We start from the raw sequence: 70,059 nt of genomic DNA, 5'->3' as shown, positions 1-70,059 counted from the left end.
TATCTTTTTTCTTTTTCCCTAACTTGGCCCAGTTCTTTGTCCTTTTGCAACTTTATTTCACGAAACTCAGTAGCAGAAAATACAGTGCTACGGCTATATGTCCTTTCCATGGTACTTCTTCATGGCCAACGTTATAATGTGGTGTTAATCTCTTGCCACAGTTCAGCATTCAAGATGGAGAGACCGTAATTTTAGGCCAGGTTAGAGTGAACAGGGTAGGAATTCTCGTGTCTTGAGGAGAACACCACCGACACTGTTGTAAGATGAACCCTAGCACACAAGCTGGGCCCCTTTCAAAATGCCAGCTTCATATCGATGTCACTCAAAACTGAAACACTGCTATCTCTCCTGCACTGGGAATATTCTGCTCTTATCCGCAGAGTATAGAGTCACAGACATCAGGCTAAAGAAGCGCTACAGAACTTAGTGCCTATGAGGGGAAAACAAGAAAGGAGGCTGCCGGAGTTGGAGAGGGCAGAACAGTGTATGAATCCTGATTAATCTTTTCCTGTGATGGTTACCTTAGGTATTTACTACTTACTAACGTCAGGCGAATTTATTCCTCTGCGAGTTCCTACGCAGGAATGATTTTATAGCAGTGGCGGTGTTATGGAGCTTAGGCTCCTGAAAACTCTCTCAGCTCCCCTTCCCCCCTCCCCTAAAAAAAAAAAAAAAAAAATCCTCCGATATCAACACTGACTTCAGTTAAGCTATTTTTCAACGTAACTTACAGGCTTTAAGACCTATCATGAAAAGATCACATCACTTCCCTTGAATACTCCACTTTTTCAGAAGCTGGGAGTAATAAACAGACTTCGTGCTTTCTTTACCCCTGCGCAGCTGCTGACTCAGCACAAGGGTCTTATCAGTCTCTGTATATATATATATATATATATATATATATATATATATATATATATATGGGAAAGAATTCACCAAAAATGTTTGGAAAATTATTTTCCGCTAATGTTCGTTATAAAAACAGTTGGTGTACACAGAGGGGGCATCTGTTCTGGAGCAAAATTCAGTCCATGTTTTTGTAAGACCTGGTGTGAAGGATAGGCAGATCAGCTATACATCTGCGGGCGTCTCGCGTGTCGCCCGCCACGTTGGCTTGTTTTCTCTGAATCGGGTTTGTAAATTTGCTTAGAACACGGAAAGTCGGAGTCGGATAGGTTGGGGGTAATTACCGTAGTGTCCCCGCCAGTCACTGCCAGGGTGGGTGATATAATAAATACCAAACACTGCCTTATAATGCTGCTAAATAAGGTGGACAATTTCCCATCAGTCAGGGCTGCCAACCATCGGTGTGAAGGTGGAGGTGAGAGTGGGCATACAGTGGTGGCGAGGCGGCCCGTCAAGCACATCTGCCCTGCCGCCCACCATACCCACACACCTCGCCCTCACCCACACCCACATCCTGCCCTCTCCCCAGCCCGCACTCTGCCCACACCCCCATCCAAGTACTGCCCTCACCCCCAACCACATTTTGTCCTCCTGGTTACCCACACGAGTGGGTAATAGTAGTAGTAGTAGTAATAATAATAATAATAATAATAATAATAATAATAATAATAACTTTATTACAGTTGAAGTATACAACATTGTTGCTACAGTAGTGTTGATTTTATGTGATAGTAATCAAAACAAAATTATTTGACTGCCAACATTGAATAATAATCCAAGGATAACGCAGTAAGTCCTGTATAGTGTATTTCCACTAAGGTCCTCTTCATGGGATCAGGTGCTGGAGATAAGGAAGGGGGTGTAATTCGTAATGATACTTAAGATTAGCATGACTTAGATTTAATGTGTAGTGTATTGACAGGTACTTTTAAAATCATCATAGTTTACATTTAGCTTTGTAGTAAATTATTGTGTATACATAAACTTAGCATATTTACATTTTCAATTAGTAGTATACATGCGTGTCTGCAGCCTGTCAATAGCAGTTTGGTGAAAGTGTCTTTTCATGTCTTTCTTGATAGTGTTCAGGTCCATGAAAGCTTTTGTATTTCTCGGTACGTTGTTCCACTCTCCGATATCATACAAACAAGAAGGAACACTCAGGGAATTCAACACCATGTCCCATTCTAAATTCCGCAAAAGGCTTCGTAACACCTCATCTTAAGGGATTTATTTTATTACACTTCAACTTTCTCCTCTGTCGTGTTTACATCTTTTTTATATCGACATATTTCTCATCAGTGGCATACAAGAGGCTACTGAGATGTAAAGTGCAGAACAAATCGCTGAGTAAAAAATGCTACGAAGCCTAGAATGTCACTTAGAAAACATGGCTAAACATCTGAACCTGGGACCTTGATTTGCAACAGATACTTCAGAAGCAGGAACAACACTGAAAGATAAAGGAGACGGCCTCTCCAGTGGTATGCACAGTTTCGTATCCTGTCTTCTCCGTGAACTGCACTTAGCTTATGAATGATGCACTGTTTGTTCTGTATCTCCCTCACATTCGTTTGCCCTCGTGTTTGCCATATATTGTACAGTACAGTCACTACAGTATGTTCCCCTTCCTGTGCTTGTTATGTCCCCCACTTCATTAAGAGAGTTTCTCGCTGTTGTCATCAACACAGATAAGTACCTTTGAACATTACACCACTGGACCAGGAAGAATAATACGATAATGCTCCTCCATCACAGACACAAGTGCTGAGGTATTTTTGGACCTTTCCTCGGATTTTGCTTTAAACGTGGCAGTAAACTGAAACGAAACTAATCAAAACAGGATAGCCTTAACTGTAATACATTAACTGGCAGTGGTTGCAATAACCCATTTTTACGTGACATGGTATTAATGTTGATACCTAACCTGTAGAAACATTTATCAAACGTTTTAAAGTATTCATTTTCTCCATAAGAAGATTTGCGGGAAAAATGCAGTTTTTGATCTCTGCCCAATTTAAAATGATTTTCCCGGTCTATGATTACTAGGAGATAAATCGCCATTGCAGCCACTAAGGTTGACATGATTATTTTAGTCCCTACCAGACCATCACTGCAGCAAGGTCTTAGGCCATCACGAGACTTGTACGGCAATCACACCAGCTGACTCCTCTTCCTTCCATCCTTGATCTCCCTCACAGGTGGAGGTCGGAGTGTTGCTGGTATGGTGACTACTGGAGGACATATCACACCCAGCCTTCCTCACCATGTTAAGTGATCTCATTTTCTTCGACCTGGGTCTCTAGCATCGGGTTAAGCTATTGTTTTCCTGCTGGAATATATATACACATACATAGGATTAAATGGTTACTCTCTTCAGTGCACACACACACACACACACACACACACACACACACACACACATACATGATCATTCGGCCACTCACTTTCTGTTGCACACATACACACACACACACACACACACACACACACACACACACACACACACACACACACACGCACACACACAGGACACAACGTACAATACCCAGAACTGTGATACATTTTATTACTCATATTGGAGTGCAGAAATAAAGCCTCAGTAATGAAGAAAAAATAAAACTAAGATTACACTACTCTTAAGGTGTTGTTCATTAGAGGATGGAAATGCAACAAAAAATCTTTACCATTTTTCGCTCTAAGCAGCCGTATCTGAGGGAGGTGCGGCTGTCATTTGTCCTTTGTCGGCTTCTGGAGGCGATGGCATCAGGTTCAGCGGTGATGGAGAAAACATCTTGGTTTGATCACAAGTGTTGCCCCACACCTCACGTACCTGTACAATATATATCTGAATAACAAATAAAATACTGTACATACTTAAGTCTTTTTCCATCAAGTACAAAAAAAAAGCAAGCAACAATACAATCATCCCATGAATATCTCCGTTGTACAACCACATTTCTTAATTCCTTGTACCACTGTCTTTGTATTCAGGAATGAGAGTGATGGGAAAGAATGGATATGGAATTGAAGGAAAGGCAAAGGAAATGGAACTGAAGGGAAAAGAAGGTAAAGGAGAGGAAATGGAATTGAAGGGAGGGGAAGGAATGACGTAAATGTCTTCTCTCCATTGCAACCATTGTCGAATGCTTGCACGCACCTGGTGTTGGTCAAATAAAATATGCATGGAAAATGTTGATCTGGATCTCCAGATCCCTGGAAGCCGAGATACAAAGCAAATTATGATTAATGAAAGCAAAGCATTGGATGCTGGGACATTTTCATTAATGGTCTTTTCAAAGCGAGGCGACAACTACATCGATCTGAACAGAAGAGCGTTTGAAAGCAGCTACAAACAGCTGCTTTTCGGCTTGCTGTCATAGTTCACTTCTGGCAGTTTTCATTTTTTTTTTTTTTTTAATAGATCAACAACACATATTTCGAGTCAAAGCAGCAGTGATATTAAGACCAGCAGAAGCAGTAACAAGTTGAGGTCACTCCTCTGCTTAAGTAACTGCCAACTGCAACAAAACCGTCACCATACTGCACTCACAGTAGGTCCAGGGTCCTCTTCAACATATGATCTCATGGTATTGTTCTTTTCAGTCTCACCAACACCCAGAGTGCGCATTTCCGTATCCTTTTGTCTCATCTGAGGTCTTGTTCTCATGTCTGACTGGTTATTCATCCAGGTCCTGCGAGTTCCAAATCCCCTTCTGACCGTTGTGCGAAGCGTTAGTCCCTCTTCCCTGATCTGTAAGGAGGACCCAAGGCAGATATAGAAACTAACTATCTTGGAGAGAGATAGAAAGCAGCCCGCTAGGATTTCTCACAGGCAAACGATATCGTCTGGTGTAATCCTGTCCATAGGTATCACAGGGTAAATCAAGATAGAGTCTAGATCTCATATTGCTGGAATTTCTCCATAGTAAATAAATTCGTCTGCTGGTAGCCTAAATTAAACCCCAAATCGAAATTCAAAGTGAAAATTAAAAAAAAAGAAAAAGAAAAAAACTCCGCACGGTCGTGTAATGGGAAGCACAATCAACCTGCAGCCGACAAGTTCTGGGTTCTGTTCCCAGTTCGGCCTCAGTATCTTTGGGCAACGTCCTCTTTACTCAAGCCTGTTCGTACCAACAACTAAAACTAAGACATGGAGCACCTCTCTCTCTCTCTCTCTCTCTCTCTCTCTCACACACACACACACACACACACACACACACACACACACACACACACATTTCAGACAATCACTACCATTTAAAACCACACGATATAACCCCCCTCCCCTCGTTAGTTATACTGACGGGATGTGTAGCTCTCAGATGTGCTTGATGGTTTGCATCTTTTTTTTATTATTATTTTTTAACCTACCCGGATTTAAAAAGCAATACAATTTTGGCTTCATAAGTTGTATATTCTTGTTAGTCTTAATGCCCAAGGATGGCTCTACGAAGGCGAAACGTGGCACTAAATCGATACTGTTGCATATCTAGATTTTGAGCACCAAGTAAAAGGTGGAATTCTGCGAAAGAAGTAGAATGCATCAATATTAACAGCAAATACGGGGGCCTTGTCAATGTGTGTGTGTGTGTGTGTGTGTGTGTGTGTGTGTGTGTGTGTGTGTGTGTGTGTGTGTGTGTGTGTGTGTCTGTGTGTGTGTGTGTTTGTGTGTGTGTGTGTGTGTGTGTGTGTGTGTGTGTGTGTGTGTGTGTGTGTGTGTGTGTGTGTGTGTGTGTGTGTGTGTGTGTGTGTGTGTGTGTGTGTGTGTGTGTGTGTGTGTGTGTGTGTGTGTGTGTGTGTGTGTGTGTGTGTGTGCTTGTGTGTATAAACATTACTTTCCTCATAAAACGTTAAGCTACACCACCCACAGCCACTATAATTGTGAACTGACCTGCTTTAAGGTGGACTTTTTGCAGACGAAGACGATGAACAAACTGAAGCCCTGTAGACTGTTGACCATGCTTAGGAATATCCTGGGGAAGCCAAGGTACATTTACGTGAGTTCTTGAAAGAGAAATGGGAGGGTTTGGTAGAGAGAAAAGGCTGGTACTTCTACTGGAAGGGTATGAAAATTTCCGTAAGAAAACCTCGGTTATTGGTTACATGCCTGGTTGTCTTACTATATATGGTCTCAACTGTAAAAACTATATAACATTTCTATCATGTCTGTCTTCTTTTGATATTACACTCCATCTACTGTAACTTGGGATGATAACCATATAGATAACTTATGTTTTTTTTTTTCTTCTTCAATACCTGCCGCTCGTGCAATCAGCGGCTTATTCTTTCATATTTACGAGACTTGGTAGTATCTCTTCCATTTAATTAACATACTGACAGCATCTTACATGTTAATATCCTGTCATTATCAACACAGCTCGTATCGTCAACAGACAAGAGGACACTAAAGTATAATATGCTCAATAAATCGCTGACGACGAAGTGTGAAAAAATCCCCTAATTCACTGACAGCACGCCCCTCCATACATAGCATTCTGTTACTCATCTTTTTACCAGTACTGTACATTGCTTTGGGGTAACTGGCCTGCAAACTCCTGACAGGGGTGGACAACTCTACCATGTAGTCTGAAGTTGTGTTTTTTCTTTTCTGAAGGACAAGCGAACCGTTGGATTGGTGAACATCATTTTCTGTCGCTAAAGAAGTGACCTAACCCTACCCAGCCCTTCACGCCTGAGCCAAGTAAGGAATGGCCTTGAGTGTGGAGTGAGAGGGTCTTGTTGTTCTGTGTTAAAGTGACTGTGTGTGTGTGTGTGTGTGTGTGTGTGTGTGTGTGTGTGTGTGTGTGTGTGTGTGTGTGTGTGTGTGTGTGTGTGTGTGTGTGTGAGACACACACACACACACACACACACACACACACACAGAGACAGAGACAGACAGACAGACAGACAGACAGAGAGTCTGTGAATATACAGAAAAATGAAAGGAGATACTACTGCATCCTCTTGTGTGTGTGTGTGTGTGTGTGTGTGTGTGTGTGTGTGTGTGTGTGTGTGTGTGTGTGTGTGTGTGTATGTATAAATATAGATAGATAGATACAGATACAAGCGGATTTATAAATTACCTTCAGAGAAACTCAACCGTATCACAAATATAACAAAGTTTACAGATGTTGCAAAAATTACTTTCACTTTCCATTCATCTCAAAGCACGATACACCTAAGAATAGGAAAGAGCTCACTGAGTGCAAAGAAAGAAAAAACGATGAAAAGAAAGAAAGATTGAGAGATAGATGCAGAGAAAGAATGAAAAGAAAATAGAAAAGGGGTACAAGAAACTGACGAAGGAGTGTCTGGGAAAGAGCAGGAGATACGGAAGCGGGAGTGATACTGACCACATAAAATGGCAGGGGTTTGTCTGCCACGAGAGTACCTCAGCCACCCAGCAGATCCCCATCACAAAGAACAGCTTCATACACACAAACATTCTGACCAAACAGGAAATGAGATTCTGTTAGATAAAATGTTTACAAGGGCATGTTAAGCATTTCATTTTTGAAAGGGCAAATACTGACAATGTACAGGCAAATACACAGTCAATGTTCCAGCCATGATTTACACAATATTGTTTGTTCACGTCTATAATTGGCGAGCTAAGTAAGTTTGCCAGACGTATTGAAATTGATCTGAGTTAAAGGCTGACAATGACGGTACCTAACTTGGCTTCGATCTTTTAGAAGGTCACGGTTAATGAGCATGCAAAGCTTCAGCAGGTACAGCTTATTATCGGTTTCAGTTTTATGTTTGCTAATGCAAGGAAGAAGGAGCCAGTGGCTAAAAGCCAGCAGGATTGTTTCCTCCAAGAAAAAAATAACAATGTGCCTATTTCAAGATCCATTCATTTCGAGATGCCTAAACACATTGTGTTTAAAAGACTGGAGGTCATAGACAGAAGGAAGTACGGACACGAAGACGGATCCAGAGCTGACTTGTTGGACACATACCAATTATCAGTCTACACTGTACCACGAAAGTGTAATTACCTACCTATAACACAGAGACGGTAATGATTAAATGTTGAATTTTATCTCGAAAAGCCATTGCTTTTTTAGTTAACTGTTCGTTATTAACTCGATTATGTGTAATACTGTATATTCAAAATCAGCTTCGTCCGATCTGACATTTGAAAGCAGAACTGTAACTGCATACAACATATATGTTTGATCATCCAAAAACTGAATTAGGCTTTATTCAGTACTGGATAAAAGCTTCAAATACTTGAGTTTTTATTGGTAACCTACATTAGTCTATCGTATCCTCGTTCGTATTAGAGCTTTCGTTGTTACCTATTCCTTATCTATTCATTTTGCTAGTTACACCTTCATATTCTCGTGTAAGTTACTGATGAGAACGATGTAGACATCAAAAAGATATAAGCAGTATACAAATGGACGTTAAGGTGTAAAATTCTAAATTAATCGCTCAGGGAGAAATGATATGAAGCCTCTAATGTCCATGAGGAAATGGAGCGATGTGCATAATTTTTAACCTGCAATATCCATGTAATGCCATGAACTTTGTTTGAGGGGCATCTTGATATCCAGGACGCTGTAATGTGTTTACTCTGGCAGGGCCTAAATTTGCCATCTCCCCATCCTGACTGCTGAGTTGTAACAATAGATCAACACCCGAATGTGATGAGAGTCACGAAGAAGTGCTATGGAAAGACAGTAGGACAGTTGCATAATCTTTTTCTACCGCTGGGGGTATGAAGTAAGCAGGACGAAAATCTTGGTCAAGTGAATGAAGCAGAACGGTAGCATAGTCTCTCGTTGCCGCTAGGGGTACATGAAGTGAGCAAGAAATGGACGAAAATCAAGGCCAAGTTAATGAAGTAAGATAATATTGTACAACACTTGTGAACACCCGCTGCCTCCCTTGATAAGATTGCTGACCCACCTGTCTCTCTTGACCAGTTGGCTTCGCGTCAACGGTACACTGTTTTCTTTGCAGCACAGGTTGTAGATCACCAGCAGGAATAGGAGCGAGTTCACCACAAGTATCAACGTAATAATCCCGTAGAAATACGCCCATTTCGCTTGATCTGCTTTGGGAGAGAATATGATATTGAATAGTGTATTACTTTACACAGAAATGATAGTCAATGATGTTATTAATTTAAACAAAAATGGTACTGAATGGTGTTCCACAAACATTATATTGAATTTTTCATTAATTTACACAAAAATGTTAGGGTTAGGTTAGTATCAGGTCGAGTTAACTTGTTAGACAGTAAGGTAAATCTGTTAGGTCAGGATAGGATAAGTTAGGTCAGACTAAAAATAAGTGAAAAATAAGGTTAATCTGTTAGGTTAGGATAGGATAAGTTGGCTCAGAATAATAAGTAAAAAGTGGACAAACGATCATCGTGAAAAACTCAGAGGTATTGCAAAACTGGAACGCAGAAAGGAAATCTACAACAGGGTACGTGGCAACTTACTTCTGAACCAGCAATAATCATCGCGTAAGTCAGGTCGGATGACTTCGTATGTGTCAGGCAAAGCTTCCACGATGCGAGTGACGATGGTGATGACGAGAGGGGAACCCCAGGAGTAGAGAGAATATTTCAGGAAGCGACGGTTGATCCACAATAGGTCGTTAGGTACCCTGTGAAGCTGCCTGTCGACACAAGCAATATTAGGCTCTAATGTGTCTTCCTGTAGAGTGTCTGGTATTTCTTATATTCACAGACTGTGAACTGCTGTTATATCAGGCTTTGATATGTTTTTCTGTTAAATTTCAGGTTCTTCTGACATTCAGTAGAGTATGAATGGTAGTAACTGAAAACCCAAGATCATCTGAAAAGTGAACCCAGTGGACTGCAGGCAGAAGCTGCCATCCTCCTGCAGTCCATCAACTTCCTTCTGAGGAGAGAGTGGGAAGTTGATAGACATTTGTATAAACGGATAGATCCTCCTTCTGGTCAAACCAGTGCCACCACGTGAAGGCGTCCCTCTCCATCACCACAGAAATGCTGGTTAAATAGGACTGGATCATGGTAGGCTATTAACTCGTGTTATGAAATGAGTGCAACGTGACATTGGAAAAAGGGGGATGTGAGCTGGGAGGAGGGCAGTGGAATGGCAGGGGACAGGGCGAAGTGGAGACGTGTTTGTGGTCACCCCTTACAGGACTGAGGCGTCTGGCAATAGATAGATAGAACATGCCACTTGCCATTATGAATAACTGTGTATTCTTCAGTAGCAACTGAGTACAATATCACCTTTGTAATTATGGATATCAGTATATTCATTAGCACAGATCATTTAGTTCTTGATGTGTAGGTGGAAGAAAAGAACCTAGTCTTCATATTCCCACTGTGCTATGCGGAATTATTCTCTAATGGACAATTCTGTTATTCAACGTGACCTTCAGATATCTTCAGTTTTCCCTTGTACACTTAGACCTATCTTTCATTCCCATCACAACTGCAGATTTCCTTTCTAACTAACAGACTAACCCAACTTGATACAAAGAAAATAAACCTAACCTAACCTAGACTTTCCTGGGTAAGAAAAAGTGCAAGTAAACTGTACATACTGCAGAACTGAAACCAGCACTACCACCTCCATCTCTACTTCATGATACCATCTGTCACTTCCCAAATATAACTCCATCTTCATCTTCCCTTATCGCCCTCACATCCACTTCTCCTGTCAGTCTACTCCCTCAACCTTGTAGAATACAGAATTGCAATGTTACCTGAGCGTCACCATGGAAACGTCGATCCATACGATGTTCTGCCAGAAGAAAGCACCCAGGAGTGAAAACTGCTTGATCGATACTGTAAAAATATATATAGATACATAGGTTTTTTTTATATTATGTTAACGGTGAGATTTTGTGGTAATGTAGTCAAAGAAATAATTACCTTTCCAGTTCCAACTAAAGAAAATACGCAACTGGCTACAATGTCAACCCTATCTCTAATTTTGTGCATTTATTCTCACGCCAAGGATCCGTAACCCTTGTTTAGCTTAGTTACTGGCCAAATGTGGTTAGAATGGAAGGTAAATTTGACTAGTAACAAAGGAGATCCGTTCCTACCTATGGCTCATCGAATTTCATACAACCACTAGGCCTACTTAGTATCTGTGTTATGAGAGTGCCATAGTTTCCTCGATAATCTGACTATAATGTGCGTTTCAGATGGCTTGATTCTTCCGCTATGTTTTCGTCAGAATTTGGAAAGATACTTGTGTCTAGATCAGGGGTTCCCAACCTTTATTTACCCATTACCCCATTTTCCACACCTCCCTTCACTCATTACCCCTCATTGCTTATGTTTCCACAATTGCATTTTAGCTGCTTAACATTTTGATGCCTAGATTTTAGTTTGAATGTAGGACTTAATTAAAGGTTAGGCTAAAACCAAGAGAGTTATTGCAAGGAGTAATTTATTTTTATTATTAACACTGATACCAAATAAACATGACTTTAAACATTCATCTCTGAATTTTAGTATAGGTCTGAAAGTCTATCTTAACTGGTATGATTTTTAGATTTTTTTTTTTTTGTTACCTCCCCCATCACCCTTCACAAAAGACCAAATTACCCCACGTGGGGTAATTTACCCCAGGTTGGGAACCCCTGGTCTAGATGATCCCTTACGTCGACTGGAAATGCTGGGTGAAAGACTCAGGTCACAGCTTGAATTCTTTATTTTCTATAATGTTTCGGGCTACGCACAACCCGAAACGTTAAAGAAAATAAAGAATTCAAGCTCTAACTTCTCTCTCTTTCTCTCTCCCACCCAACATTGTACTGTACTTGTCTTTGTCTGTACTCGTTACAATCTGGGGTGGGACTGGAAGGTAAATTTTAGAGAGGAATGAAGAGATTTTCTCAGATTAGTAGACCATGCGTGTAAGTGGGAAGGGAGGAGAGTGAATAGTTTGAAGGACTGGGTGGAGAGGTATAGAAGGAGGTGGGATTTGAGTTGGAGAGAGGACATCTTGATGGTGGAGGACAGGGAGACATGGAGGCGATTCATTTGTGGCCACTCATTCCAGGAATAAGAGAGACTGTAAGGCTGAGAGAAAGAAAGAAAGACTGAAGGAAAGAAAAAAGAATGGAAAAAGATAGGCAGATAGATAGAAAAACTGACTGACTGACTGATTGACTGACCTTGAGAAAATCATTACCAACTGTGAGAATAATTTTATGTAGAACCTTTCACCGCAAATTCCCACAGCAGAGCTCTCAGATGGTAGGATATTATAATGATATTGAAAGTTAGACTGGTTACAAATCAGTCATTATAAAGGTGAAAATGGTGGTGCTGGAGTTATGGTGAACGAGGATGTGTATAGTGAGGGTATAAGTGGTTGAGACTCGGCTTGGGGCTGGCTTGTGGTATTGTATCTTCGAATTAAGTAGCTAGTTGTGGCATCCACGGTCTCTTAAAGGCTCCTGTTCATGAAGTTACTCAGTATTTCAGCTTTTTTCATAATTCCGAAGCCTGTTAGTAGATTTCACAACAGCGCACAGATAAATTAATGACGAGTCTGCCCGAGGAGGTACAAGAATTGTGTGTAATGTGATACCTACAGTTTGAGCCGTCCAGAAGAAACTGGAACTTTACAAGAATAATCTCCAAGATGATTCTCATTTTCCAAGATCTCATGATCAAAAACGAAAAAAAATGAGGCAAAAGGTCATAACTTAACTCAATTAATCTATCAGCTAATTGATAATCTTAAAGCTCATTTTAACGATTTCTCTCGTAGATGACACCTGCTTTCATGGTCAAAAATATCACTGTCTTTTCAAGAGAACAGAAACAGACATTCAAGCTACGTCCTGCAACATCCCAAATTGACGTCACTGAACCCCAGAAAATATGAAAAAAAAAAAAAAAGGATTTATACATTTCTATATCTATATCTATCTATCTATCTATCTATCTATATATATATATGTCGATCTATCTATCTATCTATCTATATATATATATATGTATAGATAGATAGATAGATACACTGTAACTACGAGTAGATGGGCAGAAAGGTAGATAGCTAGATAGAAAAATATAGCTATAGATAATTATAAAGATAGAGATATACGAGCAGATATTTTATCGATGTTTATAGATATTAATATAGATTATTACAGATATAGTTACCCTTTTAATCATAACATGCATAACGAAAACTGTATACCAACCCAATATCTTGCAAGACACATTCGTCATCTTGCCCTTGGCCAGAGAGGCCATTGCCAGCGACATGTAGCCCACCAGGAGCGCCGACACCAGGGAGATCATACATTTGCCGATTAATGTGTTGCGCAGTTTAGGCACGCTGACGAAGATGATCAAAGTGACAGCCAGGAAAACACAAGACACTAGCAGCAGTGCCGGGTATACGCGATTGGAGATTGTGTCACACGCTGGCTTTGTAGGTGGTTCTGAGAAGCAAATGAGCGCCTGTGTTCTCATTGCCCCATCCGTCCCTCGGACATTGTCAATGCAGTATTCGGTGGGTGGGTAGCGGTCTTGATGAACGGGAACATATAGATATCCGTCATTCAGTAATAAAAAACTTTCTGCTTCATTTATATGGGAATCAGACAAGCCAAATTTTCTGCATATAGGGCATCCGAAAATCAATTTCAAATCATCAGGATATGAAGCGTTAGCAGAGAAGTCTGCAAAATTATAAAAGGAAGGAATCCATAGTTCATTTTCATTGGCTGCAGATGCACAGCCTTCCTCATCAAGAATCTCCTGTTCTTCACAACACTTTCGCACACAGGTACTCTGATCACAACGCACTTGACTTGCCATCTTATCTTCATTACAGCCTAGGACAAAAAAACCTTCTCTCTCTTCCTGCATCCCAACACAGAAATTCTCTTTTCTCTTGCATGAAATCGGTGACCACACTAATGACACTCTATCTGGCGAGTATTCGAGATAGGTTTCTGGGTAGGTAAGACTCTTAGTTAAGATGTCTTGGTAGGGATGACAGTGGACCTCTTCCACTTGTCCTGGCGCCTCCCCCGGCCACTTGACCTCATCTCCATCCACAATAACAGGTGGAGCCAACTCTTGGCTGACGTTACCACTGCATGAGAGGTTCGTGGACAGGACCTGGCCATGGGGACAGCAGCGGGGCACTGATGGCGGCCACAGACACACCTCAGCAGTCCACCCTGTAGATCTTCCATCATCAATCACCCAGTGCTCGATGCATATGGGCTGGAACTGCCGTTGTTGCCGGTACAAGTGACCGGAGACAAGGAGGGAGAACTGGTTTTCATAGTAATGAAAAGACGCCAGCTTGTGGCCCTCGGGACACTGAGGTTCCCCTCTCACCTTCTGAAACTGGCTGGTGTCAATCTTCGTGATGAGGTCACTGTCGGGGTCATATATAGGCACCATAGTTTGTGCGGCTACGCACTCACCACGAAACCATTCTTCACCGCCTTCACACACACACTTGAGTAGTTTATCGGTGTAAGTATGATTACCTTGTAGGTGTAATACCTCCACCGTCTCTGTGCTTTCACTGGATGTATTAGTGTTACTGTTATTGATATGAGGGAGATCACTGTCAAAAAGTTTCCATTCATTAACAGTCACTGCTATTTTTATTAAAGTCATTAATACAATTACTGTTTTCATTATACCTTTATGTAGATCCATCTAAAATAATGCCTCAGTACAAGAAAGTAATAAATAATTTTCTTTTATGACGATTAAACCAGGAAATTATACCTTCAGACTCTTTAGAATAAGATTTGTTTCCATATACAGTAGTACAGTATAATGGACTTGAACTGTCATTGGTTAATTCTTTGTTTACTCTGACGTAAGTCTTAATGTGTTACCACTGAGGACAGAAATATCTTTTCTGTTAGCCGCCTGATGAGTGCTGAGTGTCGCCAGCACCAACACTCAGGTTGTAGTTTTAACAGCAGGTGTCCCAGTACTCGCAGAGTTTACCGGACTGACTACCTTACGTCTCGTCGCGCTAGCACTGACTTTCCTACTGGCTTCTGAGCAATGTAGTCACGCATCTCATGTCTAGTATGATGTCATCGTGACAGCGTAACCTTACCCAACAAACACAAATGATTGATTGCAACATGCCACTTTTGCATATTGACCGCTGTACCGATGCAGTTTGCAGTAAATGCACTTATTGTACATGATCTATAAGAATGCATGTATCTATGTATATTACGTTTTGTAGCGGTCGTCTTGTACACGTCTGACAGCAGCTGGACGGTAACCCCATTTCCAAGCTCGGACGGAAGGCTTGTGAGTGTGTTCCTTTCGTTAAATACAATCGTCTACTCAGAATATTAATTAAATGAGTCACTGATCTTGATTATTACTTGTGTCCCCTCCAAGTCCCACGTAAATAAAACCATGAAAATATTAGTACTGGGTGTAATCCGAATGTAGTGGGAGTTGTGAGGTGATGGCACAGGAGAGGATAGTTACGGGTCATATGTGGTGGTGGCAAGTTTGGCACTGGGAAACTTGCTTCATGTTTCATGCGAGAAATACAGAAAACACACCTCGCTCTTACATTTATATTCTGCATTACTTGGTTATACTTCCGTCTTCGCTCATACAACTACCAAAAACTTTACAAGCAAACCTAGATGGAGAAGTTAAATAAAAAATAAGACTTAGCAAATTATTTCTGGATAATAGTTCATTCTTATCGAGACAGTTTATAGCAAAAAATGACTAAGATCCTTTGTGAGTACTTCTTCGGGTAATTAATGTGCAGCCAAATGCATCTGGAGCGGTGGAAAGGAGACGAAAAAAATAAATAAATAAATAAATAAAAAGATGAGAGGCAAAGTGCACTCGTAACTTAAGAAGAGCTGATGAACTCTTTCAGTATGACGACGTCGTGTTCAGTTCTATTACCATCGCTCTGTGATTTATTAGAAAAACCAACATTAATCTCTTTTACCATGGATAGCGCCTTTTATAGTCTCATCCGCCAGACTTTGGATTAAATATGGCCTCTTTGTGAAGCTGACTAATGATTAAGCACAGCAGCATATCTGTGTAAGGGGGGAATCAGTATTGGTATCCGTAATCAAAGCCTAATCAATGAAAGTTATTTAAACTTAGCTTTGGCTCTTGGATAAATTTTGTACAGTGCTGAGATAAGCTCGCCCATGCAGTGTATCGCATCTGACTTTAAAATACGAGACCACCTTTAGCTCCAGGCGATTTGGATACATGGAAGAAATTAGTACTGCTTGTTTTTAGTACATTCTCTCTTTGACTCTTTGCTTTCATTGTTGCTTTGAGAGTAATTTCACACGTTGGTTTAGATTTACTGTCCGAAACTGCGAAACGAATAATAAAGCCCTATGGTACTTAAAAATAACCGTTCACTCTTCAGCGTCCTGATTCACTGATGCGATCCTCAAATGAAGCGAGATATCCTACAAAATCTCCTACTATAAGAGGAAGTCTGCGCACTGCCAGACGCACAAAGCTGAAGCTATCATATTATTTTTCTATGTGCATGAAAAATTTGGGTGGCAAATTTCTACATAGGAGTTAAGTCGATGAAAACTATAATAGAAAAAGAAGTTTTGTACTAGTTTGGATAATGAAATTACGTGTAAGATGCTGTATATTAGCCAGCCCCGACTCTACGAGTAGAGGCAACACTTCTGCCGTCTATTCAGCTGCACAGTGACCCTCCCCCATTCTTCCAGTAGGAGCGCCACTCGCTAATACAATGTATTCTTGATTGAGCAAGATCGCTTGTCTGGCTGCTATAAGAACGGCAAATACAAACAGCGGTATAATACACAATAAAAGAACAAGGGTAAATACCTAGGGTTGAATAACTTGAGCTATTGTGAGGTAGTTTTCAGTTAAACAGGTTGCTGGTTTACTAGAAGTATTTTACTCTGATTTTGCTATCGTTTGGTATGATGACCAAAAGGTTGCTGATTCGGTAGAAATATTTAACTTTGATCTTGCGCACCGTGAGAACATTATATTTCACTTTTTTTTTTTAAACATGTGGAACAGATATTATAGTCAACCTTGACTTAATCGTATTAGACCATTTTCTCAGACACTGGATGCTAAGTGAGGTGGGAGGGCAGCACTTGATTCCGTTGGGGGAGAGGTCTCAGAGGCGGACAGTGTTTTGGTCTTCACGTCTCCGGTCTCTGGAAGCTTCAATGGAGTTGTTTCCTCATCAGGTCTTTCGTCGCTCCCCCCGCGGCCACCAGATGCAGACAGTGGCTCTGGCTGGTGCTCGGTACCAAGGGGCATCGCGTCCCTCCTCTGGCTTTGATCAGGACCAGAAGAAGCGACTGAAGTTCTGAAAAAAAAAAAAAAAATGTATTCAGACACACACACACACACACACACACACACACACACACACACACACACAAACACCATTTCACGAAATTAAACCCGACACTTTGGTTTCCTTGTTGCTCTCCATTATTCTGAAGATTAGGAACTGCAATTTTACCTTTATTTTCATTTCAGCATGTAACGTGAACTACGTAGATTATTACCTGCGTAAAGCCAAAGACTCCACGTAAAATGAAGAGCGAGAGTGCCTGCTGTCGGTCTGCTTAAAGGAGGTGAACGTGGTGCCCGACGCTACGGAAGACTGTGGTTCTTTCTTGCTACAGCATCCTGCCCACCTGTCTCGCACCTGCACCACACAACAGCAAATCTCACTTGTCTGTCACTGTACTGATCTATAGGCACAACTACTTTAATTTGACATGGAAATCGTTTACTGTTATATAAACATTTAAATTATGCTTTTTATAAACTTAATACATTGTCTGACCTGGCGCAACGTAGCTCTTTTACAGACGAAGACTAGGAAGATGCTGAGACCCTGCAAGGCGTTGATGATATCCGTTGCTATCCTGGGGCAAAGAAAATGTAAACAAAGTGGTACTGAGTATTTAATGATGCGCTAAAATTAGAGCAAAACTTTGGAAATCAACAGCCAGATTATTCTTGCTGTGGAGAATGGTCAGCAAGAGCGCCACAAGACACAAGGTAAAACACATGCTTACTTTCTTCTTAGTCTTTTTGATAGAGGTGGCTGTTACTTAAACCACCACAGCCCTACGGCCCAGTCCAAAACGTTCGCCCTCTCAGTTGGATTGGGTTGAGTTGGGTTTGATAAGGTAAGGTTATATTACATTTCACTAGGATAAATCAAGGTAAGTTAGGTTAGATCAGGTGAGGCTAGGTTCGGTTAAGTTAAGATGACTCACGATAGATTAGTACAGGTAAGACTATGTTAAATTATGTTAGGATAAACCAGGCTACGTAAGGTTAGATAAGATCAGGCTATGCTATGCTATGCTACGCTATGTTATGATAAATCAGGTTAGGGTCGGTAAATCAATGGACTTAATACTGACCAAGCCTGACACGTGCTCTCCTGCCACGAGATGACCTCCGCCAGCCAGGTCACCCCCATCACCAAGAACAGCTTCACAGACACCAGCATCCTATCGGCAGTGTTAGTAGAAAGTGTTAGTAGAGGGTGTCAGTAGAAGGTGTTAGTAGCAGGTGTTAGTAGCAGGTGTTACATTATACCATTTTTACATGATGGCAACATAAATCACATCCCAAACGAGTGAGAGAAGGAAGGATACTCTGTCATAAGGAAAGGTATGAGAAATGTAGAATTCAGGACACAGAGCTGGCACAGAACTCTCATTGAACTTTTGCTCATTCCTGTAAGTATATGCCATTATTTTAAGTCACGTCTGACGAGAGGTAAGTAAAATTTTAGCCCTATGAATAATTTTTTTTTTCTGCCTTGCTCCTTCACCTATCATACACATCCTCTTCCTTTAAATTAATACAGTCGTTCGGTAATGCAAGCAAAATTAAAAAGAAAAAATTATAAAGGATGCATTATCATACAATATGGATTAATGATGATTACCTTAATTATCATATTACCTGACCAGAAGCGTGTGTGTGTGTGAGGTGAAAAAAGGGAGGGCGAGACCGAGGATGAGATGAAAGGATAGGATGGAGAACTGTGTGAGACAGGGATAGTGAATAGGAGAAAGGGTAGCCTGATGGCAGAGGACAGAGTAGCACTGAGGCGTCTTGTTTATGGTCACCTGTTCCGGGATTAAGGCATCTGGCTATGCATAGATAGGTAGATGGATAAATAGATAGACAAATAGATGATGATAATGATTTTTTTTTTATGTGTCCGACTCTGGGCAAAGGCTTCAGGGCCTATCCCAAGGCCCAGTAGTCCTCCTACACGCTTCCACATGTCACCACTTCTGCGCTAACACCCACTGTCCGTATTGAATACATGCTAGAGCTGTCCCATACAGGACTGGTGTACTGTACAGTTATTGGCGGGTCTTCTGGTTGATCAGTAAAGTCTGTTTTTATGAAATTCAAATCTCTAAACTGTTCCCAGCCCCAGCCGGGATTCGAACCTGGGTCCATTAGTACTGCAGGCCGCCTCTTAACCGATTCAGCCACCCCTTCCCCCAATAATAATGACGATAATAATATCACTGTAATGAAGAGGTAACGGATTTTCAGCTTAACCCTTAAATTACGGAGATCATTTCATATCTAAATTCATACTATCTCCAGACGACTTAATTCTGCTGAATGCAGATTTTTCGTTACTTCATTTACTCTTTCAACTTTACGAGGGACGTGGAGCCTCCTGAGGTGGATAAAATCATTTAGTAGCAGTAAAATGTAAAAATGGGTCTGCTCGGTTAGAAAGACCGGGGTAAAAGAGAACAAAAAACAGCAAAGAAAACTGTCATGAAGCTTGAGTGGGATATCAGTATCAACGATGTTATTTTTCCCGTTTAGATACGTATGCCTCAAGATAGTGTAGCGTGTCCGGCCACGTGTGTCCAGCTTGTGGGTGTCACCATGGCTTTCTGTCTAATATGCTCGTCTTACTCTAACGTTGCCTAACACTGCCATCTGCCCATCTTGAATGTTGAGTTTTAGTAATGCATAAACACTAGAATATAAAAGAAGTTAATATGGAAAAATATAGAGCTGTGGCACCGTCTTTTTCTGCCAATGAACTACGTGACAGGACTACAAAAAGGTAAGTACCAGTATATGGGTCATGTGAAGGTGAAAAAGCTAGGGTTATTCAACTTGCATGCAAAAATCTTCCTATATTTCGTTTCTTCTGATTTGACAAAGATACCCAGCCTCCTTCTGCCAGGATGAGTGAGTGAGTGAGTCAGTGAGTGAGTCAGTGAGCTAGTGGCCAAGGTTAACATTTCTACTAATGAGTTGGGAGTCAAGTACGATCCCTAATTCTCCTTGATGTGACGCCTGTACGACTCCTACCTCTATTATCTGCACCAGCACGACCCCTACCTCTTATGTGGCACCAATACGACCCATACTTCTTATGTGGCACCAACACGAACCCTATCTTGCCTACCTCTAATGACACTGAGACGGTCCCTAATTTTTTTTTTATTGGCACCCGTACGACCTCTGTCTCTCCTGTGACACCAGTACGACCCCTATCCCTTATATGACACCAGTACGACCCCTACCTCTAAAATGAAACCAGTACGACCCCTACCCCTAATGTGGCACCAGTACGACCCCTACCTCTAATGTAACACCAGTACGACCCATTACCTCGTATATGGCACCAATACGACCCCTACCTCTCTCTTATATGGCTCCAGCGTCGGTCTGGGGACGGGGAGTTCTGAGAGCAGCAGAGGAAGTGCAGCATCAGACCAAACAGCACTATGTTGGCCACCACCAGCACCAGCACGTACCCGTAGAAGTAAACCCACACTGATCGCTTATCTGGAAAAATCAAAGTCTATGTCAGTGTCTCCTAGCCCACACTGATCGCTTATCTGTCAAATCAGTGTCTCCTAGCTCACACTGACCGCTTACCTGGCAAATCAGTCTCTCTTATAAACGAAGCTGAATTCTATGTGGGACAAGAGGCTTCGCAGTGCCTTCTTCTCTGCCACTTATTTTCTGTATTCCACTTTAATACACTCTTCTGCTCATGATGTAATTTTGATACCGACAGTTTGTACCAATTTTAAAGTGTAGTATGCAGAATAAATGCCTAAGTTTCAAGTGTTATGAGGCCTACAGAGCCTTTTACAGTACTGCTCAGAGTGCACACAAATTCTCTGTCTGTAACAGTGAAGCAGCTTTATTGTTTATAAACAGATATTTGTAGACACAATATATAATGCAGCCTAATAATTTGGAGAAAAAAATCTCTCCAACATGACAGCAACACTAACTTCAGTGTTTAACTTATTCATAGGGTTGAATGAACAAAAAGAGCAAGTATTATGAAAGACAGAGAAAACAAGAGTATAACAAGAGCATTCAGAGCCTACACTGGATCAGAATAAGAATTACTGCATACTTCGCGCGAATCACTGGCACTACAGACGACGGTTTCTGCAAAATCCCAGATAATTCTACCCTACCTTGACACAGTTGGCTTCTTATGGATGACACTTATATCGCTTGCTTGACGTTTCCTAGCCAGTACTGTTGGCAAACGTATGTTCAGAGGACAAAAGATAAATTGCCTCGGAATATCAGGAGTGATGTTGGTCACCTAGTATATCAAAGAACCCCTTCTGCGCGATACTTTTTTTTTTTTTTTTAATCCAGTGTGCAAAGGTACAGTCTTCCCCCGATGCGCCTCGGTTCTGAGCATCAAAGATCAAACAACCTCAGTACAGTAATTATTGTCCAGATCCGGTCGTTAACAGCGAAATTTTAGGTTCAGGAAAGATCAAATTTAGAACATTTACATTTTCAAGAACCTGGAACTCAGGATCTTAATTGTCATTGAGAAAGATATTACCTATAAGTTGATGAGGAAGACCAACATTAGTTTTCCCCTTTTTCTGTCACAAGCCTTTTGAGTAATCTGAAGGGACACACTAAACAGCAAAGAAACTACAGAATGCCCTACCCCACCTTCTTTGGAGGGTTTAGGTCAGGGGTTGGCAACCTTTGATGGACTGGGGCCAAAACTGCTATGTTACTCGGCTAGCGGGCCAGATTTTTTGAACTTGTTAAAGACAGCATAAAGAACACAACATAGGAAAATAAAATTGCAAAAATTGAAGAACGTTGCTTACCCAATCCTGCTGGCGGACAAAACTTACCTATCCTCACTAGTGACTGGTAGACGGATGGGTGGGAGCCAATATTGTCTTGTTGGTGGGAGGGCAGCATTTTTGAATAATCGTTTTTTTTAGCAAAATTATCACACCAACTGAAATAAAGGCATTTCTTTTAAACAGTCATTCGTAATTAAATATATCGCATGCATGGTATCATTTATCTCACTGGCCTGATTAGTGCATTGGGCAATAATTTTTGCGCATCTGGCAGTGCTGGATCACTGAAGGCTGGGTGCAGCAAGTCATAGCCTCCTCATCTGAGCTCAAGTCTGTTGTAATGCACACTTTTCGAACAAACTAACACTAAATAGTGTTTGCCATAGTAAGACTTACTGGCTTTTCACTTACTGAGTGAAAGATGGGAATATTTTTGTGAATTTGTGGAGCATACTGGCGGGATGGTCAGATTAGGTGTCCAGGTCGGATCAGGCCCGCGGCCCGTAGGTTGCCGACCCTTGGTTTAGGTAATATATACTGTACCTTTGCCAAGCAAGCGATCAGAAAAATTATATAGAGCATTTCTTCATCGTCGTCGAACAATGTGCAGCCATGACAGGCTCTTACTTGTGAACCAGCAGAAGTCGGTGCCGAAGTCGGGTCGGATGACGGTGTAGGTGTCGGGCAGCTCCTGCACGATGATGGCGACGATGATGATCACCAGTGGACATCCCCACGAGTACAGGGAATACAGCAGGAAGCGACGGCGAACCCACGCACGGCTACCAGATACCGTACGCATTTCCCTGCATAAACAAAACCCCACTGGTTGGCAATTCATATAACATTTTACAATAACAGTTCCCAGCCTGGGATTCTGTATTATCCCAGATGGGATGATATGGACTTTGGAGTGCGGTAATAACTGAAAAATAAATAAGGCAATTTCATTATGCTCGTCATCTAAACTTAATTACCTATGTTTGCAAGAAATAAGATTAAAAGCAAGGTCTTACATATCTCCTTACATATTATATATATATATATATATATATATATATATATATATATATATATATATATATATATATATATATATATATATATATATATATATATATATTTATATATATATATATATATATATATATATATATATATATATATATATATATATATATATATTAGAGAGAGAGAGAGAGAGAGAGAGATTTACATATACAGTATGTAAGCATATATAAAATTTGAAATTGTAATTAATTTAACACACACACACACACACACACACACACACACACACACACACACACACACACACACACACATTTCGACATAGAGGGTTTCACTGTTCTTAGAACGCCGAATGAACAAAAAATTTTCCTCGTGGAAATCCTTGGTTGCAACAGTAAAGTTAGGAAAACTTTACTGATGTTTTTCATATTAAAATATTGCATCATCACCCGGTCTGACAAAAATTATCCTGCCCACGACAACGCTACCAAAACACTAAGACAAGTGTCGTGTTCACTTTGTGTGTGTGTGTGTGTGTGTGTGTGTGTGTGTGTGTGTGTGTGTGTGTGTGTGTGTGAATGCTTGTCTCATAGGAAAACTTGTATTAGTAATATGAGAGTCATGCCTATGCAAACAAGCGAAAAAAAAAAAAAAATCCTGTCTAGACAATGGCTCTCGAGTAGGTGAAAGGAAGAAGGGGAAGGAAAGAGTAGAGCAGATGAAGAAGAGTGGGCAGGGAGGGCTGGGTTGTTGATGGACGGTGGGGCAGGGAGGGAGGAACACACCTTGTGAAGATGGGCAATGTTTGTCAGGCGGCGTGGACTTAGTGAACATTTAAGTTAAAGAAGCTCTTCTAACAACGACAATAAAAAAACAACACCAGCAGCAACAAATACTATTACTACTTCTACTATTACTACTACTACTAATACTAATACTAATACTACTATATTTCTAATGCTAATACTAGTGCTATTACCACGACCACCATCACCACCACCACCACCACCACCACTACTACTACTACAGAGTAAACACAAGCGTCCTTATTCACCAGGTCTCATTCGACGCAAGTAAAAACACTATAATAATCACTAACAACAGATTTTCTATTAATCCCCGGCAGGAAGAAAAATAGGTGAGGCTTTACCTGAGCGTACTCCAAATGTTGAAGCAGGTTGTGTTGAGCCAAAAGAAGGAAGCCAGGAAAGCCAGGTGCATGACTGAGGCTGAGGACAGACGGTTTTCAGTAAGTGCATGCAGTTTAGAAGGCACGGTGACATACGGTGTTCTGTGGATCTATATTTTGTATTAAAAAAACGAATAAGTGTGTGTGTGTGTGTGTGTGTGTGTGTGTGTGTGTGTGTGTGTGTGTGTGTGTGTGTGTGTGTGTGTGTGTGTGTGTGTATGTGTGTAATAATTAAATTGTGTAAATTATGCACATTTTATACAGGGAAGACATTTAAAATTCAAGTATCAAAATCCATCAACTTTATGATGTTATCTTCATGTTTATATACCATATAATTTTCTTAAAACACATTCGCTGCTCCCTGCTCCAACAAGGTAGAGTCGGAAAACATGACTCAGCATTCACTCACATTCAGTCTCTAAGCTGTCGTACATAGTGGTTTACACAAAGCAAATTTTAACTACCTATGAGCAGGTCCCTTTGATCTACGGTTTACCCCACTCGCCTCACGTAATTACCTGTTATAGATTACTGACGGCAAGTGATCCCCCAGACCTCTAAGGTTCTGTTGTTCAAAAATCTTTTCGCACTATCCATCCACCACCTTCTCGGCCTCTTCCTTCCTTTCCTTCCCTCTGCTACTGATCTATGGATATTTTTTATCAGTTCCTCATCACTCACTCTCGCCCTATCGTTATATTATTTTAATACACCCTGATCTGCCTTTTCCATCATACTGTGTCTACTTCTACACTTCCCTCTTCATGTGTTATATTTGATTCTGTCACACAGTCTCCCCTTACGTACAAATTTCTGGCTCTCCATCTCCAGTATTTTCTCCCTTTTTCGGTCCCTAGCTCACGCCTCACATCTACACAGCAACGGCGTTATTTTTGTAAGAGGTGGCTTCAGGCTTCAGGGAACAGTGTCCCTCCTCAGTAACAACTCTTCTTGCGACACAGTTCTTTCTCTTATTAATTTTCCATGTTGACCCATCATCGATCTGAATCTACCTTCTCCTCAGCCATTCAGCTTTCATACGTCATTATCTCAGTTTCCTGCCTATCCGGTTGCCTAATCTACACTTAGATATTTCTCTTTGTCTTTCCTACTATAGAAACCTTGACATAGCCTTACTTAAAATGTAGCTACAGAGTACAAGAGAATCATTGTAACCTATAATCCTGCAGAAAGGCGGTTGTATCTTGCCCGCAGCCAGTGACGCGATCGCCAGGGACAAGTAAGCAACCAAGAGTGTCGACACCAGAGAGATGAGACATCTGCCGTGCAGGCTGCCACGCAGGTCGGGCACGCCTGCGTAGGTTCCCAGAGTCACGGCCAGGAACACACATGAAATCAAGAGCAAAACTGGGTACACGTACTTTTTAGTGACGTCGCATACAGCCTGTGGCTCAGTGTCTGCAAAACAGACAAGTGCCTGTTCGTTGATCACACCATCCCCGTCACGGACATTTTCAAGGCAGTACCTGGTGGCCGGATATCTCTCTTTAAACGCATTCAGGTACAGAAACCCGTCATTCAGTAGAACAAATTCGTCCTCTTGCGTTAGATGAGGTTCAAGCATGAAATAATGCTGGCATAAAGGAAATCCTGTTATCAAAGTTATATTATTTTGGAATGAAGTGCTAGATGACAAGTTTTCCTCGTCACTGAATGAAAGTTTCCATAAATTTGCATCATATTCAGTAGTTATACACTTTGAACCTATCAAAATCTGTGACTCAGGGCAACACTTTCGTACACAAGTACTCTGATCACACTGACGCTTGTGACCCGCCACCTCATCCTCGAAACAAACATGGACAGTGTAGCTTTCTCTCCCTTCCTGCACCCCAACACAGAAGTCCTGTGCTTGTTCTTTCCTCTGGAATGGAGTAGGTGACCACACTAATGACACTCCGTCTGGTGAGTAATTGAGAAAGGTTTCTGGGTAGGTAAGATTCTTCGTTAACATATCTTGGTGGGGAAGACAGTCGACCGCTTCCACTTGTCCTGGTGCCTCCGCCGACCACCTGACCTCCACTCCGTCCACCATGACAGGTGGTGCCAACTCCTGGCTAGCGTGGCTACTGCACGAGAGGTCGGTGGACAGAGCTTGGCCCTGTGGGCAGCAGCGGGGCACTGGCGGCTGCCAAAGACACACCTCAGCAAACCACCCAACAAGCTTTCCATCATAATCCACCCAGTGCTCGATGCAGTAGAGCTGGAACTGTCGCTGTTGCCAGTACAAGTAACCGGAAGGAAGGAGAGAGAACTGGTATTCAGAGTCTCGAAGGGAGTCCAGAGTGGCCTGCACATGGCCCTCAGGACACTGAGGCTGAGCCACCTTCACCTTCTGGAACTGGCCAGTATCAACCACAGTGGTCTGGCCATCCTGGGGATCATGTACGGCCACTTTGGTTTGTGCGGCCACACACTTAGTGTTGTACCACGCCTCACTGACTTTGCACTTACACTTGCTGAGCGTAGCATTATATTTTAATGCATCATGTAGTGCAATGTCTTTAAGTGTATCATTCGTGGATGATATGATTGATTTAAGTTTTCTGTCATGCAGCGAGAGAGTTTTTCCAGTATGTCTTTCCTGTGCCGCCTCCAACACCACACAAGCTATCAGCACGTAAACTGAAAACTTTGCTTTCATGTCTCTGGGATTACAAACCAGTGTTATTGCTATTACTGTAAGATTAAGGCACTCGCAGTGAAAACAGAATTTTGAGTATAAAAGTCCTTTTATCATATGGGGGATGAAGTATCCTTTTTTCTTCCAAACATTTTCATTTCAAAATTTTCTCTCACTATGAAATCATTACTATGAAACAGAACTCTGACGTGTCTCAACTGTCAGGATTCACTGTATTCACTATATCCGTTACTTTCGTCGTTAGAGCTCTTGTGAGAAGCATATTCTTCTTTCAGACATCAACTGGATATTGTGTCCCGTTACCGTAATATCACGTAAGGAATTGTCTTTGACTCTGCTTAACAAATACTGATACACTGACACTTCCTTTGCTTTCCCAGCCACACATTCAGAGCTGATGACTGGCTGTGAACGGCGTTACTCCTCGCTTATCTTATCACAGGCGATAAACAGAGGGAGGAACGGAGGAACAAAGACACTACAGTAGGCTTTAGGGGGTGGGGTACCATGAGTAAACACCCCGAGTGGTGATAATGTCCAGGAGCACAAAATTCTATCTGTTTCTGTCCACAGCAGTTTCAGTACAGGCCTAGATCTGTTTGGAAAGATAATGAAAGCCATAAACAGCCCCTACCCATGTTGGCGAAGTACGAATGGAGAAGGGGTGTCTGTAAGAAGAGTAATTAATGGGAAAGTGGAAGTACTGTATTGGCTGTAGTTATGTGTTAGCCTGTGTGTGTCATCGGTAAAACTGATAGGGTGTGCACATATGCAAGCATATAAAAGGGCTTACTATACCCTTTTTACTCTGACTTGGCCTAAAACTGCTATATATTCATCCTGAACGCTGAGTTGTGACAAGAGATTAACTCTACATTATGATGCTAGTCATGGAAAAGTGCAAAGGGAAAGGATGCATAGGACTGTTTTTTTCTACCTCTGAACTACGTGAAATAAGCTGCAAAAGCATGACAATCTGAGCCAAGTTAGGGTGAGGGTATACCAGCACCCACTTCAAATGTCCGCCACGGTGCAGGTCCGAACCTTAGACTCGTTGCACGCGCACCATGCGATGAGTAAGCCACTACCGAGCCACTGCATCTCCTGGTACAGTTATTAAATGAGCGTTAGTGTAGTTTCGGATTCTAAACTCGTACGTCATGACTAACCAGTAACATAAGCATTGGATGGACACACATACATCCAGTTTGTTCACTATCGGCCAGTTGCACATTTAAAAGCACTTTCTCAACCAGTCATTAGGTTATTACAGATACTCTAAAGGATAACATGAAGCAAGATGGCAAAGAATAATGAATGTATTAACGCAAGGTGAATGAAAGGAAGCAAATATGGAAGCCGAGATGGAGAAAGTGCCGCTGATCACTGCACATGCACCTTGATATGACAGAGGTGTGGAAGCGTTGAATGTGCTTGCAGTCAGCTGGGAAGGGTGACAGAACGTATGCCTGTGATTTTTTTTTAGGGCGTGATGGGTGATGCTGGAAGAGTTGATGTGGATCCTGTTGTGATGTAACGGATTGTTTTGGCGTGTCAGGAGAGAACGATGTTGGACTAAAGGTTATGTACCAAGGGAGAAAGTTGTGCATGAGTCACTCCTCGTTTATTTTATTCGAGCAATTCTTTAAGTTTTACTGCAGGTTCTTCTTTTTTCGCGGCATTTATACACTCATACGCGAAGAGCAAGAGAGGGTATTATGCTTTGAGGCGCACAAGAGCCAGCGCGTTCATATGTGTGTGTGTGTGTGTGTGTGTGTGTGTGTGTGTGTGTGACAGACAGACAGACAGACCCCTTTGCCTTCTTTCTTAACATCTGTAAATGACACACACAAATAACCTTACACTGCATACCAAAGAAGCATTCTGAGTCCTTATAGAGAATCGTGGGTCAAGAGTACTTACGGCGACATTACGGACATATTTGGTCGGTGTTCCCGTGTGGTTAGGAAGCTCACACTACACCCTTTTTCACTCTAACTCACTCTTACTTTATCTAAAGCTTCTATCTCTCCATCATTTTTATTATGACTCATAGTGGTTCGCTTTTACTTGTGTTTCACGCTGTTTCTGTCTTGTTGTTCGAGTGTCTGAGTCCTTATGTTTCATGAGTGTGAATAAAACTCTGTCTTTGTTCTGCCGTTTATTTATTTATATATTTATTTACTTGGGCCCACCTGTGCTCCCGTAATACACTACAATCATTATCAAGAGAATCATCTATGGGAACGAAACATACCAAACCTCTCTCACAGTATGAATATTAGCCAGCACAGAAAGGCGAAAAGCAGAAGAGGTGAAATATAAAGCCAACTTTACTCCTGGGCAGTATAAAAAATCTGAAGGCCCGTCCACGCTAGCGGACAGTGACTGGCGGGAATGAGTGAGAAGTCCGTCACCGGACAATTTGTGGCAAGTTTGACGGGCAAACCAGCGGTCAGTCCGTGCCCGCTGTTGAGTGAAATCAGACACTGCCCGGTTTTTTCACTCTCTGGTGTCTTTTCTTTTTCGCAAGTCCTGCAATTATTGTGCTATACAGTGTTATTTTTCTCGTACGAACTGTGGTGGCCATTGTCATACCGCACTCAGGCGCTGCGGACTACCTACTCACCGACCACCTACTCCTCACAGTTTGGACTCTGGACCTTGGTTTGGACATCACAGTCGTGCCCCACAGACTGCCCGGTGCGGACACAGTCCGCCAGTCACTGTCGGCTAGTGTGGACGAGACTTTACGAGAAAGGCACTATACGAGAATGTCAGTGATGCCAGTTCCTGAGACCGGCTAAACACACAAACTTACAAACAATCGTCATTCTAGAGCAAGATTTTTGTTTTGTTTTCGTTTGCTTTATCGGGAAGAAAAAATACAAGGAAAGACTTTATGGCCTCTTTTCTTCACCCTTCCTGAAAAAATTAACCATAGTTATGATAGGACTTGATCGTAAATTTGTATGTGAATCCAGTTTATTGTCAGTGTTCGGTACAGACACACTCACGGCAATAGACTGTGACCTTGGCGAAGCTTACACTCTATCATAATATTAGCTATAAAAAGGGATTATGTTCAACAGTGACGTCAGTTACCATAAATCTGATCTTAGTTGTGTGCGTTAAAATCACATTAAATGGATGTTAAAACAATAATAATAGTAGTGGTAATAGAAAAAGTAGTAGTAGTAGTAGTAGTAGCAATGTTCTAAGCCATCCAAAGTTTCCGAAAGAAAGGTAAGTCAGTGTAAGAAATCTTAAACCACTATATTGAGAGAGAGAGAGAGAGAGAGAGAGAGAGAGAGAGAGAGAAATTCCTTGAATGTTATCTAATCAGGAGGTTAAGGAGGAAGTGACAGCGTGAGAAAGCAACGTTATTCGGTAGCCTGTCTTTGCATTGGCCTTGCTCCCTACAATAATATACTTTTCGATGCGGGAACACTAAAAGAAGCGGCCCGTCCCGGATATCCGTCCTGTGTAACATTATTGCACTATTTTCTTACCCAGGAAAGGCTAGGTTAGATTAGGCTGTTTTCTTAGTATCAGGTTAGGTTAATTGGATAAGTTAATTTGTTAGGTTAAGTTAGGCTAGAGTAAAAAATAAGTAAAAAGAAAAGATTACGTCTATTATCTTTTGCTCTGGCTCTCTTCAGGCGATTTTATTCAGCTGAAGAGAGATTTTTCAATGTAGGGGGTTTCATGCAGCGTTCATCAACCCCTCCAGTAACAGATGCCTCCGGTAATCTATTTAAAAAAAAGAATGTCTGCAGGGAGACGGTAAATGTAAAGAACGTCCTCGGGCAGATGGATCCTAGTGCCGAATATCACTGGATTCTCACTGGCATAGAAGATTTCGTAGCACCACGTCCCTAGCGACTTATCTTGCAAACTAAAAAATGATAAGCAAAATAAGTCGCTGAGAAGAAGACATTACGAAGTATCCATAGTCAACACGATGGCATCTATGAATGAAGAGTGATCCCAGCGAATGAATCGGCTGTGTAAAGAAAACAGGGAAAACTGAAGAGACTCATTAACCATAAGGCCTATATTTTCGTTGGTTAAGGAAGCTCCCTATCATCTATCCCTGAGCGATTTATTTTGCTTCTTACTCCTTACTATCTGCTACCGTGTCGTTTAAATCATTACAGTACCACTATTTTCATGATAAAAAACGTATAAATTGATATTAACTAGCCGTATCCAAAAATAAATTGCTAAGGAAGAGGTGTTAGGGAGCTTCCTTATTAACGAGAATACGGGCCTAAGAACGCGTCCGCACTAGATAGTTGCTGGTGCGGCCGGTAGTTTTGTCTCGCTATGCTTTAAACAAGAGGCTCCACTAAATCAGGTACGAGCCAAAAATTACGACATGCAACATCTAAACCGAATATACAGCAATCGGTCTGGTGGTAGCAGCAGTAAGATAAATGAGATTTCCGTTGTCATCAGAAGGTCAATTAATTCAAACTGAAAAAGGCAGATTCACAAACTTAAAACTAGATCCACGATTAATTTGTTATTGCTGAAAGGACAAAGAGATAAGAGTGTCGAGACTTACCATGTCTGTTGGTCTTCCTGCCAACAGACACCTAAGTTATGAGGGGGAAATGATCATAAATATAACTGTGAATTTGGGCTGAGTATATGCTTGTTTGTATGCTTTTGCTTATAAGTAATTTATCAAAAAAAATCATAGGGTCGTATAGTAGTTGGTTTTAGAGACTCCTCGGTACCTCTTCCATATTAATTATTTCCGTATATGGCACATTACTATCTTCTTATGTGTTATTAATGCAAACTACGTCGATATTAAGAAGATATTAATGCCCTTGCCAGAATATATGAAGGCATATTTTAAGGAGGAGGAATGGGGGAGACCATAGCGAATTATTCTCTCACGAGTCTTAAAAATGCGATTCAGTTGGAGGATGGGTGAAGATTCCATCGCTTTGAGGTGTAGCTTCTGAGGCTGGTGCCACGCTTGAAGAAGACATAGAAGAGGAGGAGGAAGAGGAAAAGGAAGACTTATGCTTATGCCCGTCAGCTGCGCGTGAGTCTGTCATATCACGGCTCTCACTGTTGGTGGGCTGAGTGGGTAACATTGGAGTTGTCTCTTCAGCTGGCGGTCCTTCCTCACTCTCCCCATGACCACGACCATTGGGCTCTGGCGGCAGTGTAGGAGTGCTTTCTTCCTCGCTTTCCTCATGATCCATTTTCTCAGGGTCAGGAGTAGGGCTGTGGTGGTTCTGCTGGTTGTTCGCTGCCGATTTCTGGTTGGTGTTTTCTAGGGTGTTCAGAGGCACGGCTTCAGGTGCCCCGGTAGGCTTTAGGGAGGACGAGGCACGAGAACGACCACTCTCTCTACCTCCAGAGGTGTTGGTTTGGGTTGTTGAGGGACCTTGAGATGCTGGGTGGTGCGGACCGCAGCACCTGTCCCGAATCTGCAGGATAAGATATCAGGCTTAGAAACTCTCCTTGTCTGAAGTATTTTGATCATTTGGATAATAGATTCTCCAGGTAAGCTTATTATATACCTAAAGTAATGCAGTAGATTATTTCCCGTTCCAGCATCTAAACTTCAGTGGAGAGTGGGGGGGGGGAGAATTCAAGCAAAACTCCCCTTATCTGAAGTAGTTATCTGAAGTAGTTGGACCAGTACTAATATAGAACCTCCGGACACACTTATTCAACACCTAAAGTAACGCAGTAGAGCATTTTTCTCCCCAGCATTTAAAATACAGCTGAGGGAGACGCCAGCAAGCCAGTGGTTAATCAAGATAGTTGTGAACCCTTCGAGGACTTGAATTCCTAACAAATGAACAATTTCGTCTTGTAGCAGCCTGAATAAAAACTACTTACTGCGTTTATAGTAGGCAAATGGGTGACTTCCCGTATTTTGTATGTCAAGTATTTGACAATATAAGTGAAAAAAAGGGCAATCCCAAATAAATTTAACCTAAAAAAAAAAAAAGTCTTTATAGCTCCGTATAATGCCGTTAGCTAGGACATTAACTCCTTCAGACCTAGGATGTAAAATCTATATTGTTCTTGCTACTCCTAAGCGATTTTATTCAGCAAAAGAAAGCGACCAAGTAGTGAAGCAGGCAAATGAGACTTGTCTGTAACCCCTCCAGCTTATCCACAAAGAGGAATAAAAACATGTGTTGTAATTAAATCAAGTGAAAAAACTAGTCATCGCAATAAAGGGGGTATTCTTTCACCATGAGTAAGTTTTTCTTTTTTTTATTATTCATGCAATTTTCAAAAGTTTTTATTCAGCATATGGGAGAATTCCAGAGTTGCGATGGCACTGATTAAGGTCGCATCTAACCGCTTCCTTTCATATAGTCTTCCCTTAGCAGACAGACAGACAGATGCGGGGGAGGGGGAGGAACTGACCTTGTAATAGGTACTCCTTTTGCAGACGAAGACGAGGAAGATGCTAAGTCCCTGTAGAGTGTTGATCACGTCGGTTACTATCCTGGAGGAGGGAAACGGGGAGGCAGTGAATGGAACATATAGAGAAACGTAAACAAAAATTATCCCGGCTTCTCTGACGACGCATTTCTCTATTCTTACTACCCCTAGTCGGTTTTATCAACTTGGGAGAAACCTTTAGCAGCGACGGGGATAAAAGCAAGTCTCCCTTAACCCCCTGACAGTCCGATTTCCCTCGCTTAGCTGAAAAAAATTGTCTGAAGGATGCCAGAGTTAACTAAAATAGAATGAATGAAGAGAAGAATAAAATGAATGTGAAAAGAGGGTGGTGTAAGATGGGGGAAGGGCAGCAAAATGGCTTTGGTAGAGTGATAGACTAACTAGGAGAGTGTGTGTGAGCGAGGTGGAGGGAGGGAAAGGGAGGGGGAGACCAAGGGAAGTGTGTATAAAAATAGGTCACTCTCAGGCGAATGAAGATGTCTGGCTGGAAGACTGGGGTGTCCTGAATATGAGAGATAGGGTTAATGGAATGAATGTGAAGAAGAGTGTAAAGAATGAAAATAAAGTATAAAGAATGCAAAGAATTGGGGAAAAAATGTAAAGAATCACAGGAATATAGAAAGGGAAGCAGTGGCTATGAGAGTATATGTAAGATGAGAAAATTTAAATGAGGTTGGCCAAAACTAAAGACGAAAAATGACCAAGAAGGATATATTGAATGCTAGTCCTTAAGATCGGGAGTTTTTCTGTTGGATATTATTTTCACTTCCGTTCTACTGTTATCGCTACCACGACTATTACTACCACTTCTACTACTACTGCTGTTGCTGCTGCTGTTGCTGCTACTACTACTACGACTACTGCTGCTGCTACTACTACTACTACTACTACTGCTACTACGACGATACTCATCCTCAACAGATAAGAAATACTGTACCATGCTGTGCAGCTGCCCTCCTTCCACGAGATGACCTCAGCCAGCCAAGTAACCCCCATCACCAGGAACAGCTTGAAGCACAGCCACAACCTGATGGGGACACAAAGAAATACTTAGCTTTTTTTTTTTAATAATTCAGCTCTAGTTCTGTGCAGGAGTTATACAGGAGATTGTAAACGTGTGTGTGTGTGTGTGTGTGTGTGTGTGTGTGTGTGTGTGTGTGTGTGTGTGAATTAAACACTTCTATTTTTGCGTCGCCTACTACTGGAACTATAGCATTATATTAATATATTTCATGCCAGGAAGGGTCTATAGCAAATGAAGAGTATTGACAAACTGCATTTTTCCGTACTCATGGTAAAAATTCTCATGAATTTTTTTTGCAGATAATCGCCTGTGACTGAATACTGAAATAATGAAAAAAAGAAAAAACAAATAGCTAGATATTACACAGTTAATGACCCAGATTTACATTATGTTGGCTCACCTACAGGTTTATATTTGGCTATATTTTAACCCAGGACAATTTGCTGATTGTACATTATCATAACTGTACTGGATTCTTATAATTTTTAACCTTTAGACAATACCCGAGCCACTCCTAAGCTCAATACATTTGTCTGGCTGTGGCAAGGAAATTATGTAAAGTTCTGTGTCAAATGGTTAGCACTGCTGTTACCAATGTGCCTGTTGTATCACCTTTCTCTGTTGGCCTCACGACTGGGCTTCAGCATGGAGTCGTTGGCAGAGCGACACAGTAGAACAGCCACCAGCACGAAGAAAATAAGGTTTGCCACCACCAGTACCAGCACGAACATATAGAAATACAACCATATGGATCGCCTGCCTGGAGAAACCCAAGTTAGTTAGTTCACTCAGTCAAAATAATGGTGCACTTCGTTTTATCTCTTTCACTGACACGGTCCAACTAGGCATTTCATTCAAGTTACCCCCAAATAACATTACCCAGCCAGCAGAGCCCCATCGCAGTTATAAGTAATGGAATATCTAACATGATGTTGGTCAGGATACCTTTTTTTTTTTTTAATGGACCAACTATTTACTTTCTCACAGTTGATGGATACGGTCAGGAAAAATATATTTAAAAAAGGTAAAAAGAATTGTAACAGAGAGTGTAGTTCTGGACTCTTGTGACTGAGTTCCTTAACTAAGAACAATAACTGTGTTACTATACTCTTTTTGCAATAGCCTGGCCTAAAACTGCCATCTCTCCAACATGAATGCTGAGTTGCAGGAATTGATTAACACTAGAGTATGATGCTTGACATAAAGAAGTGCATGGGAATGATGGAGAGTCATAACACTTTTTCTGCACCACTCAGCTACATGGATTATGCTGCAAAAGGACGAAAATCTGGGCCAAGTTAGAGCAATAAAGTAGAGTTACCGTAGCCTATCACCTTGCAGTCGCACAGAGTCGGTAACAGCCAGTCCACTTACTATTTGTATACTCATATTACATACAAAATACAATGTTCCATATGCTTGAGTTGCACAAGGCAGCCGTGCGCAGGAGCTTACTTGTGAACCAACAGAAATCGGTGCCGAAGTCGGGTCGGATGACGGTGTAGGTGTCAGGCAGCTCCTCCACGATGATGGCGACGATGGTAATCACCAGGGGACATCCCCACGAGTAAAGAGAGTACAGCAAGAAGCGACGGCGGATCCAAGTGCGACTGGTAGACACCGTGCGCATCTTCCTGCACAAACAACAGGGATCCCATAAACAGTCATTAATTCAGTTTGTTACTTGATCATTATACTTGTATATGATATTCTAAGTTCGACAAATTTACAAAACTCAGAAACTGACTGCATATAAAACAAAATAACCTCGTAATGGCTGAAGATAAAGTTTGTCTGGCAAACACTACCACAGTAAAGACAAATGTTAACAGAGTGTTAAATGTTATACATACAATGATGAATCTAATCAGACTAACCTATTTTCCCACATCCACAAGGGTTGCTGAGATTAAGCACAAGGCTCATTCACCTCGCAGGGGACATGAATCAATGAGACATGAGTCTATATTTAACACAGGTGCTGGGCGGTCGGATCGCCACATCACAACGCCACTAAAAGAACATTTTGCTGCTACCCACTCCTGCCCATCTTAGTCGTCTTCAGCGGCAGACTTAGGAACATTCATTTTCCTTTATAACTTATCCTCAGCGATTGACACCGACGTGTTGCAGATAAGAGTGGAAACATTTTGTGAAGCCAAGATTTCATGAGCATTTCCGAAGAGATAACACAACTGCTGCCACAGACAGTTTTATGTTCTGTTCTATGCGTCAGCATTGGGTGTATATATTGTGTTTACCTGAGGGCCCTCCAGATGTCGAAGCATATGGCACTGAGCCAGAAGAAGGCGGCCAGGAAGGATAGGTGCATGAGCGAGGCTGTGAAAATAAAGAAAAAGACAAGTGAATTAAATCTATAAAATACCTAACAATGGCAATCTCATTAAGATACGCTCTTTAGTGGTCAGATTACCACAAACATATTTCCAGTACGTAAAAGATCAATTAAAACTTTTGCTTAGATATTTGTCTCGAATGCTTTGTAGGCTGGCAGCTTGTTTTACTATATCTGCTGTAAGTCAAAATGAAGGTCAGGAGTCGACAGGTAAAGTTACCGATAGAAATGTTTCCCAACGGGGGCTACTTACAAATGTCTAAGGCTAGGCTAGTTTAAAAGGTTCCTGTTACTACCAAGTGATTTTATTCAGTTCCACACAGAAGGCTTTTGGAATGTTGACTGAAAAGTGCATGTGGAAATCAGTTTTGTTGGGGCACAAGCTTGGCACATGTGAGAACACATGACAATTCTACTGGACCTCTTTAATATGATCGATATATTAAGAGGAAATACTGCCGACCTTATTACCACAGACTCCCACTGAAGGCGTTAAGATCATACTGTATATTGAATGTTGTTTTCAGTTCAGATCTTTGAACTAACCTGTAACCCTGCAAAGCACTGGCGGCATTTTGCCCTTGGCCAGTGAGGCTACTGCTAGTGACATGTAGCCGACCAGGAGCGCCGACACCAAGGAGATGAGAGATTTGCCGTTCAGTTTGTTGCGCAGGTCAGGCACGCTGGCGTAGGTGACCAGGGTGGCAGCCAGAAAAACACACGACACCAGCAGCAGTGCCGGATATACGTAACTCGAGGTGGCATCGCACACAGGTCTGACAGGTGTTTCTTTGAAGCAAACCAGCGCTTGTGTGCGGATTACCCCATCGATCCCTCGGACATTGTCAATGCAGTAATCAGTGGGTGGATAGCGGTCTTGGAAAACGTACAGGTACCCGTCATTTAGTAATAAAAACTTATCATCTTCCTTATTGTGAGGCTCTAGCATAAAGAACATGCCACACAGAGGAAATCCGAAAACCAGCTTCATATCAACAGGAAATGAAGCATTAACGGAGAAATCCTCCGAATCATAAAATGAAGGGGTCCACAGTTCATTTGCACTGCCCGCAGATATACAGACTGCCACATCAAGAATTTCCTGTTCTTCACAGCACTTGCGTACACAGGTACTCTGATTACAGTGATTCACGTGACTTGCCATCTTATCTTCGTAACAAACTTGGACAATGTAACCTCTCCCCTCCTGTACCCCAACACAGAAATCCCCTCGCTGCTCTTTCTTCTGGGATGAAGTCGGTGACCACACTAATGACGCTTTGTCTGGTGAGTAATTGAGGAAGGTTTCTGGGTAGGTAAGATTCTTGGCTAAAATGTCTTGGTAACGTAGGCAGTCGACTTCTTCCACTTGTCCTGGTGCCTCCGCCGACCACCTGACCTCCACTCCGTCCACCATGACAGGTGGGGCCAACTCTTGGCTGGCGTAGCTACTGCACGAGAGGTCAGTGGACAGGGCTTGGCCCTGAGGGCAGCAGCGGGGCACTGATGGCGGCCACAGACACACCTCAGCAAACCACCCAATAAGCTTTCCATCATCATCCACCCAGTGCTCGATGCAGTAGAGCTGGAACTGCCGCTGTTGCCAGTACAAGTAACCGGAAGGAAGGAGAGAGAACTGGTATTCAGAGTCACGAAGGGAGTCCAGAGTGGCCAGCATATGGCCCTCAGGACACTGTGGCTGATCCACCCGCACCTCCTGGAACTGACCGGTGTCAACCGCAGTGGTCTGGTCATTATGGGGATCATATACGGCCACTTTGGTTTGTGTAGCCACACACTCGATGCTGTTCCACGCCTCACTGCCCTCACACTTACACTTAATTATTGTTGCATTATATGTTGAGGAGACAGGTTGGTTGGAGCCAATGAAGGCAGTATCAGCGACGTAATCACTGAGTTGTGGGTGGTACTCATAGTCTAACATCTGCACTATACTGGACGTTGATGCCGCTAGCACCAAGACAGTCACAAAATTTAATTTAATTTTTGACATGATTTACAGAAATACACAGTTATTACTTGAGTGTTAAGCACTAAGCAATCACCAATGAATGAATACACATTGATTAACTCCTTTATTTCATTATCATTTCCCTGCGCGTGATTCATGCAATTTGCCGTTTACGTATACAACTCAAGACAGCTAAAACAGGTTTAACATGTTCACTTAGGATCCTGATACAAACATCAATGTATCCACTTATCTTTTTTCTGCACATGAACTTAACCTCGAATCTGAGCTACAGAGCAATTTGCTGTCTGGCTACAAGCCCAGTGCTGGCTCCTGGCTCACTGCCACTCGCTGAGAGCCAGCACACCTTCAACTAGTATGTATACGATCGACGTGGACACCACCCTGAAACTGATTCCGGCACCCTTATCGCATGCGATAAGATAGAGAACAGTACTAGACAGTCCTGGTGGAATATCTGTAAGTGATTATACTGTTGATATGCCTTATCATATAAAATTATTGCGTGAATGGATGAGTCAAGTGCCAAATTGGAGCAGTGGATAATGCAAGCTATAACTGTAAACCATTAGGATGTTCTGTGGCCTAAAATATGCATGTTTATGGAGAGAAGAGAGGTGAAGAGAGAATCGGAAGCAGGAGAGGTACGAAGGGTAGAAGGAAGAAATAAGTGGTGTTAAGGTGGAGGGAAAGGGAAGGAGAGCGTGGAGGGGAGAGAGGTGGTAAGCCTATGGGAAAGGCGTGGTCTTGTGAGTGCGAGGATCTCTCTCTCTCTCTCTTAAATGCGTCGGTTTGTGTGTGTGTGTGTGTGTGTGTGTGTGTGTGTGTGTGTGTGTGTGTGTGTGTGTGTGTGTGCTGAAAGTGTATCTCTGTATATTATAATTATCCGATTTCTGTATGTTTGTGTTATCGTAACAAAACAAAAAACCACGCAACGTAGCGCAATTTTTGTTAGAGCAAGTTGCCGTTAAAATGCTCAAAGTTGAAGAATATAACAATTTCCAGTCCAATTGGGCCACCAATTCCTGAGTTGTGACTTATTTCCGGCCTTTTGATTCAAATTCATTCACATTTAGTGGAGGGAATGGATTCGTCCTTGGTCCGGCATTGAAATTATCAGCATGACAGAAGAGAGGAGTGACGTGTTTGTTGCATTCTCACTCTCTTGCCTCTCCTTCCCTCCGTATACTCCTAAAATTGTATACTATAATGCTATAGTATAATTTAGTAGAACTGCAAACACTACTATCCTCTCTCTCTCTCTTCTCAATGGATGTCCAAGCAGGATAAAAATACGGAAAATTCCTCACTCTGTCTCGCTCACAGCATGAGTAATTCAAATTTGTTACCTTTCGTCTGAAAATACGAACTGACGACATCAAGCGAACGCAGCCAAAGGTGGCCCTTAAGTAAGTGTGTGTACAATGACCCAACAACTGATCGGTTGTGTGTGTGTGTGTGTGTGTGTGTGTGTGTGTGTGTGTGTGTGTGTGTGTGTGTGTGTGTGTGTGTGTGTGTGTGTGTGTGTGTGTGTGTGTGTGTGTGTGTGCACTCTTGCACGATTGCCAATGCGACTGTGTATGAATATATAACACTGAGAGGGCTCTCCCTCCATGATAAGGGATCTGTATGCAGCATGTGTTAGGAGTGTATGCTGTTTGGTAGCGAGACCTGGGCAGTAAAGGAAGATGATATTCGTTGACTCAAATGTACAGAAATGACAATGATTTGGTGGATGTGCAATGTGTCCTTGAATGTGAGGTCTGAGGAGGTCTAAGTTTACAATGGAAGAGTTGAGAAGAGGGATGGGACTGGAATGTATTGTTTTTGTAATGAGGAGGGGTAGATTGAGATGGTCTGAGCAATGAAAAGGATGGGGGATGACAATTGGGTGCAGAAACAATAAGTATGAACACTGTAGGTAGGGCTGTGTGAGGCAGACCAAAAAAAACCTGGGACGAGGTCATAGAATGTGACCTCAGGGTTAAGGAACTGAATAGGGAGGCTGCCAGGGATAGAGCCACATGGAGAGTCGCCATTAGGTGACCATGGCCGGCACATGCAAGCATGTTGGGGCTTTTATAAATGAAAGAAAACAAAACCCTTCAAGAATCTATACTCATTTTTTTTTTATCGAGGCAAAAATGCACTTGACAGGTTGGTGATGATTGGCTGAATCAACGTTACTTCATAATCTCTTTACTCATTAGCATTATTAGTTGACATCATATATCTGAGGGGGAAATTTGGGTTAGTAAATGTTATTCGGACATGTTGCATTCAGCCAATCATCACCAACCTGTCAAGTGCATCTTTGCCTCCATAAAAAAAATTGAGTATGATGGAATAACTTATCAATCTTCCTAGTTAGTGTATGATCACTTATCAAATTTCTTTATGTAATCTGAATGTGGGCTTCCTAAAAACTTTATGTTTACTACCAAATACTGAGGTCCTTTGCCAATATGGCAACCTGGGTGACACAATAGGCCTGATCAAAGTTTTTAACGTTTATGACTGATGTGTGGCCCACTTCACTGGGCATGCTGTTGATTAGTGCTCCCTCAATTTTTTTTTTTTTTTTTTTTCTGGACACTTCTTCACCCAACAAGGATGATGATCATAATGATAAATAGCAGTTATTAATTTACATTACCCATAAGAATAGAGGAAAAAGATTACTAGCTATTACCAAGTGTCTTTCCTATGAGACAAAAGGGGTGGGAAGTGAGGAGATACGAGTACATTCCTGCTCCTTGTCTCGGAGCAGGAATGTCACACCCAAACTGCTCACCACATGTGGTGCAAACTGGTTTATTGACAGTTACCAAACTGAAAGGTGCTAGAATATATGCATGTACACAAAACTCAAGAAATTGATAAAAGAATGCTACATTGGCTAGCACTATCACTAAAAGCTTGACAGAATCTCTGTAGTACCACATTTCACTGAAATTAAGCATCAGGTTGATATCAAGTTCTCTTCTTATACAGTACTACCAAATGCTTTCAGATCCAATGACACTAGAAGAATAGGGGGGAAGGGGGAGGAGTGAGAACTGAAATTTGAACTTCCTCCTCTTTTGTTGTCCTGAAAACAGCAATGAGCCTTTCACAATATCACTTCACTCCTTAAAAAAAAAGCAAACTGTGAAGGATAATGATGACAGATAACAGCTTTCTCTTGGCCATTATATTCCTTCACCAAACTGATACACTATATACTGTACTTTTAAATAATGCATAATGTATATTTTGAGACATCCAGAACCGTAGTAGTTTCAAGGCAAAAAGGACAATATTATCAAATCATGGTTCAAAACTTTTATCAATAAAAGACTAAAACATGCTATATGCCTCTAATTTATCAAAAAAAAAAAGGACATTTTTATATCTTTAGAACAAGATACAGTATTAATATTACAATATACTGTACAGTGAAAAGTATCAACTGATAATGCATCATTAAAACAAATGGAAGTTTGGTTGAACTAGCAAAATTCAGACCTCTACTCTCAATAAATGGACATACTAAAGCACACATCATTAAGGTCCCTCAGTTATTTGAGAGATTCAACAAACTTCTAGTGGCCTTTTAGAAAGCATAATTGCAGTGCCATCAGGTTCAGTGCTGAAACCAATTCTACTCATGCTATTATTAACAAAACATATTCACAATAAATAATTATGATAAAAAAGAATGCCAATCCTTTATTACCCTCTTTGAAGTTCACAGGTCTGAAGCTAAACTATCATAGTCCAGTGAACTTTACAGTAAATGACAAAAAATATTCCAGTTTGTGACAATATGTGATTGAAAATATTGTCATCTTCAAGGATTGAATCTAAACACTTGATTAGGCCATCTGATATGGGTATTCTAACCACCAATTACACCAGGCATCTAAATAATAATGCTAAATATAAATATAAATAAGAGTGGTTGGCAGATGACCATCAGGTATTCACTGAATTCTTACCTGACTCTTGAATGGTATTTTATATAAACCCATTTTGAGAAAGATATTCATGTAGTATTTCACTAAAACAAGTACTGGTGCCTAAACATGGCACAAAAAAATAAATAAATATATAAGCATTAAGTTACTAAAGGACTCAAAAATCTTTAAAAGTAATTCATTCCATCACACCAAGTTCACACACAGCAATACACATGAACTGTCTAACAGAACACTTTACATGAAGGCACTACTATGAGCTTCCCTGTTTCAATAATAAAAATGAGAAGTTCTCAAAAATTAACACTGTATCAATTAACCTCATGAGTTGAGCTGTGTAGCTATAATCTGGCAAACTGTATGTACAATGAAATTCCTTGGTAACTGCTATTCAGCATGGGATTTAATCAAGAGAGCTATGAGGGTATTAGTTACAGTTGGTAATGGTAACACCTAGCCCAATATTCCCCCTTCCAGGCCCATGACAGTCATTCTTGTAATCCTGACTCTCACTGATATTACAGCACCATAATTTTAGAGCACATTCTAAATATGACACTGAAGTAGAATGCAGTTTCTAAAGGAGTAGTACATAATTTTTTATTCCTAGGCCTGTATTCTCATCACTTAAAAAGGCCCTCTGAGTCCTCTCCCCTACTAAATTATTCTGCATATTCCATTTTATTCTCCTCTCATAGGTTAATGACATCTTTTTTGTATTAATATAGGTTGCAGAAAAAGCATACAAGAATATATTAATGTATCATATCTAGAAATAAAGTGAGACTGCTGAAAAAACATACCAGAATATAATAAAATACCAGACAAAGAAATAAATTGGTAAGGAGGTGCCAGGGAGCTACTAACAACAATGCAGGCCCAGATTTAGCATAGCACCTTGGAACTAGTTATCAAGTTATAACACTTAAGTCTGTTTTCCACTCATAAATCATCACTGTAATGGGTATATGCAACTACCAACAGCAAATAATTAGTATAACAACTATACTCATCATATGAAAATTACAGTCCTTGAGATGCTTATCCTGTACATGTTGATCACCTGAGGTATCAGTCCCTTCAGCTATTTTGCTCCTTGCATTATTTGTGCAACCACAATGACTCAAGTGCCTAATACAATGCTTTTGTGCCTCAAAAATGCAAGTTTGTGTACAAAAAATATTTTAACCCCATTCTAAGGCAGCCCTATGTCAAGGAATCAACCTCTCCCACTTTTTTAGCCTTTAAACACAGCAACTCCACTGGTATAGCCCCTTTGTTCTCAGGGTGGACACAATCTCAAACCTGGCTAGTAAAATCGAATGTGTATCTGCATATCAGTAATGCCAAAAGTTATCAGCGTCTGCTAAAAATACGGTACCCTCTCCAACCTTAGCTTTAAGTGATCTGGTCATCCTCAATCATACACAGGAACAGACACTGGTTCAGTTCTGTGAGGCACTTTACAATGTGCAGACTCAAAAGGCATATGAATATCCTCCTCATTTACTACCCAAGCCTCACTACTGTACAGCATTACACCCCAAATACATGCTGCATACACAGGTTCCTTAGCATGGAAGGAGAGCCCTCTCAGTGTCAGAAGCAACAACACCTTAAACTTCTTCCAATTCCAAACTAACTTCAACCCCACTTCCAATACATATACACCATGTCCCCTAAATAACAAAGCTCCTCCACATACTCAAGAGAGTCTCCATCAAGATTCATCCTTTCCCACCTCTCTATTGCTGTATGCTCACCTTTACATACCATCCATCCATCCATCCATCATCCAATTTACATTGCCCCATGAGAAGCGTAGGAGCCCGGGGCTAGGCAGTTGGTCACATACCACATACATAAAATCACCATTATTTTGCAGCCTACCTCTAATACCACTACATTTCTTAAGCACTTACTTACAAATGCTGCACAAAATATAAATTTTTTCCCACATCCTTGTGGCAAACTACACAAGGCCACATTTCTGCTGCTCTCATTGCCACCACCTACCCTAGATATCACCATTTTCATATTATCCCCATTTACTTTCAAACACTGGTATCCAATTCCATCTCCCCTTCCTAATCTTTCCTCCACTACCCTCTCTCTTCATGATGAACACCAAGTCATCAGCAAACAATACCTCCCTTGACAGGCCAGTTCTGAAGTAATGTAAGAGAGTTTCAAGCACCAAGATAACCAATGAGCGACAGAAAACCGACCCCTGATGCCAACCAAAGTTTCCAAAAATTCATCATTCAAACATCCGTTCACTCTTATCTGGCTGGAATCATCCTCATGCATTGCAATAAGCACTCTAACCAACCACTGCTCAATCCCAAGCTTCTAATTATCCACTTCACCACATCACACAATTCATGTATGTGGCTTTAACTTTTCTGCCTGCACACTTCATGGCTCTGTAAAAACAAACACGGAGAGGAACATTTGCCATATGGTCAATCCAAGACTGAATGATATCGTCATTTGGAATACACGTCATAGACTACCACATGGGATATGGCTCTCAAATGTGTTACGAATCAATTACTTGTGTGTCATGCTTGGCAAAGGAAGTTGTGCAGTTCTTAGGTCAACTGAATGAGCCAGAAACGAATGGAAGAAATTCAGAGTTTTGATCCCTATTACCAAAGATGGGACTTTCAGTTTTATGAAGGAGAAATTACAAGCTTTATGGGTACGCAGTGTATGACATATGGTAATGAAATGTATGCAGTATAAAAAAGGTATCTTCAGATTTCAGCACACGAAAACATGAATGATGGGATGGATATGTAATATCACAGTGAGGGGAAGGGGCATGTACAGAATTAAGAGGAAGCTTGGGTATTGCACATATTAAGGACAAGATGTGTAAGGACAAGCTTACATGGTTTGGACATATGGAGAAAATATGGATGATTTCATCCATTCATTCATCAACTTATCCAGTGTTGCCCCATGAGGAGCGTAGGAGCCCAGGACTAGGCAAGTTGGTCCTGACATTTAAGATGAGAGTGACCAGCCTCAGTCATCCCTGAGTGGCATTACGTGAGCAATAAACCCCAACCACCCCTTGGATATAAACCTGCACAGGCTCAAGCTGACTGGAGTGCCTTAATTGCCCACTAAACCACCAGGTGCCATAATTTGGTTATATGGTTTCCTGGTGTACAGGAAACCATCTGGCTCGTAACACAGTGTAGAGTTGCCCATAGACAGAAAGAAGAGGAAAGAATGAAGGAGAGAAAGACAGATGAGGAAAGATGGACAGAAGGAAGGAAGGAAGAGAGGAAAGGACAGACACCTGAGAGCAACACTACATCAAGTGAACTGAATTTGAAAAGAAACCCATCAGGCACACCAAGGAAAACATGGAATGAGATCTTAAGCAAAGATCTCATGGTTTGGGGACTTAATTCAGCAGCTGTAAGACCATGCAACTTAGAAACCAACCATAGTGTGAATAAGGCTGATCCATGGAAGTGTGGAACACTGCTTTTAAATTGTACAATGCAATAATATGATAAGTTTCATTATACAGGTCGCTCCAATATTTCGCTGGGCTACATTTTAATTAGATATACAGCGCTAAGTACAGATACAGTACAAATACGTAAACTAAGTAGGGTACTGTGCTATATGAGAAAAGGAAAAGGGTAGGGAAGGGGGGAGAACTTTCCATATGTTTATCATATCAAATATATGACGATTGCAATCTGGGCTACAAAAGTTGCTGCTATTTGGCATAGAAAAATAATGATAACATAATGAAAACACAATTGTACAGCAGCTCCTGTCTACCCAAGGCCTCCTTGTAAATGGGCATCATTCAATTCCCTTACCTAGCTTGTGGTAAAAAGTATTACTGTAAAGTGATTAAGGGTAGAACTATAAAATGAATTACGAAAATGTATATCATCTTTCAAGACAAGGGAGAAAGAATACTGCCCATGTATCCCTGCAGGTAAGTGTACCACAAACATAGATAATGTGACTAGGAAGACTTCACAATATGTGTGAAGGTGTTAGTATGAATTCATTAACAAATGGACAAATGACTGACAATATAAATAATGTATAACCCTAACTATTCTTGAGCCCTTTTCAACAAGGTAACTTATATACTGTCATTAAATACAACACTGTACTAGGATCAAGGATTTAAATGTTTCATTAGAGCCATATATGACTGCAAATGCAAATGTATTTTTAATTGGAGATAAATGAGAATTTTTTCAAGACTGGTACATGCCCAATTTCTTTCTTTAATTCATCACTAAAATAACTGAATATTTCCTAATGCTTACAAAAAGAACTTAATCGACTTCTTCATAATTTGTTACCACTGGCTCATCCTCCTCATTCCCCTTTAAATCAACATCCATAACTTTCATGATATCTTTTGCATCATCTGTTTCAGTTTGTGCTGGTGTCTCAACTGAATGTGATTTTAAATTCTCTTCATTTAAAGCTTTCACATTATCATCTTGCTGAAGGACACTGCCCTCATGGAGTACATTATCTGCTGTATTCTCAATCTGAACAGGGCTATATTCATTATCTGACTTTAAAGCCTCCTTTTTATCTTGTATATCCATCAGACTAGGTTCTTCTACAGATGTAGTCTTATCTTCACAGTCCAACTCTACTGGAGCTTCAGTGATGCCAGCATCATTATTTTTGACTGCTGGTTGTAACAACACAGATTCAGAGGAGTCTTGCTGGTCACCCTCCTCATTCTTCACAAGATTATGCTCTTGTCTGGCAAGTTCTGGCAACTGGTACACTGAAAGTTGCAACATTTGTAAGTGAACATTAATTAAGAATACTCTTAAAAAGCAGTGCTCATAAACCTAGAAACTGGATCACTAAGCCATACCACTTTTAAAATAATAACTAATAAAAGACAGTGTTTATAAACCTGGCAACAGGGGACACTGCAAGTCATACCACTTGCAAGTGAATTATACCCCTGGTAATTGACCATATAATACAAAAGCTCTCAATAAGCAGTGTTCATAAACCTTGAGTCTAATTTTCCAATGTTATATTTATCATCATCATCATCATACGGACCTCCTTTCCCACCCAAGGGCAAGCCCCCGTAATCCTGACTGTATCGGATACGCCAGAAATATTCACCACATTCTGTAGCTTCACATAAACCTATCCAACAGATATGTACACATAATATGAGATACAAATATTTACCTGACTTATAGGCCTTTCCATCATCAATAACCCAAACAAATCCATGCCCACCTCATTCATTTTGCCAGCTCTTTCTCTGCCTTCTCTCCTCATTCTTCCCTTTGCTATTTATCCAACCTTAATAAGAAGTCTTACTTCAGTCACATCATATTATTTTACTTACATTTTCCTTCTTTTTCCTTGTTTCTCATTTCAGTCAGCTGTTGCTGAAGAGCACGACAGAGGTTCTGCAATTGGGTGTTTTGCCGTAGTTGGGTGTCAATGCGTTTCTCAAGCTCAGAACGTTCTGTCACCATGTCCAACAATGCCTTATTAGCGCCCTCCCACCTTTCCTTCCAAGTTTTGGTCTCCTTTTCAAGCTTCTTTATTTTCTTTGTCATCTGTAAAGCATATAACTCATCACAGAGTAAAATATAACACCTTGACTGATGGTACTGTAAGCAATAACATTAGACCAATCAGCACACAAAGTACTGTACAGCATTAAGCTTGATGCAAAAATTTACTTTAATTGAATTTCCTTCACATAATTAACTGAATTACACAATTATTTTGTGTGGGGAATTTACACAAGCTTACATCACCTGGTGCATATTTTCATTCTTGACTGACTTTGCCTAACTAAAATTATATTCTATGGATATAAACCATACATCACTGGTTTCTAGATGTTTGCTGTTTTGAACTCAAAACCATAATGAAAAGACATGACTCTGACTACTTTTCTGTACTATGAACTGAGAAAAAAATAACAGTATGAATACTGTGTATTCTGAACCTAGCAGGCCTACGTTAAAACTTTGTACAGTACTGTGAATGGCTAACACCACTTAGTAACATGTCAGAAGCAAAATTTTGAGCTTACCAATGGTTATTTGGATTTTTGATACACCAAACAGTTCAAGACAAAAAAAAAAAAATCTCAGAAAGCAAAACAACCAAACTGGTAGCTTCTGGAGTCCCATCTATCACTTCATGAACAAGAGTTGCTATTTATTTTGTTTTAAGTAATTTGCCTACATCTCACAATGACATATTAGAACATGAACTGTCTGAAAACTTTTCCTTCAACACTGTTCATGAATTTGTCATGATAGTCACATTATAAAAAACTGGAACTTGGAAATGTGTCATGATATCCATGCCAAAAGGTTAATGTGCAAAGCTGAATAAATAAAAAGAAACTCCTTATAGTAAGTATTAAACTGGGCTACTTGCTGTACAGACATGTTCTTTGTTTGGGATTCCCAATACAGTAGCCTATTACAATATTATCATTTACTAAATGTACAGAGCTCAGAAAGTTTCCATTCCTGTATCAGTACAGTACTGTTCTACAGAAGTTACTGAGTTAGCCTAATCAGTTTCTGTAATGGAAGCAAGAACACAGAGGTTGGAGAAGTGGACTTTCTGACTACTATTTGGTGGTGAAAGTCAAGGCATAAATGCAATAGACAAACAGAAGAAGGAAAGGAAACAAGGAAGCAGTCCATACAAGGAGGGCAGAAAGGTTGCAATAGGATGGTAAAATAGCAGAATATAAGAGAGAAGTGAAGGAACAACTGGGTAAATATGATTTGGAGCAGATGGGGGAGGTGGAAGGTGTGTGCATGACATTCAGAAAAGAAATCTGTGCAGCATGTGAGATAGAGTGTGAGGTGAAAAGAAGATGAAAGAGGGTGCAATGAATAGCATGGTGGAATGAAGAGGTGAGACAAACTGTGGCACAGAAGAAAGCATATAGTGAGTGGATGGGAAGCAGAGGCATGGAGGAAGTTGAGAGACGGAAAAGAGTTAAATGTAGAGAGGGAGAGAGGTGAAAAGATTAGTAAGAGAGAGTAAGAAGAAAGTGGATGAGAAATCTGGAAGGAATCTGAGCGTAAAATGGAGGGAAAGTACGAACATGTTCTGAGAGGAGGTAATGAGAGTCAGACAGGGTGATAAAGAAGTTAGTAGGGAGGTGAAAGATAAAAATGGTAGACTGACTGTGGAGAAAAGAGAAAAAGTGAGGAGACAGAGAGAACACTTTAAGGAACTGTTAAACACAGAGAATGAAGGTAATGCTAGTATAAGTGTCTGGGGAATGGCTAGGTGAAGGAGGGAGCTGAGAAGGAAGGAAGAGGTCAGTAGGATGGAAATAGTGGAAGCAGTGAAGAAGTCAAAATGGGGAAAGCCACAGGGAATTGATGGAGTGTGTGGTGAAATGCTGAAGCATATGGGGAAACACAGTAGTAGAATGGATATGGAAGATATGTAGATTGGCCTGGGAGGAAAGTACAATGCCGAAGGATTGGAAGTCAGGTATAATTATTCATTCATCATCATTCATTCATCATCTTATCCTATGTTGCCCCATGAGAAGCTTAGGAGCATGGGGCTATGCATGTTGGTCCTGACATTTAAGGTGAGAGTGACCAGCCTCACTCATCCCTGAGTGGCATTACATGAGCAACAAGTCCCAACCTTCCCTTGGATATAAACCTGCACTGGGTCAATCTGACTGGAGTGCCATAATTACCCACTAAACCACCAGGTGCCATAATTTGGTTATATGGTTACTACCCAGCATAGTAAATGGTGTCCTGGTGCACAGGAAATAATTTGGCCTGTCATTCTGTGTAGAGTTACCCGTTAATTATTCCCCTGTAAAAAGGAGTAACCACAACCTCTTCCCTTCCAAAAATCTCCCTGTTCTTCTCCAACTAATTCCTCTGATATTTCCCTAACTCTGTCAATAAGTATCCTACTATATACTTTTCCTATTACACTGAAGAGATAAAGGAGAACTGCAAGGCTTGGTGAATGAGTTTGAGAGTGTGTAATAAACAGAATTTAAAGGTGACTGTACGGAGGAGTAAAGTTATGGTCTTCAAGAGAAATGAAGTCACTGAATGTACTGTGAGGTTTGACAAGAAGAAAATGGAAAATGTGAGTGCATTTAAGTACAGTACTTGGGTAGTGTGATAAGTAAGGATAGAAGTTTGAGGGATGACGTGCTGGAAAGGGTTCAACCGGGAAGAAGGGCTGCTGGTTCCTTGACAGCAGTGGTAAGGAATAGGGGTGGGAGCATGGAATATCAGGACCAACTTGCTTAGCCCCGAGTTCCTACACTCCTCATGGTGCAACACAAGATTAGATGATGGATGGATGGATGGAAAAAGGAAAAGAGGAAAAAGTAGTGTGTGGTAACCATAAGGGGCATTTGTCTTCTTTGTGCAACAGGAAAAGTATATGGTAGGATACTTACTGACAGAGTTAGGGAAATAACAAAGGAATTAGTGGGAGAAGCAAAGGGAGGTTTTGGGATGGGAAGAGGTTGTGTAAATCAGATATACATTCATCCTTAGGTCTTTAGAAGAAAAGTTTCCAGAGAAGGGAAGGCAGTTGTATGCAGCCTTCATGGATTTGGAGAAAGCATATGACAGAATGGATAGACAAGAAATGTGGAAATTATTAGGAAAATATGGAGTAAATGGGAAGCTGTTCAATGCTGTAAAGAATAAGTATGAGGGTGCCACGCAGCAGTGCATGTGGATGGTGAACTTAGTGAATTTTTCTAACTGAATGTTTGACCGAAACAGAGATGTGTCATGTCTCCATGGCTGTTCAATCTGTGTATGAATGGGGTGATAAAAGACATACAAGATAGGGCAGTGGATCTTGGAGCTGTCCTAATGAAAAAGGGCAGTGTTTGGAAACATCCTGTACTGTTGTTTGAAGATGACACTGTGTTGTTAAATGAGATGAAGGGAAACTGCAAGGCTTGGTGAATGAGTGTGGGAGATTGTGTAATAAACAGAATCTAAAGGCAAATGTATGGTAGAGTAAAGTCATGGTCTTCGAGAGAAATGATATCACTAAATATACAGTGAGGTTGGATGATGAGGAAATTGAAAATATGGGTGCATTTAAGTACTTGGGTAGTGTGATGAGTAAGGATGAAAGTCTGGAGGATGAAGTGCTTGAAAGAGTACAAAGAAGAAAGGTTGCTGTTTCTTTGAAGACAGTGATAAAAAACAGGGAAGTGAGCATGGAGGTAAAAAAAAAAAAAAGTTGCTCCATGATAGCAGAGGCGTACCTAGAGATTTGGGGGCCCGGGGGACCAGGTTCTTTGCGGGGCCCCCCTCTTGGAGGGGGGCCCCGCAAAGAACCCAGCCCCCCTAATTCTCAAAACTTATCTAATATCTCTGCCGGGATTGTCGGGATGATAAATATATATATTTTTAAATATTAATAATAAAGCTTATAAATTTTTAAGGCTTTTGCGGGCCCCCCTCAATTGGGGGCATGGGGGGCAGTTTCAAACAGCCCCCCCCTGCCCCCCCTAAGTACGCCACTGCACGATAGTACTGTGACAGCAACCTTAACATTGGAAGGACACAAGTCAAGAGTGAGAGCAGTGGAAATGAGTTATCTGAGAGGAGCATGTGGAGTTACTTGGAGAGAGAGAGAGAGACTGACAAATGAGGAAAAATAAGGTAGCGAAGGAGTGTTGTGGTGTGGATGTAGATGTGATAAAAAGCATTAGGATAAATACACTGAGGTGGTTTAGCCGTGTGGAGAGAATGAAGGGCGACAGACTAACAAGGAGATCGTATGAGAGTGGGGTGGAGGGGAGGAGAGGGAGGGGGGGCCAAGGATGAGACGGAGGGATGGAGCGGAAAGGTATATTGAAATAGTGGGGTGTGAGCTGGGGGAAGGGGAGCAGTGAAATGGCTGGGGACAGGGCAACATGGAGGCAATTTGTTTGTGGCCACACCTTGCGGGACTGGGGCGTCTGGCAATATATAAATAGATACACAGATAGTTTCTGTAATACATTAACGCCCACAAAACCATTGACAGAAGTCAAGAACTTACCTCATCCATTTCTTTCTTAAAAGTATTGAAAATTTTATTAGATTTGTCCAGCATGGTTTGGAACTCCTCATATTTCTCCATGTATGAGTTTAGTTGGGTTCGCAAACTGATCTCCGTCATGGACATTTGCTGTGCTTTGTGCTGGTATGATGCAATTTCCTGCAGAAAGAAAAAATGAGAATGCTTTCAGATATATACTACTTCAGCAATTGACTTAAGCATAAAAATAAATAAATAAATAATAAATGTAAATTACTCTACGAACATGACACTAGAGAGGTATGAAAAAGTAGAGATGAAAGTGGATGGAAAGATGTGTGAATGTGTAAAAAATGAAGTGGAAGAATCATCATCATCATCCAGACCTCCTCTCCCACCCCAAGATGGGCTAAGGATGGGTTAAGAGAACTGGAAAAAGACTGACAAAATGAGATACCCGGTACTAAACAAATTTTGTCCAACTTAATAAGCCTCACTCCCATTCACTCACCATTTAAGTCTTGTGAATCCTCTCTCCACCTGATAAGGCAAAAAACATTCCACACGTAGCTTTATGCTCGCTGATCTGACGGAGTCAATCTGATGACTGTCCAACCCTAGCCATAAACTCCTCCACACAAAATTCATCCAGGTGGCTTGGTTGCTGGTCAGTTCCCTGGCACTGTCAGCTTCTATACATCTCTCTCACATACTCATTTACCAAATCTATCCACATTTTTCTAGGCCTACAATGCCTCCTCCCACCTTCACTCACTCATATATACCTTTTGCACTACTCTTTTCTCACCTTTTTTTATCCACATGCCCATACCAACTCAGCACACCCTTTTCAACTCTGGTGGGCAGAAATGTCCTTATTTCACATCTTTCATGAAACACATTACAGTGTTTGGAAATGAGGTTAACAGATTACAATAATCCCTCAATTATCCGACATTACAGATCCAAAGGCATGGATGGATAGTGGATCCATCTACATAATGGATTTCTCCCCTGGCCCCCCTTCGTACATGCCCTAACTTTGAAAGCCACTGTAAAAGGCCACTCCAGTACATCATACAACACTTAGCACTTCCTAGTGTTTTACACTACTCTATCTGCTCAAGCAGACCTACAAACCACAGCCAAGTGATTATCATGGTCAAGCAGACCCATCAACCACAGACACACAATCACCACTGCAGACCCATACCCTGCAGAAAAAAAAAAAAAAAAAAAAAAAGGGAGGGGGGAGGGGCCTGTTGGACGAAAGTGTTCACTCAGACATAATTTCCACCCGCGCACAAGCATTTTGTCTGGATACAATGGAAAAATGTATGAATAATGGTTTTGAACTGCCAGATCATAGCGTCTGGGTAATGGATAGTTCAGATAATGGACGTCCGGATAATCAAGAGATTACTCTTCCTACATACTAGGTTTCAATATTCTGTCATAAGCACATCCATTATACATAATAACTTTGGTCAATACTTTAACTACACAACTTGGGGGATGACTGTACTGCAGTTATAGTATGGCTGAGTGAAGGTCTTTATAATGTAGTCTACTTGGAATGCACTGCTACTGGGATATGATGATGGGCAATATATATTTAAACATTTTCCTCACCTCTAGTAAAGCTTTCTTCTCTAGCAACATCTTCTCTTTGTCTTCAGTCACTTCAATTTGGTGCTTTGCCAGTTTTGCTTCTAGTAACTGACACTGAAGATCCTTTTGTTTCATCATTTTCTCAACATGCTGCAAAAAAAAAATAATTAACCAACATTCCAAAACATACTAATGAGAAATTCTGAAATACCAATGGTTGTCTAGACCTCAAATCCTATAGGGAAACCACCACATAAGGAATGTTGTCATATCATTTACAAAAGCGTCAACATGCTTGCATACACTGGCCTTGGTCACTTAAAGGCAGTTCTCCACACTACTGACAGTCTTCGGAATAATGACTGATAACAGTTTTCAGCTGCCATTCTGTAGAGAATGAACATGCAATAAACTGATCTCAACAAGCTGATAATAAGTGGGTTAGACACATTCTACAGTGTGTTACCAGGTCAAAGTTCCTCTAAACAGAGGAAATGTCTTTGTTCATCAACAGGAGAGTGCCTACCTCAAAACAGCATCATCATTTTGTATCACAGCAATAAATTACAAAACCATACAGATTTTACTCTAACTTGGCCCAGATTTTAATCCTTCTTCAACATATTTCATACAGTTTAATAAGAGAAAAAGACAATATTATGCCTGTACAGTCTTTCCACAGCATTTCTTTTATTTACAATGTATTCAGGTGTTAATTTATTGCTACAACTCAGCATTCAAGATGGAGAGTCTGCAATTGTTGACCAAGTTAGGGTAACAAGGGTTAATCACTTATTACACAGTTTATTAGATGAAATGAAGTATTCAAATATGTCAATACTAACAGGTAATCATAATACATGAGCAACTAGGCTAAACTAGGGATAAGGTATAATGTGCACATAAAAAAAATTTAAAAAATAGTCATCATCATCATCCAGACCTCCTTTCCCACCCTGGGGAAGGGTGAGGAAAATTTAAATAATTCATCCATCCATCATCCAATCCTATGTTGCCCCATGAGAAGCATAGGAGCCTGCGGCTAGGCAAGTTGGTCCTGACAATTGAGATAAGAGTGACCAGCCTCACTCATCCATGAGTGGCATTACATGAGCAATAAACCCCAATCATCCCTTGGATCGAAAACCTGCACCAGCTCAATCCAACTGGAGTGCCTTAATTACTCACTAAACCACCAGGTGCCATAATTTGGTTATATGGTTGCCATCCAGCATGGTAAATGGTTTCCTGGTGTACAAGAAACCATTTGGCTTGTCACTCAGTGTAGAGTCACCCATAGGCAGAAGGAAGAGGAAAGAATGAAGGAAAGAAAGACAGAAGAGGGAGTGTAAAGTCACTCGCAGGCAGATGGAAGAGGAAAGAATGAAGGAAAGAAAGACAGAAGGGGAAGGAAAGAAGAGAGGAAAGAGCAGACACCCAAAGCAGAACTACATCGAGTGAGTGGATAGTGAGTGCCCCCACCTACCACAAACAGATAATAGTATGAACCTTCTGTGGTATTATGCACCAATATAAAGAGCATCATAACAAAGAACTTAGCTGAACCAAGTTTCACTATAAAAGTGGCTTTGGTCCTTCACTCACTCCTAACTTAGCCACTGTGTTTACCAAATTGTAGTTACAATCATAAGGTACAATAGGTAGAAAATGTAGTAATAATTTGTCATGTTGTATTCTCTCAACTACAGCATTCCTACTACCCATATTCAACTATATGCCCATTCAGGTCTTTAACAAGAACAAAGAAATTCACACACACTATGGCACCACAAGCATTAGTACACAACAAAACCTATCTTTCACCTCTTCACATAATCGAGCCTGGTAGGTTCATGCAGGAAGCAAATGTATTATGGCAAGTAACTAATAACTTCAGGACCATAATTCTTCCATTCACACTCCTCACTTCCAACTTGTTCACACAGCAATCACTGCTTAGTGACTTAAGATCCCAATTGCCTTGGCCACAAATTCCCAAAAGCTGCCAAGCTCACCTGATAAATCAATTAAAGTCAGTCACCTCTTCCTGGCTCACACAGTCACAAGCTTTCTAAAATCCCTTCCATGATAAATTATTAGTGAACAGTACATAAATTCTGCAATAATGTAAACATTAGTTATTATACCAGTTTTCTACACATAATTTACTAAGAACGTGACTGCAGAACACTTACTTAAATACACACTACGACAAGTGGTGCGATAGCATTCATCACATAATATTACAAGTCTTGATGCATAATTAATTTGAAATTACTATCACGTAGCTTTCAAACAAATTAATGCTGCATCTGGCAAATGCCGAAGTGAATATACTGAATGTTACTTATGAAAAAAGTATGATCTTCAAAACCAAAAACAAGGGAAGACGAAACCGCTAGCCAAAATCACGGGCTCTGGATAGGCCTAACTCGTGGTGCATGAGGTCAGTGCAGACGATCTTAAATTGGTCTGTATTCATGTATTGCGTTCAAATGGCTTTATATCACTTTTGCATATAGATATATGAATGCAAATTTTTCACATATGGAAATAATAAGGAAAGAGTACGAGTCATAGTGAGTAGTTGGTGACTGAGCTAAGGAAAATAATTTGTCCAGGAAATTAGACGATATGCTAATGTTTCCTCGCCAGCTAGGTAGCAGATGACACTCTGAAAGTCTCTCAATCGCGGGACAAGTGCATCATTGCATACGGTCTTCACCAGAGTCTACTAACATCTTGCAATCAAATTACTTTATATTAGTTTCATATATACTGTAGATATATGGATATGATATGAGAGCATGAACATTCTTGGACTGAGCTAAGAACAAGGTTGGTCCCGGGAATGAGACGAAATGCTAACATAATTTGGTGATTTCCTATTACTTATCATAATGGAGAGTCTTTTCCTCACTGTAGTGAGTAAATACATTAACACTATTTTACTTGTGACTACAGTGATACTTGAAGCACATAAAAGAAAGTACTGTAGTTTAGTAGACCAACGTTTAATGTATTCAATCAAGTTATCAGGTGAGAACTGGCAGCTTTTGGGAGTTCTGGCCAAAGCAATTCCACCACTTGCCGAACCTTCACCTCCAAAGAACCGAATCCATATATACAACAACTGCTGGCCAGTGAGCTGTACAGCCCTTTGCCAATACAAAAAGAGGAGTTTTCTAACCCATATTATCATCTCTGTTTGAGTTAATGGGATGCAAAGTACTCCTGATTAGCATTCTTCATCCCTTATCTCCAAGGAACCAGTTTTCCATGTTTCTGTCTGTCTGTCTCTCTCTCTCTGTCTCTCTCTCTCTCTCTCTCTCTCTCTCACACACACACACACACACACACACACACACACACACAATGTCACTAAGATGCTCATGAAGAATGCTGACAGGTACTCACTGCTTCTCTCTCCTCATACTGTTTAACCAATTCCTGCAGTCTACCAGCCATATCCTGATTCTCATCTCTCAGCTTTGAATTTTTATCTGAGTTTTCTTTCATGAGGTTTGATATTTCTGATAATGTGTTATTAAACTTAGTTGATACTTCTTTCCTTCGTTCTTCTTCCTCCTTGAGTCTTGATAGGTTTTCATCCTGAAAAAGAAGATGAAAATGTCACAAATATCTTGAAATATTGTACTGAGCCAACAGGTCTCACTTTCTTTGATGATATATGACACAGAGCATTACCTAAACTTAATATATACACAGTATAGTGTATGAAGTATTCAAGAATTGCACAACAAGTTTATTACACCAGCTATTAACAACACAAATTGTAAGAGAAAACTTAAAAACTGTTTCTAAAAGTATGTTTGATGTGCTATCAGTCACAACATATCATAAACTAAACAATACTTCTAATGCTTAATTTAGTCTTAGGGGCTGAGATAGAATTCACCCTCTCCAGTTATCCTCCCACTGGAATTATCAGGCCTACTTTTCCACCTTTCCTTATCCTTAATAACAAGAAAACAAGTGCTATATTAACAAACAGGCTTACAAGAAAGGACAATTAAAAAAAAAAAAAAAACTGCATGAACACAAGAGGTTCAAAAAAAAAAAAAAAAAGCTAAGTCTTAGGATAAGAAAGGGATATATTGAGGGCAATCATTCTACTTATATCCCTACACCATTCTGACATACATTTTAAAGAGATATAACCTAAACACTGAGCCATAAGCAACTTAAACACTGAGTCATAAGCAATACAAGGTAAAACTGAGTTGAAGCTGAAAAACAAAGCACTGGAAGACAATACGAGTTTAAGACTGGGGAAGAGTTATGACCAATAAACTGGAAGGAAATGATTTTGAAAAAAGGATACAGTGCATGCTGAGAGCTAGTGTTTTGTTAGGAATGTAGAACCTGTGAGATGTTGCAAGGATACCAATTCATCAACTCGTGATAAAGGTATAGTACACAATGATGAGGTATGGAGGCTATATATATATATATATATATATATATATTTAAAAAAAAAAAAAAAAAAAAAAAAAAGTGGCTAGGGTGGATGAAACAAAGGGGTTCATATGAAGGAAAGAGGGAATATACAAGAGAAAAAAACACATGAGGTGATTAATAAAAGTTAATGAAGAAAAATGTAAATTATGATCTGGGGAGAAAAAACAGTATCAACTATTATGACAACAGGAAGTGGAAACTATTTCGGAAAGAGGTGCAAAAATGGCAAAATGAGGGCGTGAAAATATTTTTTTAATGTGATACAGGTGAGTGCTGTAAGGAGCAGACAGAAAGGATATTCTGAGTTTGATGAATGGGAATGAGAGCACAGCAACACAAAACAATATTTATCTTTGGTGGTGCACAAGACATGACTGACATGATCATAATAGGCTCTCCTGGCTTTGTGAGGAAAAATGAAATTGAACCCTGCAACTCCAAACATTGATACCTTCAAGCTCTGTGTCCTCATATGATGGGTGTCTTCTGCTAACATTACCTTACCTTTAGGGACTGGGGGAAGGATGTAAATTAAGCTTTCTTACATGATGTACAGTGCCCTCGCACAGTGAACGAGTTTATGGGCAGCAGACAAGCTCGTTCACTGCAAATTCATTCACTGTGAAAATCTTATGGGAAAAATAGCATTTGGGTGACACCGCTTCCTCAAAGTCCACTTTTTGAGCCACAGAGATGTACTAAAAGGGCGCATTTCAAACATATACAGTACAGATATATAAAATATAAAACACATGGTTATTTACCTCAAGTGGAGCAGATGGCACTCCTGATTGGCTTGAATACAGGTGACATCGAGGCAGGGAGATACACTTAGGGTGACCCCTCCATATCACCTTCCACTTCCTCGTTCCCGTCACCAGTCCCGCTCTCATCACTTGACTGAACCACTTCCCCACGTGCCTCTACCTCATTTACCTCTCCCATAAAACCTTCAAAGTCAAAAGATAACACCACTGACATCACATCACTGTCTCCACCAGGAAGTGTAGCAGACAATGTAGAGGCAACTGGCACCGGTTGTTCTTTAGTTCGGTAGCAGCATGTGATGAGTGTTTGTTTTCTTATGTTGACTTCCGTATTGTGCCTTTCAATGTAATACAACAAGTAGTTTCTACCCCACAGAGCACTTCCTGTGTCCTAAGGTAGCTCGTTTCATTCATTTGCCTTAACCCTCTTCCCTCAGAACATCCACTGCCATTTGAATTTTACTGACCTTCAACATCAGCAAATCTTCGTCCTCCATTGGATTTTGCTCAACAGGTTGCTCAGATCTGGCCTCTTGTGCAGTGTTTACTTGGGGGGGGGGGTTCAATTTAGGAGACGGCAGTTATGGCCTACTCTTTTCCCTGATTTCATCCGCTCAGGGTTCAACTCGTTCATATGGTTTTGTGGACCTGATTACCCCCTGCTCATTCATTAGGCTAATCGTTTAATTTGAATACGTTCACTGTGTGAGGGCACTGTATGTGACTGTGACCTCCAGACATCTTGTGATGTATGTCACAGCTGCCCTTCAGTATCACTTCATATAATTAAGCCAAGGGAAGTAACCCCACTCTCAAAAGGTTAATCAAGTCAGAAAGTACCTACCTTTATAATTTTGTTTTGTCTCTGAAGCTCACGACACAAAGATTCCAATCTAGATTTAGTCAGGACTGCCTTTGTGTGATCAGACTCCATCTGGTCTTTCTCCTTCTGCAGAATTTGCACCTGACGCTCAACAGCTTTGACACTTGTCTGTAAACATAGAAAACTATTATACAAAAAGCAATGTCAGTCCTTTCATAAACATAGGTTTGATGTTTACTTGCCCATCCCTTTAGGATGAAACTAAGAGAATGGATCGGGGTCTATCAATATGGCAAATCACAGCACTCGCATGAAAAGAATAAAAAACACTTTAAAAGCCGAGTATAATACAGTGATGTCTCAGTTACTATTTCGGATACCACTTGATGAAACTACTAAGCTTAAGATAGTCCACTTGTAATGAAATGGTTAAATACTGAGGTCTCAATGAATCCCCTTAACATGAAAAGTGAGTGAATGAGCATGTGACCCATTTCAATGGGCATACTGTCAGTTAGTTATCCCACTAAAATGTTACCATAATTTCTTTTTCCTTGCTTTCTGAACCACACCTCACCCCACCTGTGAATGGGAAAAAGAGACAGGATGATGATGATGATGATGATGATGATGATGATGATGATGATGATGATATTCTTGATATTCCTGGATAAAGTCATTCTGCAAAGCAAATCATTCATTTCACTTTTGAAACCAGTACCTGCAGCTGGATGAAAAATATACTGTGCTTGTACTGTATACCATCAGAAAATGTATGAATTATTAACAACCATAACTGTGTGGCATGAAATACAACTCATTCACAGATATCCCTATCATGAACTTTTCTAGTGGTGAATATATAAGAATAATGATGTTACCAGTGCTTGTTTCTTTTTCTCTCAGATCAATGTAGAGTAGTCTACCACTTCCAATACATTATGCAACATCTTATTTGGATGCCCTGATTTTCTTTTACCGGTACTGTAACATGGCTGGGCTACACTTGTGTGCTCTAAAATGCTAAGGTATATGTTTTCATGGAGAATCTACAATTAGCTACATGAAACAGGCATCCACTAACCTGTAACCGTCTATTGTCCTCTGCCAACTCTGCATATTTTGAGAGCAGTGTTGCCACCTGCTGATCTGCTGGAAGAGCTTTCAATGCTGCGGTTATAGCCTCAACTCCAGGGTCTTTCTTCTTTTTATCTTTTTTTTGGTTCTGGAAATGAGTAATACTGGCTTTCACTTAAATAAATATACAGTATCATCATCATACAACAATCATATCTGCCTCAAATGTCAGAAATTAACAACCTAGCCCTGGGCTCCTGCACTCTTAATGGAAAAAATGAATAGAACTACAGTATAGGCATAATAAACAGTAAATGATAAAATAAACTAGGTGACAGTGCCAGTGAGTGGCAAGGCAGCGTTAAGTATTAACACAGTGCCAGAGACAGCTAGCTTGACATTTTGAGGCAGTCAGCATATACAACAATCCTTTTTCAGTAGCTACTGGTACGTGGGGATATTGTTCAGCTGGCTAAAAGAGTCTGCTAAAGCCACACTTTGATTAATGAGGTTAATTATAATAAGGATTTACTGTACTGTTTGCCTCAACGGCGTGGGACGTAATTCCATCTTGTGCGGTGTTTATGATAAATGGGTGCATAAGATATATAATGGTATTAGAGGCAGACTGCAAGGCAATGCTGATTTCATGTGTGCCTGGTTGAGGAGAGCATGCAGAGACTGTCAGACGACGTGAAAGGACCGATCTTGCTGGTGAGTCAAGTGTGTGGAAAAGTTATGTTACTTGGGAGACATGTTATGAGCTGGAGATGGGGCTCTGTGACTAGAGAGAAGAGTGGCTGGAAGAAGTTCAGGGAGATGCTGCCTCACCTTCCTAGCTAAGGGATCTTTGTATAAGGCATGTGTTAGTGGGGTAATGCTGTATGGTACTGAGGCTTGGGCAGTACAGGAAAAGGATATTACCCAGCTCAAACATACAGAAATGACAATGATTAGGTAGATGTGTAGTGAGTCTTTGAATGCAAGGATGGGGAGGCTAGGTTTATGATGGATGAGTTAAGAGAATGGATGGGACTGCAGTGTACAGTACTGGTACTGTGATAAGGAGTGGTAGACTGAGATGGTTAGGGCACAAGATTATGGTGGATGACAACTGGGTGCAAAAAGTGAGAAGTGTTAACAATCGGGGTAGGGTTAAAAGAGGCAGTCCGAAGAAGACCTGGGACGAGGTCATAGAGTGTGACCTCAGGGATAAGGGACTGAATCGGGAGGCTGCCAGAGACTGAGCAACATAGAGAGCTGCCATTAGGTGACCAAGGCTGACGCATGCAGGCATGTTGGAGCCTTTAGCTATAAACGAAATGAAACAAATAAAACGATTTACTGAAGTGTATAACAAAATCTGACCATGATGGTAAATTTCTCACAGTCCTTGTATCAATTAAATCTGGGGCCTCCAGTATACCAATACAAAATCTTTAACATAACTGCCTTCTGTTCAATTTCATCTTCTCTCTCTGCCAAATACACAATATCTATGACAGTTTATGAATAATATTTTCAAGAAAAAAGCTACTGCTGGAGCTTACCTGTTTATTGGCTTTAGTTTCAGCCATAATGAAGAGCTTGTCCAACGGATGCAGCCAATACAAGAAAATCTGTTATGATAGAGTTGTCTTATCAATGAATATGCTTTAATGTATGGTGAACTAGCCTAGATATCTTTGTCACATTCTCCTTGTAAGTACCGGAATATAGTGTACGAAGATAACTTGGCCAAAGAGTCTAGTATCTGCTGGCTGCGATCTTGCAGTCTGGAAAAAAGAAAATGTAAATACTGTATACTGAACAGTAGTGAAGTACAATACAAGGTTCTGTAGCAAAGTTCTGCTGACAAATGCAGAATCACCACTGCTGAGAACTGCTTCCATTCACTAATTCTCAGCATACAGAATCTGCCACAGATTCTTGACCATCATCATCATCAACATCCCATCCCTATTTCCCATTACACAAATATTCACTGATATATAAAAAAAAAAAAGATGATCTGCAATTCCGTGATCCTGGTACACTTTGCAGGGCAATTCAATCTACCAGTATATTAAGTGAGGTGGTTACAATGGTTGGGGGAGTCTCATGGGACCAGTTACATCTCCCCAGACCCCCTTCAAATGTTAAACAGTAATCACCTCATATTGTGCATACCAACATGGCTGTGTACATGAAAATAATCTAACCAACATGGGAGCCTGTACTGTATATAGACATCCTTTGAACAACATGGTGGCACAGCAAAACACTGCTTTTTATACATTTCAACAGATATTTGTTAATATTTATTTGCAAAACCTACTTATATAGGAAAAAGGGTTGCAGAGTGTGAGACATACATGGTATGGTAAATTGTCGAAAGGAAATATAAATATTCCATGGCTGACCAAAACAACAAGCTGATTCATTAATTTTTAAAAATTCCCTCTGTAAATGCATTTGTTAATATCACATACAGTACAGCATTCAATATGGTGGGGACAGACACCTTCCAGCTACAAGTTTCCTATTCTATTCTTTTAGAAGAAACCCCTTATAAGCTGACAAAATATGACTAATAAACAGCTAGAAAAATGAAAATTCTACACATGGCATACAATGAAATTATGAAAAATAGTCAGGAATTAGAACAGGTTTTGTTAATTTTCTCATTTTATCTGACGAATCACTAAACCTCTGTTAATACACTCTGTCACATCTGACATATAGCTTAGGGAACAATTAGGCCTAGTTATACGCTAACCAACTGGCAAAGTACTGTATATGTGTTCCTGGGTTACAGAAACCACTTGTTTATTCACTCAATCTAGAGTCACGAAAGGGTAGCCCTATGTCGAGTACGGTAAGTGCATGATGGGCACCCTATCTACCAAGGTGACAGACGTGGTTAGTTTGTGGCTACTCTTTCCAAAATTCAGGTGTCTGGTAATTATACAGAGAGATGAAATGTGGTTAGTGCCAAAATAGAACCCTTCCATCTATGGCACCAATGCAAATGTACACAAATATTTTACCAATATGGCATTGTAATGGACTATTGTCCTTTGAAGTTACTTGAGCCATTTGAACCTAAGGGACAACTTTAACCATTGCTAATTACCCCATAATTACAGTAATAATGTTATCTGAACATTTTTGGTGCTGTCTGAAAGGACTACCTCTAATGATGCTTGCATAGGGTTTTGATAAAAAATTACATACAACAAGAAATACAGGATAAATGGAACCATAACATGCTTTAAAAAAAACAAAAACAAAAAAGCGGGGGACATCTAAAATTTCCCCAGCCTAAAATACAATTTAGTGATATGATAAACTTGATGAACATGAAGAAAGTTTGTAATTTTATGTCCTATGTGTAACTTTTATGTGGGTCTGATAGTTTTCGAGCTACACTGGTTTGAAATGACTCAACTCGCTCTGAGTCTTTTTAGTAGCTGGGGTGAGCTGACCCAGTACCAACTTTTAATTTGCTTTATTGGCTGCCCAGTGCTGCAATGCTACTAACAATTTTGCCTTTTTTTTCTTTTTTCCCCAGCAACTGTGCATTCATGCATGACTACTAGTGTTTAGCTCAGCTTAAGTAGTTCCCTGCAGGAATACTGGACAATGGTGAGATGTTACAAAAATAAAAGGCCCAAAGTGGATGAGGAAAAGCTAAGTGATGCAGCTGAAGCAGTGAAAATAGATTCTATCCGGAAAGCTACACCTGAATACTGAGTAGACAGAAGTACAATACAAACATACATAAAGAAAAGGGAAGCAAGAAGTAAAATTGTTGCACATTTTCGTATGCATCCTGACAGTGAGTTAGAGTTGGCTGCATCACTTGGACTAACACAAAGTGAGGTATAAGACATTGTACAGTACAGACATACGTGAATGAAAACGAAGAGATTATGAATTGGTGATTTTTTGAAGGAAATATAACCACTTTCAAGATTAACCAGGGTGTTAACAGTGCTACACACCACAATCAATAGGAATAATTTGCAAATGTAAGTTTTAGTTCACTTGTTCCACTTAGTGATGTTTTGGTTTCTTGGGGAATCCTTGAACGATGTTCAAATGTCCCCAGTAACCTGGTTTAATTTACCAAGGACATCTGGTTCAAGTTGTCCTGAGAGTGTGATTCAAGATGAACCACAATTATGAGCAAATAGCTCATCATATTAGGATTATAGGTTACTTTTTATTTTACACATTTCTAGGTACAGTACAGTATATGTTTTATATACCATACCCACACGTACACTTCCATCTAGATTCATTAAAGCATAAGGATAAAACAACAAAGTTTAAATATACCTTGCTCAAGTAGCCTAACCCCTAAAGATACTACACTAGGTAGGTATTAGCATTCTTCGTGATATATAGACTGGCCATCGATAAAAATCATAAAACTTGAGAATGCATCCACATGTGAAAAGCACCTCGACAAGTACCATACACAAAACAGAACCCAGTAAAATAAGGGTCACAGACAGGTAGGCCATCAAAAATGAGAACTTTACATACAATGCTATTCACAGATGCATAATAACCGATATATTAATACCGAAAACCCTACGCCATACTATTAAGCACATTATGGAAGACTGCATTGCACACAATCTCCTACGCCAACAAACAAATACATTCCTTGACAGCTCTGTGGGAAAGCCCGGTCTCAGCCATGGCCTTCCTTAGGGACTCGGGGATGTTCAACCAGACTGCCTAGGGAACAACTGCTACTAATACTACTACCCTACCTCTGTTCGGTTGAGCATCATATGGTGTGTTCTTATATTTATTTACACCCACCATTCTGGGCATGCACTCCTTCCCACCTTTTTTTGGTTTCAGCTAATTAGAGGGAACCTGATTATATAAGCCACTGAAATTGAACTGCACTCATACAGAGGCTAATTTGAGGGGATTCAAAATCAGTTTTAAAATAGCCACCAATGAGGATGGGTGTGTTGGTTTTTCTTCTGTGCAGTTTGAAAACGGCCCCCACTGAGGATGGGTGTGTTACTTCTTCGCTGTGCAACGGTTGTGATCTGGACTATTTTACAGTGATCAAACCATACACACACACTACCGTACATCACTTCTTTGTTGCTACTACTGCCTTGTAACAACCTCACTCAGAATAAGGTAACAGTGTGGTTAGGTTAGGTTAAATTAATATAGCCTGTTAGTGTGCTTGGGTTTAGTTAGTGTAGCTTGTTAGTGTGGTTAGGATAGGTTAGAGTAGCTTCTTGGGAGTAAAAGTAAAAATTTACCAACAATTTTTGGGGGGTGTTTTGCTGGGTTCTGGATTTCACCTTCAACTTTGTCAGATTTGCTACATTTGTGTGGGGGGGGGGGGAATGGGCACAAGGAGGCATTTCTGAGAAAATTGAATGTCAAAATCACCCAAAACACAACAGACCAAATTGCTGCCCAACAATAGGGGTGCACTGTGTCCTCGTAAAATTTTACCAGCATCTCTATAACGGGTGTGAAGGGGAACCTCGAAAATGCTAAATACACTAGTGATTCCCGTCTCAGTAACAATTAAGCTCCCTTACTTTCTCCAAAATTACTAACAAATTCTCTGCTATATCGTTCTATCTTTATATCTCACCACTGTAACTACGCCACTATCACATCAAATGCTTCTACTGTGAACAGACTGGGTACCGTAGCACGTGGTTTAAGTGCCAAACATAGCAATCGTTAGCAGACATCACCACAAGTTTTACATGGGCCGTAAAACATTACTACAAGTGAATCAGTGCAAGGCGAGTTTATTGGGGTCCCGTTTTGTGATGGCCTGCAAATATAATAAATTCTCATCATGCAACTGGGGTAAGTAACACTGCAACACCAAAGGAAAAAAAATAACTCGGGACACACCTACTATATGTTACAACAGTATTGCAGGCCTTCAACCAAAATAAACGACGGTCGAGGAGAGGAATCTGCAAAACCATAACAAAATTTCTGGCCAATCAGAGATGAGCATTTACTTTTCCTCTATTCTGATTGGCTCTACTGCGAACGAAATCGAGTAGCCAGCAGTAGTTTTTAACTTTCGTCCCATATCTAAATTGAAATGAGTTTTTCGCCATATAATTACGAACTTCTTTCTACAGCAATATAAAAATATTGACAGAAAGTATACTTGAACTATTAATATCACCATACTCCCTGGAAAAGGCATACAACAATCAAAGGTTATAGTGTACACAGGCTTCGGACGAGAAATCGGAGAACCTCGATTTTAAGACCTTTTCCCGCTGGCCTTTGAATATGGATTCGATGAAATACGCGAGATCTTTTCCATTCTTTGCACTTCTGGTCTACTTCTCATGATCACCACTATGATATACCTTGTGTTTATATTTTCTGTGCATTTTGTTCGTTGTGTATCAATCATGGCACCAGTGATTTGCATATGGTAAGCAGCTGCATTTTTTTGCTGCTGCTCTCGCTTTTTTATGCTTGGATGTATCGGAGAAGGGAGAGGCGGTTATCTGCATATGTAATAGACATTTAAATTAAGCCCTACCCGTGAGGGCGCCCGTATACACACGTTACTTTTCACTGACAGAAGAAGAGGTAACGGTTTTAGAGAATTGTATGTGCGCGTGGCTAGCACGAGTTATCATTAGCATACCCTGTAGGCTACAGATGACAACTCTCGTTAAATCACGCAAAGTTAGGTATATGAGAATTATTACAATAATACTGAATTTTGAAGTTGTTGGAGTTATTACCGCAAGATAGCCTATAATATTAAATTATCTGCATTTCCTTTACCCCCCTGAAAATTAATGGTTAATCAGAGGCTAGGGTAAGCCAAGTGTTTGTAGTATCTACTGTTTATTCCTTTAGCGACAATACTAATAGCATAATGTTATTTGATAACAACGGCTAAGCCCACAGTTACTGCACTGAACGGCTTTGTACAGTACTGAGATCTGCAAATAACATGCTGAATTTAAGAGCTCGCTGACCATATCATATCTTCTATACGCTTACCCTTTCCCTCCTTCCCCCCCTCCCCTCCATTTTTTTTTTTTTTTTTTTATGGATACCTTTCCACCGCGCGGTGCGTCCCTCTACTCCTCTGCTCAAGGGTTGTGAGCAGTCTTGGATCCACTAATTCAATAACCATGATTTTAGATGTCTTGTTTCCACTAATTTCGTGCAACTAATTACATTATTAGAAGTCATCACAATTTTTATCAATTGCAGTGTTTCTACGCTGGAATGATGTCAGTAAACATATATATATATATATATATATATATATATATATATATATATATATATATATATATATCATTTGTATTCCAGAATGGGCAAATTGTCAGAAATTACTTCACAAGAGTGCAATGTTCTTTATCTCCATAACTTTGAGGATCGGAGTGCCGTGCTGGGGTGACAATAACAACGGGACGCTGTGATGGTCTGGGAGGAAACATACACGCCATGAATATTCACCTTCCTTTACATGTTCCACTTCTCACACATCTTGGGAAAGGCCCATGCTTTCGGTATGTTACGAATGGTTTATATAATGCAAACGGTCTTCCAAGTTTTTCATCAAACAGACGGCCACGAGCTGGATTTAAATGCTACTTGTGTATGCATACGGGTTTGCCTATGCAAATAAGGAAGGAAGGGTCGGACCAGGTAACATGTAAAGGATCTCGGTGCATATATTAAGCTTTCAATGGGCTGGCGAGGGGGGGAAAAAAGCATCACGGTTTCTTAAGGTCCGTTGTGGGGGGTTTAGATGTGGGGTGGGCCTTGTGAATATATGCAAATAAAAGGTTGAATGGGGAGTCTGGTAGGAAGGCGAGGTTAGCACACGAGGGCTTGGTTGGTGCTCAGTTGTTTGGCTCTAGTGCCTGGGTGCACACCTTGCTGAGCAGTGCCTGGCATCACTTGAGTGCTTGCTGTGAAAAGTTGTATTTCTTCAGTCTGACCTGGATACACTGCACCAGCGTACTGTACACATGGGACATTGTATCTCCAATCAACTCTGTGTATGCCAGGTTTATAAGTAGTGATTGCAGCAGGAAAAATCAAGTAATGGTAAGTTTCACCAGCCATTTGGATCATTTGAAGCATTAATTAAATGGATTAAGGTTAATTGTGTTGTGCAGTGGTTCATTTGACTTACCATGCCAGTGACTGATTTCATACTTGCTATGTGGAATTTCTTAATACAGTATTTTAAAGCCAATATTTCATGACCTCATATTGTAGGTTTGTTTGTCATTTACCTTGCTACAGTTTTGCTGGTTTGCCGAAGTTGGTAGCCACGTCCACTAAGCCTTTTCTGCAATCTATGAGAACATTGGGTATGTGGTATAAGAAATTGTGGATTTCTTCAAATTTTCTACAGTAAATAGAATGCTATTACTGCAAGATATTGATACATATGTAGAGTTCAGCTTGATTCAGAGACCAAGTGATTTTACTGTTGTAAATGAAGTTTTCAGTTTGTATAGTATATAATTTCCTCCATGACTCAGGGAATGTTTTGATTC

General features: G+C 40.6%; 2 protein-coding genes across 3 annotated transcripts; both read right to left on the bottom strand.

Annotated features, from left to right (window-relative positions):
* Window positions 1-31,828: 31,828 nt before the first annotated feature.
* Window positions 31,829-38,756, bottom strand: LOC145393390 (uncharacterized). The gene is made up of 8 exons (XM_080267485.1): window positions 37,289-38,756; window positions 36,648-36,726; window positions 35,842-36,020; window positions 35,669-35,674; window positions 34,999-35,146; window positions 34,300-34,389; window positions 33,324-33,405; window positions 31,829-32,365 (listed from the first exon to the last, which is right to left on the bottom strand). Exons 1-8 carry the CDS (start codon window positions 38,754-38,756, stop codon window positions 31,829-31,831), a joined length of 2,589 nt encoding a protein of 862 aa, XP_080123611.1.
* A 3,161-nt stretch (window positions 38,757-41,917) lies between these two features.
* On the bottom strand, window positions 41,918-63,182 carry LOC145393514 (beta-taxilin). Of its 2 annotated transcripts, none has more exons than XM_080267648.1 (8): window positions 63,064-63,182; window positions 61,521-61,661; window positions 60,458-60,604; window positions 57,782-57,976; window positions 54,386-54,514; window positions 52,775-52,933; window positions 48,078-48,294; window positions 41,918-47,489 (listed from the first exon to the last, which is right to left on the bottom strand). In XM_080267648.1, exons 1-8 carry the CDS (start codon window positions 63,088-63,090, stop codon window positions 47,020-47,022), a joined length of 1,485 nt encoding a protein of 494 aa, XP_080123774.1. In that variant the 5' UTR covers window positions 63,091-63,182; the 3' UTR covers window positions 41,918-47,019. The 2 variants fall into 2 exon arrangements, with proteins under 2 accessions (XP_080123774.1, XP_080123775.1); XM_080267649.1 differs by having other exon boundaries at window positions 61,521-61,648; window positions 63,064-63,106.
* Between the last annotated feature and the right edge of the window lie 6,877 nt (window positions 63,183-70,059).

This window comes from Coenobita brevimanus, chromosome 24 (assembly GCF_032717465.1).
Source record: "Coenobita brevimanus isolate Jiangsu-jjx chromosome 24, ASM3271746v2, whole genome shotgun sequence".
Lineage (NCBI taxonomy): Eukaryota > Metazoa > Arthropoda > Malacostraca > Decapoda > Coenobitidae > Coenobita > Coenobita brevimanus.
The sequence above is the reverse complement of the archived record's forward strand: the minus strand, read 5'-3'. Positions and strand labels throughout refer to the sequence as shown.

Excerpts from the sequence above, each read along its gene's own strand:
- LOC145393390 (XM_080267485.1), bottom strand. The coding sequence starts at position 38,756 with ATGTCAAAAATTAAATTAAATTTTGTGACTGTCTTGGTGCTAGCGGCA. Across the intron at positions 36,727-37,288 it reads AGTGCTTTGCAGGGTTACAG|CCTCGCTCATGCACCTATCC; the intron begins GTTAGTTCAAAG and ends TTATTTTCACAG. Across the intron at positions 36,021-36,647 it reads GACATCTGGAGGGCCCTCAG|GAAGATGCGCACGGTGTCTA; the intron begins GTAAACACAATA and ends TTGTTTGTGCAG.
- LOC145393514 (XM_080267648.1), bottom strand. The coding sequence starts at position 63,090 with ATGGCTGAAACTAAAGCCAATAAACAG. Across the intron at positions 54,515-57,781 it reads AGTATGAGGAGAGAGAAGCA|CATGTTGAGAAAATGATGAA; the intron begins GTGAGTACCTGT and ends TTTTTTTTGCAG. Across the intron at positions 48,295-52,774 it reads TTAAGAAAGAAATGGATGAG|ATGACAAAGAAAATAAAGAA; the intron begins GTAAGTTCTTGA and ends TATGCTTTACAG.